Here is a 72,089-nt window from a genome sequence, read left to right on the forward strand (position 1 = left end):
GTCTCGAACTCCCAACCTAGGTGATCCACCCACCTCGGCCCCTCAAGGTGCTGGGATTACAGGCGTGAGCCATCGCGCTCAGCCTCAGATTTGTTTTTAATTGGACTTCAAACAAATTTTGTTCCTACTTGTTGAATGAGTACCACTCCAGGCATTAATCTCTCTCAAAAGACGCAAAGGTTCCAGCTACATATACTCTTAAATGATATATACACATATTATATATACTTATTTATTTGTATATGTTATGCATTTGTAGGTGTGCATATGCATTTCTGTGTGTGTATACGTATTCCTAGAAGATACTGTATAGTACAGAAATTACTACAAAATAGTATTTTAACTGCAATACCAAACGATTGGGGCGTGGCTCTTTTTTTTTTTTTTTTTTTTTTTTTGAGATGGAGTCCTGCTCTGTCGCCCAGGATGGAGTGCAGTGGCATGATCTTGGCTCACTGCACTCCAGTGAGCCAAGATCGCCTCCTAGGTTCAAACAATTCTCCTGTCTCGGCCTCCTGAGTTGCTGGGACTACAGGTGCACGCCACCACACCTAGCTAATTTTTTTGCATTTTAAGTAGAGACGGGGTTTCACCACATTGGTCAGGCTGGTCTCGAACTCTCGACCTCAGGTAATCTACTCGCCTCAGCCTCCCAAACTGCTGGGATTACAGGCATGAGCCACTGCGCCTGGCTGGGGTGGGGGATGGGGGTGCCTAATTCTTATGTGCGTTAAATTATAATGTCTGAAGATTCATGAATTTTTAGAATTACTAGCACTTGTGCAAGTTCTTCCTGAACCTCTCATGGAATGATCTTAGCTTCAGTCCAGTTTTACAAAAGCAAAATTTACCCTCAATATTAGAGCTATGAGACCCAACATCCAACGAGGAGAAAGCAAGCAAAATGACACACCCCCTCTCCCAATTTTTCTTGAAGTCTAAATTTTTATTAACATTTATTAACTAAATACAAACCATACAAATATGGAAAAGCCAAAGTATTGTGAAAACTTTACAGTCCTACTGCACAGTTAAAACACAGATGAACTATATTTTGACCCTAAGATTTCAGAATACAGAAAAGTTGGTCAGCACTTCTCATCCTAACTGCTACTAACTAGCTGGCAACTCAGAGTTGCTGCCCTTGTTAGACATAGCTTTCTCTCTTCCAGGTCTCATTCTGCAACTGCTACTATGCCACCTTTCTTTCTTCCACTAGACTACTTGAATTAAAGCAAACAGTTTCAATAATGAGCTAAGCTCAGAGTAGCCTTCTTTTCAGCATGAGAATGAATTAGGCAGAAAAAGGAGTGTTTATTAAATTAACATCCAAAGATACACACGAATTACACAGAAAGTCCAAATACAGCTGTACATATAATGTAATGACTGATTTTAATTCTCTCACAAAGTTATGGGGACATGCTTAAAATATTCAAATGTTATCCTTAAAACATCAGCGATTGTAAAATCTTTTTTTTTTTTTTTTTTTTTTTTTTTTTAGGCAGAGTCTTGCTCTGTCGCCCAGGCTGGAGTGCAGTGGAGTGATCTCAGCTCACAGCAAGCTCCGCCTCCCGGGTTCATGCCATTCTCCTGCCTCAGCCTCCCCAGTAGCTGGGACTACAAGCGCCCACCACCACGCCCGGCTAATTTTTTGTATTTTTAGTGGAGACGGGGTTTCACCGTGTTAGCCAGGATGGTCTCGATCTCCTGACCTCGTGATCCTCCCGCTTCAGCCTCCCAAAGTGCTGGGATTACAGGCGTGAGCCACCGTGCCTGGCCCAGCGATTGTAAAATCTTAAGTGAGAAAAAGAGATGTTGAAAGCCATTCTCAAATCTTTCTAAAACAGCATTCTCTAATATTTTTAAAAACTTCAAACTGTAAGAATTATGAATAATAACTGAGATGAGACCATAGTGACATCCACCTGTCAGAAATTAAATGAAGCTTCCATTTTCCACTTTTGAGATAAACTAGGATCACACTGCAAAGATACTGTCTTATTCTTTAAGCTTAAAACAGAGAAGACTTTTGCTTGACTTCCACTAGGATGTAATGGTTGTTGACAAATGTATTCTATTGGTTTACAGCAGTGGTTCTCAAACTTTAAGGTGGAGAATCACCCAGAGTTTCTGGGCTCTAAGAATGCGTATTTCTAACAAGTTCCCAGGTGATGCTGATCTGCTTTCCTCAGTTTAGGGGCCACTGTTTGAGAACAACTGGTCTGTAAGATAAGACCAGGTGGGGAAAGGGAGAAATTGAAGGAGTTTACTGGCAAGGAATTGAAATGACAAATCTGCAATTTTAAAAGCCAAATAATTTAAACTCAAACCAAACATTTGACCTCCCACCCATTTGTAAGTATGGAAAAGTTTTAGTAAGGTAACTCTTTTACTCAAAGAGTTTACTGAGCAAGTATCACACTGTGGTCTAATAAAGAAAAGCCATACAGCTTAAGAATACCTTACAGCAACTCTTTAAACTTTGGTTGCTAAACTGTAATGATATACCACAGATGTGAAAAATAACCTTAATAAAATTGTTTAAAACTTTGTTCAATGCCATATAAGATACATCTCCCATATAATCCAGGCTGAACTAAAAACAGCTGTTTAAATTACTGAATAAATTTCAATATGCGTATAGTTAGGTTCAAAAAAAGTGTAGTGAGGCAAAAAACCTTCAATGAGCTTATAGAAATAGGATTTGACCAGTGGTTTTCAGAGTCATAAAAGACAAGAGCATCAAATGGAAAAAGATAACAAATAAAATAGAAATACACTTAATGTAACAGGCAGCCAAGGCTACACTATGGTATTCTTTCTCTACCTAAATACATTACCAATTTTAGAAGCTTAAAGAAAAAAAAAGACTAAAATTAGATCTGCTAAAAATCAAGACCAATCACAAAAGAGAGGAGCAGAAGAACCTAAAAAGACCTTGTCTATTTTATTCCACCATTCTTTACAATCAATAGCAACGTAGGCTACCATCAGGTAGTTTTGAAGATTCAAACTGAACATCAAGAGAAGGGCTTCATGCCTTGTGGATATTCAAAAACATTTATTCAACCAAAGAAAACAGCTGAGAAAAAAATAGTCCTTAAGTTCTCACTAAATTTTTGCTCATAGTCAGCAACAATGAATTCTAGCAAATGTTACTGCATACGTAGTAATTCAATTCTGCATAGAAGTTTAAAATTATTAACTCAGGAAAAATACTACTTCAAGTATAGGATTACTGATCTCCTAGGTTCATCTCACAATATTTATTCAGACAGAATTTAGTCTTACCCTCAAGTCTCCTGTGCCAGGAAAGTATTCCCCATATTTATGGAATGATACCGTCATTACACGATCTGTTGTATAAAAAGCTTCTTCAACACCATCACCATGATGAATATCTATATCAATATATAAGACTCTCTGATGATACCTGAAAACAAATCCATAAGTTTTGGTTTTTCCTTTAAAGGTTCTAAGATGGGAAGAAGCACCACAAATTCAGGAAACCCATTTTTGAGCTCTTGCATTCCAGAATGTTTAATCACCTTTTACATTCAGCCTAAAAGGTTATTCAAATATCTGAGGTTTGAGCCTCAGGCCTTTAAATACCCACTTGTGGCCCAACGTAGGTTAAAAAATATATATTCACTCTTTGTGAAATTTGTTCTATTCTACATGCTTCAAAAACATAGCACATATTTCTAATATATTAAAAACTGAAGATTATACCATACTCAAGATTGTTAATTAAAACACCTCTGTAGTAAATCTTCAATAGTATAAAATAGGGATTGGCTAACTATGGCCCATGGCCCAAATTTGGCCAATTGCCTCTTTTTTCAGCTTTGAACTGAGAAGTTTTTATATTTTTTAAATGGTTTAAAAACAAAACCAAAACAAGAGTATTTTCTGACGTGTGACAATTATAAAAAATTCAAACTTCAGTGTCCATAAAAAAAGTTTTACTGAAAGACGGCCATGCTCAATTGCTTATTACCTATGGCTTCATTTGAACTGCAGAATTGATTAGCTGTGACAGAGGCTACATGTGGTACTCTCATGACTTCAAACTGGTGCTTGGAGCACCACAGATTAGTGACACAGTTGTAACTCAAACACAGTTTAGGAGTCACATGAATCCCCATGTCATGACATTTTGTTACCAGTGCATACTCATGTCAAAATAAGGGGAAAATGGGACTTCTCATGTCATCCTTTTGAAGTACAGTGAAGTGAGATATTATTAGATGGCAAAGCATTGTATTTATTATGGAATGGTGCCATCGCTGTGCTAAATAAAACAATACAATGTAAATTGATATTTCCAGACTAAGCACTCATAAGAATATTCTCGTAAGACTATAAACAGCATATCATAGTATAGCAAAATTCCTTCACAAAATTAAAAAAACAGAAATGAGGCTGTGATCAAGGTAAAGTTTCTGAGTGGCTCATGTGTTAGATAGCAAGGAAAGCTGTGCACTAAGTCAATTAATTAAATCATGTTTGATTACACCACCCAAAAAAATGTGTCCAGAGAAATTAAAGTTGTTTAAAACTATTAGCTGAGTGGGCAAGAACTTGCTCAAAGAGGTGAAGACACTGGAACCAACATCAACAGTCAATTAAAAAACAAGGCAAATGATTGCAAACGATTTTCCTTTGCTCCTGATGAGTAGACAAGATGTTACACTGATACTGCTCAATTACCGTTTATTTGAGGAGTCAGTATCAATTTTAAGTTGACTGAAAAATCAGCCTCTATGGATAGCATGCATTGAATAACTACAAGCAAAAAACACTAGCTCAGTATAATATAAAGTAGAATCTGCTAAGATGTGTCATAACTGATGGCAAAAAATAACTAACATTGCAAACGTCCAAATTCATAAGTACCTCTATAGATCTCTCTCTCTCAAACTGCAGCCACAGATAAGGAAAAATAACTCCTTCAACATCTCAGAGATAATTTTATATCCATCAGTAGAGAACAAAGCCTCATTCAGATATGGAAGCTAGGCAGTTAGACTAACTCAATAGGTAAACAAATTTCCTTTAACACTGGTTTCAAATTTTTTTCTTCAGTTTAAAACTTACAAAATACTAGAATATAAACTTCCAAGGTCATTGTCATTTTTTACTAGTTGAAACTAACTAAAATGAAAATTGCCAAACTACTTTTAAAAAAGGGTATTTAATGGGAGTTTTGACATTTATATACACTTCTAGTTCTTTTTGTTTTTGAGATGGAGTCTCACTCTGTAGCCCAGGCTGGACTGCAATGGTGAGATCTCAGCTCACTGCAACCTCCACCTCCCAGGTTCAAGCAATTCTCCTGCCTCAGCCTCCTGAGTAGCTGGGATTACAACAGGTGCACGCCACCAAGCCCGGCTAATTTTTGTATTTTTAGTAGGACGGGGTTTCATCATGTTGGTCAGGCTGGTCTCGAACCCCTGACCTCGTGATCCACCCACCGCGTCCTCCCAAAGTGCTGGGATTACAGGCATGAGCCACAGCACTGGCCTTTTATACACTTCTAATTCTTTTTTTAAGGCAGGGTCTCACACTGTTGCCCAGGCTAGAGTGTAGTGGCAGGAACATGGCTTCCTGCAGACTCAACTTCCTGGGCTCAGGTACTCCCACCTCAGCCTCCTGGGTAGTTGGGACTACAGATGCATGCCACCACATCTGGCTAATTTTCTTTCTGCAGAGATGGGGTTTTGCCATGTTGCCCAGCCTGGTCTCAAACTCCTGGGCTCAAGAGATCCACCCACCTCAGCCTCCCAAAGTGGAGGGATTACAGGCCTGGGGGCCATAGTGCCTGGCCACACTTCTAACTCTTAATAATTGAAGAATTGGGCCAATTTCCTGCATTTCTTCATTGTTTTGTAATGAATTCACAGAAAATTCACCATTAACTATTTCAACCTATGGTTTACCTAATATTTTTTAAAGCCATAGACTTTTATTTATTGTGTTTTAATGAAAACATTTTATCACTGAAAAGAGTATCAGTATAAATTAACAACATACTTTAGTAATTCAAGGATGGCAAGCACAATATCATTAACGTAACAGAATCCTGATGCTTCTGATTTCTTAGCATGATGTAATCCTCCAGCCCAATTAACAGCCATATCAGTCTGTTGTCGGTTTAACTTCACAGCTCCAGCTAAGAAGTAGAAACAAGATAGATCTTTCAAACATTTATCATAAAAAATTAGTACAATGAGACAAAAACACTACAAGTGTATGCCATGCATAAGCAAGATCTTAAAATCATAAAAGTTAACAAAAATCATCTATAACACGAATAGTTAGGAGTTACTCCTTAGAAAAATATTCTCCTAGAGCTGCGACCTGAAATTAAATAATGGTTTATGGGGAAAGTGATAGTAACAATGATACCTAGAAAACAAGGGGAATGAAAGAAGTCTCCAAGTGAAAATAAGTTTAAAAAGTGTTTAAGTCACAGTCATAAAACATAGAGGTTTGAAAGTAAATTGTACTTTACTATAAACATACTGATTTCCTTTTGTTATCAAAATTCACAATCATTAAAACTTCTGTTTTGCACAAATAACCGAAAGATAACACACCCAGTTGAGATCAACTTTTAAATCTGATTGCATTAGCACTTACCAACTGAACCGCCAGTTGAGAGCTGACAAAACTCAAAGAGTCCATCAAACACTGGACAATCTTCTCCAACATTAACTGTGGAAGATGGATTTCATTAATTTCAACACACTCTGCAAATTAATGAAAGCCTTTTCTTACAAAAACTATTTCCTACAAATACTTTTTTGCTTAATGCAATCATCAAACATACACTTCACAGTATAATATAAAGTTTCCAACTTCAAAATATATTTATTGTTTTATCCAAGGTAATTAAAGTGTTATCTGTGAAAGATCATCAAATCTTATCAGGATTATCTGTGGAATATTTCTGGTCTATTAACAAGAACTCAATAGTTGTCCAAGCACAACAGTTCTTATTTAATTAAAACACAGGCTTAAATTTTCTAGGCCTTTCCCCTTAACATTACAATACGTTAACATTCTAAAAGTAACTTCAATTGCTTTATAATTTACTTTCTTTAAAACTCCTTAAATACCTATAATATCCGTTAACTTTGAAATGCATGTCAGTAAGTTACTAAATCAAAAAGATGTAACAGCTGGTTGCCTATTCCCATGGCTAATCTTGATCTTGAAAGTTGGTAAGAATTAACTAGGTTCATGTGAGCCAAAATATAGAAGGATACTAAAGACAACAAGGAAAAAACATATACAGATAAACGACACAACATCACACATTTAGTTCCTTAGTACTGAGAGAATGAAAGGATATGGCAGATGTATGTAACCCTTTCTTAGTCTTTCCCTATGACCTTGAATTGTAACCTCTTTAAGAATAAGGGTCCTTGTTTTATATATTAATATCTTTGTACATCCTTAAGTCACAAGCACTATAAGAAATGAATTTTAGTTTCTTACTGCTCAGAGAGATCATAATTTTTTTTTTTTTTTTTTTTTTTGAGACAGAGTCTCATTCTGTCGCCCAGGCTGGAGTGCAATGGCGTGAGCTTGGCTCACTGCAACCTCCACCTCTGGGGTTCAAGCAAGCAATTCTCCTGTCTCAGCCTACTGAGTAGCGGGATTACAGGCACGCGCCACCACACCCAGCTAATTTTCTGTATTTTTTTAATAGAGACAGGGTTTTGCCATGTTGGCCAGGCTGGTTTCAAACTCCTGACCTCAGGTAATCCACTCACCTCGACCTCCCAAAGTGCTGGGATTACAGGCATGAGCCACCACACCTGGCCAGGATCATAAGCTTAATAGAACTCATTATTATGTGGGTTTAAAATCAATCCTATTATGTTGTTTGCCCAAGGGCTACTCATGCCTCTTTTGCATCTAAGTTGGAATCTTCCTTGAAAAAAAAAAAAAAATTAAATATTACATGTTCTAGTTACATTGTAGCATTATAACAAATCAAACAAGATACGGTAGAAATGTGTATGAGGTAAATATGAGATGTCTAGCACCTACACTAATTTAGTATTATAATCATCACTGAAGTCAGTCAATACAAACACTAATGAGAATGAACTTTGGTATCAAGCTTTAAAAGATACTGTTCCAATAATTTTAGGTTGACTTTTGCATTCTACCTTCAAGCCAATTTGTTACCAATCTCTAAAAATAAAATACTTTTAACCTGTACAAGAGAACATTACGTAGAATCAAAAGCTTCACTAATATCTTAACAAAGAAAAAGAGATGTGTATTATAGTCCAGGTTAACTGAAGTACACAAAGAGAAGACAAGAGATATGTACATGCCAAGCTAAGGCTAATCAAAGTGTAATCTTGTTTTTGTTTTTTGAAGCAAGGGACTAAGGGAGTGAGGTCTCCCTACCAATATGTATTAACCCAAAGTTATCAGGGGAGCAAACTAGGAGTAGAAGAATACCCAAACAGCAGTTTCACGAACCAATAAGCTTCAGATAGGTTTGCTTTTTTCTTAAGTAGCTTTAGTAGTGTTACAATGACCTTTCAAATCAGTAAATAATTGTAACATATTAGACCAACAGGAAAAATATTCAGATTTAGGTCATTCTAAGCTCCTAAAAATACTAATTTACATTTATCAATGCAAAACTACTTTTTACTTAGAAACGTACATCTCTGCATCTGCTTACTATACTCAGACATGTTATCTGGTCTTATTGACCGTAGAAATTTGATATACTCATCACTGTGATATTTTGTCATTTCTTCGGCAGTGGCTTTATGGGGCCTCTGTGAAGAGAAATAAATGTCAGAACTGTGGAATTACAACCGGTTATATCAGTATTATCAAACAAATATACAAATTCCCCTATTGGTCCCCTCAAAAGAACTAAGTCTACCAGAACAAAATATATAAATTCCAAAACTAACCCAAACTTATACATGTGTTTTAGAAAACAGTAATCAATTTCAAAACTAATTCAAACTCCTTTAAAAGCATTACACAGGCATATCAACTATGATTTAATCACTCCTTATTTTAGTGGAAACAGTTCGAGTAAAAAGTCAAATCCATATGTTCATAAACTCTACTTTCTCTCCTTTTCCATGATAAAACATCCAGTGATTTCATCAATGAAATCACTCACTAAAAGAGAGTTTTCAATTCTAAATCTTTGTTCATGACCTCTCGTCCTTTTTTCTATCCTAATCTTCCTTGTTCCAAAGAGCTCAATTTCACGTATGACACAATTCTTCCACAAGACTTCCAGATTGAGTCTTATTCTAACTTCCCCTCTTCTCTAAATGCCTACATGTAACTGAAAATAATTCACATATTCACATATATTGCCTAGCATTAATTGTTTTAAATATTTCTTTTCTCCCCAAATAGCTAATTGTTGTTTCTGTATTTGTTTATACATACCCTCATCTTTATCTACAAAAACATTAAGGCAGCTGTTGCACTTGTGTTATCTGTACTACGCTTGGCCACACTAACACAGTATTCCATATGCATTATATGCCCTGCAAATGTTTGTGGGATTAATTTTATGTGTTATTATTTTGTAACAGTCCCATGTCAACTCTTTTCAGCAGCACAGGCAGATTAACAATTATTGTAAAAAAAAAAAAAATACTTAATATGCTACACTGAGTTGTTGCTATACTGAGTTGTTCTCCAGAAACATGAAAGTCTAGGGTAGGGGGTAACTTTTTTAAATGGTTAAAAGAAGATGGAAAAAAAAAGCTATAGTGCCCATTCTTATACATCTTTTAAGAACAAAACAAAAAGAGGAGTTTTTTCAGCAGCATAGGCAGGTTACCAATGATTGTAATAAAAATAGTTAATATGCTACCTGAGTTGTTCTCTAGAAACATGAAAGCCTAGGGTAGGAGGAACTTTTTTAAATGGTTAAAGGAAAAGGAAAAAGAGGGTATAGCTCTCATTCTTATTCATCTCCTAAGAGTAAAACGAAAAAAGAAGTTTGTTTTCTTCCAGATCTTTTCATCTGCTAAATGCCCTCAAAAGGGGAATAATAGACAAAGTTTCACAGTAGCTAAAAAAAAATAAAAAAAAGAAAAAAGATCAGTGCTGAATATGTATTAAAAAGAATACTCACATATATTTCCATTTTTCTGTATAAGCCATAATTTAACAGCAAGTTATGGGTCATGCGGATTCTATGAGGCTTCATGGGATGACCCTGTCCATAATAATAATTTCCAATATCACCTAAAATAGAAAAGACACAAACTAAACAATACAGACAAGAGACCCTCCATGAACTATTTGAATTTATGTATGTCTATCATTAGAAGGCATTTACTACTTAACAAAATTTATTTAAAATCTTAGTAACTTAGATTTATTTTGCAACTTTCAAACTGTATCAGATGACCAAGACGCTACGCACACTTTTACCAGCTGAAGACTCCATTATTACACACTATATTTATTTGTAGATTAAGGAAAGCAAGCTTTTCTGATTTTTAGTTACCCCCAATTTTTAAAATTTCTGTTCCTTGAAACGATGCCTGCTTTCTGTATTCTCTGGCAAATTCACATGCTTTTAAGTTCTCTGAGTTTTATTGGTATGATTTAAATTTTTTTCAGCAAATACTGCCTCTTGGATGATTTGCTGGCATTTCAGAAATCTCATAATTGGCGTTTTGCATGTTAAAACATACTGTGTCCATATTAAAGCCCATCAGGGAAGTTTTGGTAACTGAAATTTAGGTCCTAAATGAGGTTTTACTCCGCTAAGACACAGCATGACATTTTTCAAGGTAATAAAAATACTGTCTCATTCTTCATGACTAAAAAGTTGTAATTCCTAGCCTGTCTTCTTAAAAGGCATCTTATATCACAATGTCTTTAAACTTATGCATAAGATTTAAAAAAGAGAAAATAACACCAAAATCACAGATTTTCAACTAAATTTCAATGAAATTAATACTTTTAGGTAAAGCTCCAGTGTTTCCTATAATAGTAAATAACAAGAAGCCTCTTAAATATATAAAGTCAACCCTCTGTATCTGTGGATTCAACCAACTGCGGACTGAAAATATTTTTAAAAAATAGATGGTGGTGTCTGTTAGAAACACGTATAGACTTTTTTCCTTGTAATCTTCCCCTAAATCATACAGTGTAACAACTATTTACACTGCATTTGCATTGTATTAGGTATTATGAGTAATCTAGAGATGATTTAAAGTGTAAGGGAGGATATACATAGGTTACATGAAAATACTATACCAGTTTATTTAAGGAACTTAAACATTCATGAATTTTGCTACCTGTGGAGGTCTTGGAACTAATCCCCCACAGGGTCAGGACAGTCAAGCTATTTTAATGGTTTGAAGTCTATCATTTCAACATATGTTTATATATTACAATAAAAGCTAGGATAAAGAATGCAATTTATCCACTAAATCTTTCAAAGTCCTCCCTAAATACACCTTTTGTTTAATGGAAACAACCCCAAAAACTTTTTTGTCCTCTCTTCTACATATTTGATAACAGTCCAGGATAAACAATCAGCTTTTACAAAATCCATGCTTCTAATAACACAAATACTTGATTTTGTTGGTATCACACCTCTAATTTTACTTAACTTCATTTTCAACACAGCTCTCTTCTGCAAACAATTCATATACACAAAGTATTTTAAAGGGAAAGCCACCTTTTTAATGCAGGTGCCAACAAGGCTAAGAAACAATATAGAGTTTAGCAAAGCAGGGCCATGGCCCTTTGCAACATTCCTCTGCAATTACAATTAAGAGGCTATGATTGCAGAAAATAAACTACCTATTAAGAAAGAATCTACCATAAAGCTCTACCTTACATGGTGACAATACAAGGGATATATAGTTCCTTGAAAGCAGCCTGGTCTCATCATTTCTTAGATGTGGAAAACCCACTAGTGTTATTATAAAGCATCATGTAATTAAGTTAATACAAGGGAAGGCATTTCTTAGTTATCACTACTAAAGAAATCATTAAAGTAAAAATAATGAAAGTCTAGTCTTCACTAGAAATGCAGATTCTATGAGGTTTCATGGGATGACCCTGCCCATAATAATTTCCAATATCACCTAACACAGAAAAGACACAAACTAAACAATAACTTCCATCTATCTGCCTCTGTGTAAGAATTACCCAAATGAAATGTCTCTAACATCTACCACATCATAACATCAAATACTCTAGTTATAGGGACACTGAAAATCCAGTGAAAAGCCCCAGGCCCCAATAATTGGAGACTACAGTAGCAATTTCTGAGCAAGTGTGTTTGAAAAAAAAAAAAAAAAAAAGCAGTAATTAACATTTGTTGAGTGCTTACTAGAAGGCACTATTAAGTACTTCACATATCTTTTAATCTTGTCAATAACCATATGATGTGGGTATTTTTACATTATTCCTATTATATAATAGTAAAGAAGGATGAGAAACAGACAAGTCAGGTATTATTGCCTGTCACATAGCTAGCAAGTGGAGGAGCTAGATTCAAACTCTGGCAGGGCAGCTCACAGCTAATGTTCTTAAGTAATAACAACAGGGAATGTCAAGGGCACTTGCAGATTCACTAGAAATGGCAGGGTGAAGGCTGAAAAAAAAGACATAATATGAAATATAAATATTTTAAATAAAGGCTTAGGGTCTTGGTTAATTTAAAGAAAATGAACACAAGAAACTATGTACCTAATATATCAGAGTAATTTACTTTTTACTAATAAGGTCCTCAAATTGTATACGAATATGCATAGCTTTCAACAAGTTTCTCTGTTGAAATTTAGGGACCCCAGTCCCACAAAGAATACACAAAGAACCTAAATGATACATGTATACAGGGCAGCCAAGCTACAGATAATTTTTTGGTTTACCAAGAATTCTTCTGGCTGGGCACGGTGGCTCACACCTGTAATCCCAGTACTTTGGGAGGCTGAGGCGGGTGGATCACGAGGTCAAGAGATCGAGACCTTCGTGACTAACACTGTGAAACCCCGTCTCTACTAAAAATACAAAAAATTAGCCAGGTGTGGTGGCACGCACCTGTAGTCCCAGCTGCTCAGGAGGCTGAGGCAGGAGAATCACTTGAACCCAGGAGGCAGAGGTTGCAGTGAGCCGAGATTGTGCCACTGCACTCCAGCCTGGGTGACAGAGCGAGACTGTATCCAAAAAAAAAAAAAAAAAAAATTCTTCTAAAATATAAAGGGGTTATAAAATAACCATCTCCAACTTTTTCTCACTAATTCTGTATCTCACAATTCTCTAGATGGCTACTTTGTAGGCATCCACTTTGTTTTCTTTTTGAGATGGAGTTTCGCTCTTGTCACCCAGGCTGGAGTGCAGTGACGAGATCTTGGCTCACTGCAACCTCCACCTCTGCGGTTCAAGCGATTCTCCTGCCTCAGCCTCCCAAGTAGCTGGGATTACAAGCGCCCACCACCACAGGGCTAATTTTTGTATTTTTAGTAGCGACGGGGTATCTCCATATTTGCCAGGCTTGTCTCGAACTCTTGACCTCAGGTGATCCGCCCGCCTCAGCCTCCCAAAGTGCTGGGATTACAGATGTGAGCCACTGCGCCTGGCCCACTTTTTCATAAAGTATAAAAAGGCTAAGAAGTTTTAAGACCCTACAATTTTTACTCATCATTTAAATGGTCAGTAATGTATTAATAATTTGGGCATTTTAAATGTTACTGATTTTCATCAAAATACAGATTATCCCTAATCTGAAAATTTGAAATCCAAAATGTTCCAAAATCTGAACTGTTTTGAGCACCAACTTAATAGTCAAGGAAATGCAAACTGGAGCATGTCAAATTTTTGATTTCGAATTAGGGATGCTAACTGGTAAATAATTACAAATATTGCAAAACCTCCCCAAATCTGAAGTACTTATTTCTGGTCCCAAGAATTCAGATAAAGGATATTCAACCTGTACATAAAAATACCTTACCAATGGAATAAACATTCAGAAAAATCAGCTCAAGGTGGTTCCTTGAACACAACAAACTTTAATTGTCAATGCAAAGAAATTACTGTAAAAAATTATTTATCTGCAAAATCTTACAAATTACTCACTCTTCAAGAAACTAACAGAATGGAAGTGTCCACTAAGGTCCACAATCTCTTATCCATATTCCTTCAAATTAGATACGTTTCAAATTTTATACTTTTTCAGATTTTGTAGAGATAATATGGTACACCTGCCATATATTATGTAATAGCCTAGAGTTTGGGTGGCATGATATAATCAAACATTAATATTTCTGCAGCAAAAAAGTGTGAATATTCACAGTATTCACAGAGGAATAAAGATCATAAATAGCCTCACATTGATTCAGGTTAAGATTTTGATTCCAAATGAGTTACCAAAATTTTTTTCAATTTTCAGGTCATTTTGGATTTCCGAACTGTGAAATGTACCTTTAGCCCCAAAGGTAAGTTGACTGTAAAAAGAGACTCAGGAAAAAAAAAAAAAACAAGAGAAAAGAAAAAAGTGTATTATTTTCATCTTCCAGACTACTTAGCTCACTATCCATTTTTTATACATATTAACACATCTTTAATACATATTTCAAGGAGGTCATTCCTCCTTGAGACATTTGGAGCCTTGGCTTCCATAACACCATTTTCTTGGATTTTACTCCTACCCCAAGGCCACTCCTCCACCAACCTTTAAATATCAAGGGTTTTCAGTTCATCCATTCATTTAATAAATCAAGAGCCTACCATGTGCCAAGCAGGTACTGTTCTAAGGGTTTGGGTTCATCAGTGAACAACAGTTCTGCCCTAAATTCTCTTCTCTCGGGAGTTAAGTCCTGGGACCAGCTGTCTGTCTATGCTGTATCTTTTTCAGTCTCAATACTTCACCTGATATAAGCTGAGAAATCCCAAATTTCTGTGTCTAGACTCTCCTCTCTGGATTATAAACTCACAGAGGTTAACTCTCTTCTCAGTCTTTTCACTTGAATTCAATAAGGATCTCAAATATAAGATGTTCAAAACAGAGCTCTTTATTTGTATTCCCAATCTTAGTGAGTAGTACCACATACCACCTAACTGCTCAATCCAGAAACTTAGGAGTCATCCTTTATTCTCTACCACCATTCCTCAGCTCCAACTCCATTTCTAATCCATCAAAAAGTTCTATTGGTTTGAGGCCCAAATCTCTCTTAAATGTGTCTATTTCTATCTAAAATGCAACCATTACATTTTATATGGACCAATATGTGTTCATTTCTTGCTTCCAGCCTATATTCCACAACTCCTTACCAATTATTTTAAGAGAATGCATTCTATTTTAAAAACTTCCAGTGGCTTTCCACCTCTGGGTAAAGTCAAATTTCTTACTACACAGTTTTGTGCAGTCCCACTTTTTACTGCCTAACATGGGACTCCACATTTTCCTTGTCTTCCTTTCCATTTAGTGCACCAAGTTCTATTAATAACTATCTGGCTTTGCTATTTGTAATATCTTATGTAGTAAACTCTTTTTAAGTCTGGCCCATTCTCTTCCTTCAGGTCTTCCCTTCTCTGATTACACTATCAAAGGTCCCCTCTCTTTTACTTTTTTTGTTTTTTTTTTTTTTTGAGATAGAGTCTTGCTCTTGCCACCCAGGCTGGAATACAATGGCATGATCTTGGCTCACTGCAACCTCTCCGCCTCCCGGGTTCAAGCGATTCTCCTGCCTCAGCCTCCCAAGTAGCTGGGATTACAAGTGCCCGTCACCATGCCGGGCTAACTTTTTTTTTGTATTTTTAGTAGAGAGAGGGTTTCGCCATGCTGGCCAGGCTGGTCTCAAACTTCTGACCTTGTGATCTGCCTGCCTCGGCTTCCCAAAGTGCTGGGATTATAGGCGTGAGACACTGCACCCAGCCCCCTCTCTTACTTTATACCTGCAGTCTTTTTATTTTCTTCTTAGGACCTGAGCAATCTTTTGTCTATTTGGCACACAGTAGGAACTTTAAGCCTATTCGATATGTCTGAACCCAAAGCCGGCTTAATGAACAAGTAACTATAAGCAGACTGCTACTGAAATACAGAGGAATAACGCTTACTAACCAGTAAAAAAAAAATCCTTAGACTTGATTTGAATTCTTCCAAGTTTGAATTTATTAACATTCCCTAAGAGATGCCTTCTCCAATCCCAAGTGTTTTCCTTTAAGGACTTGTCAACAGAAGCATTTAAAGTTTTTGTTAAGGATTCTTGTTTGTTTGGTAGCAGAGGAAACACTTTGAAAAGGAAAAAAGAAAAATAAAGATTCCGGATGTTGAACTCTCCTTGGACATTAAAACTAGAGTCAGTGTGGAAAAGGAAAAGTGGTAGACTGCAGCAAACAGAAATGTGAATCTGTTTTCATCTAAACAATACCAAAAATGTCAAAATGCCACCCATCCTACCTAAATGTAGTTCAGAGTAGTTCCAAGAATTAGAGGGAACATTATATGAAAGCATTCTATCTATAAGAATAAGGAATTGGCCAGGCGCAGTGGCTCACGCCTGTAATCCCAGCACTTCGGGAGGCTGAGGCGGGTGGATCACCCTAGGTCAGGAGTTCTAGACCAGCCTGGCCAACATGGTAAAACCCCCATCTCTACTAAAAAATACAAAAATTAGCCAGGCGTGGTGGCATGTGCCTGTAATCTCAACTACTTGGGAGGCTGAGGCAAGAGAATCGCTTGAACCCGGGAGGGTGGTGGAGGTTGCAGTGAGCTGGGATCACGCCACTGCACTCCGGCCTGGGCAATAAGAGCAAAATTCCATCTCAAAAAAAAAAAAAAGTATAAGGAATTAATAATTTATTCATCACTAATTTAAAAAAAAGCTACGTTTTTAAATGTAGTTGGCGAAGATACAAACACAAGCAAAACAGACAGACTGTCCTAATGAAGCTTATGTTATAGCGAGGAGAGAGACAATAGTTATATGGTACAACCGAAAGGAAGAAAAATAAGGCAGTAACAGGGACTTAGGTAATAGGAGAAAGCATCTCTGATAAGGTGAAATTTGAAAGAAAAGAGAGGCAAAAGATTTCCAGGGGAAAGAGAAGTATAGGAAAATTTCAGTCTTATTTAGTCACGTTTTATCAATTAGTATTATTGGTATTTACGAACTGCTGCTATAATTAATTATTTAGCACTTATTTGCCTCCAAAGAAATTATTACCTATTTCACGGATAATAAAGATTTATACCACAGCTAAGAACCCATGCAGTTGTATTAAAAGTTATTCAGCAAAAGACTTTGGTACCACTCATAAATACAAGTCTAAGAAAATCTGACAATCGTTGGCTGCCAAGTAGAATTTCTACAATTTGCTAAAGAAGGAGTACGTTGGGAGGTATCATCTTGGTAACTTTTTTTTGAGACGGAGTTTCGCTCTTGTTGCCCATGGCACTATCTTGGCTCACTGCAACCTCCACCTCCTGGGTTCAAGCCGTTCTCCTGCCTCAGCCTCCCGAGTAACTGGGACTACTGGTGCCTGCCACCACGCCTGGCTAATTTTTGTATTTTTAGTAGAGACGGGGTTTCGCCATATTGGCCAGGCTCTTCTCGAACTCCTGACCTCAGGTGATCTGCTTGCCTCAGCCTCCCAAAGTGCTGAGATTATAGGCATGAGCCACCACACATGGCCTAATCTTGATAACTTTTATATTTATATAGTTTTATCTGTATAAAGTCTTTTGAGTGTTTTTTCTGGACCACTTGTCTCCAAAACTGATTATGCATCCCTCTCAGAGGAGGAAAAAATAGAGCACAGAAAAATTTGTGTATAGTTACATAAATTAGGTATATAAACCCTATTATACTGTATATACCATAAAAACAAGCACTAAATATGTTTGGCCTCAAGATTAATTCAAAATAAAACATAAACATGTCCAGATACAGTATTAAAAATGTGAGTAGTATAACTAGAGCCTAACACAGCTTAGCTCCTAATTATATTTAAGTAGAGAAAAATCACATCGTTTTAAGGCCCAGAAGGGATCTCAGTGACTATCTAATTAGCTGTATCATTTTACAGATTGTTGATGATCTTCTAGTGTATAAAGAATGAACATGATTCAGAAGTATGTTTTTGGGAATTTGGAGGCATGGATCAATAGCTACAGTCAGAGAAGTAATAACTTCTCTTACTTTTCTTCAAAGGTTTAAGGATACCTAATCCATCAATGTCTGAAGGTTCCCTTGGGACCAACATTTCAGTGACCTAAAGGGTTACCTGAAGATTACATAACGTGCAGAGAACAATATGTATATCTTTAAAAGTTCTTTCATTAAGATGCAAACAGCCTCACTGGCAGACATTCTGTGTGGCCAAGAGGCTCAGTGTGCCTAACAGCCCCAGGAAGCCTAAAGGTAGGATTCCTATGGTTACAGAATTTGCTACTTCCGTCCTTTTCTTTTTCACTCACTTTCTTCCTTCTACTTCCTTACCAAGAAGTTAAAACCATCTAACCTAGGCTAGCAGATAATTCAGACCCTATTACTACAGATATAACCCATTCCCAATCCAATCCATGTTATATACCTTAAAGTCACGATTCTTTGGTACAGAAGCTCCTTTCCTTGCACTCTCTTCTCACAATAAAAAGAGAATTAGTATTGCTACTTTTGTAAGCTGACAAAACAGTGTTCTCTGGTAATAAAAATGTAAGTTTTTGGATGAGGTCAGCACGCTATCACATATTAATAATTAGCATAATACAAAATTTAATAATCTCTGCAAAATATTTTAATTCCCTCCCACAAAAATTAAAAGAGTATGTGAAACATAACCAACTAAGAACTCCACTTTAACAAACAAGTGAGTCACAGACAAAAGACAAAATAACCCACCAGAGATTTCCAAACTATCAGCTATTCACTTGTTGCTGGCCATCACGTAAGCAGGTGAATGGACTACAATAAAGTATTATATTAAGTCACAATCACAAGACAAACATTTCCACCGTACTTATCAAGCTTGCATCCTTTCCCGGGTACCCGTGCCTGCTCCTATTCCCACAACGAAGATTGTCATAAATGGGCCCAGGACAAGAGCGCTGTTCAGAAACTGCTACTCAAGTGTACCCTCCTGGTTCTAGGGTTCCATTGTGGTGACAACAAATTACAAGTAGCTTACTTCCTCAGAGCCCATCACTACCAACAGCAACTGACAGCTTCGAGAAGAACCTCAGTACCACTTTCCCTAACCAAAACTTTTCCTCTTTACTCCAAGCCCTGACAAGGATAAATCTCGAAACTTTAGAAACAATGTAATTTTACAAATTAACTTATACGCAGGGTTACTTCCTTTCCAATTTGATCAGGGAATGCAGGGCAAGAATAACCCAAAATATGCAATGTAAATCATGTTGAAATTAAAATGTATTTCCATCTCCACCCCTCCACGATGGCATAATTTCAAATCAATTTATATAATGCATATCTAGTCCTCTGAAAAATCATTTTTTAAAAGTAGGGCTGTTATTATTCTGTCCCAGCCATTGCAGATCAATTTAGATTTGTTCTGTAAGATTTCAAATTTTCCCCAAATGACACAGGTGGTTATTTCATATGTATCAGTCATTAAAAGATTAATCCTTTTTAACTAAAAAGAGACAGTACGGCCATTTACAAGTTAAAGGTAGATTTATTCTGAGCTGGTGTACCTCTCTTAAGATGTTGTGATTTACAATACACCAAATGTAGGAAACAGCTTCCAAAATTTGTATTGCTTCATACAAATCAGACAGGACTTTCAGGAGAAGGAGGCTAGGATAGGTTCTCTGTTAAATTTTGGAATCCCTTCTCTCAAGAGTAACCTACTATAAACTATTTACAAAGCCTTTGTGAAATCTGTAAAACAGGCTACTACTCCATTGAGCAAGGAAACACAGGAAACAGGATTCGAAGATTTAATGTTACTGCTCATACTCCAAGTTATAGAATGCTTAAAATTAAATTATCTGACTTCTATAATTCACTACACGGTGAGCTCAAATTTACCTCATCAGAATGTTTAGTACTTCTGCACTTCTCTCACTTCTCAAAGTTTTCCCATACCAGGATTCCCACCACCTAGGAACAGCCTTTGCAAGATTCCAATGCTCTCTAAATCCCCAAAGCAGGGTCTATTTCCTGATCGAACAAAGAGCAACAAAGAAGTGGGTGGTAACCACCTCTCTGAGGCAAGCCAGGACCCATGGAGTCTGATCTACAACACAAGCAGTAGCAGTTCCACGTCTCCCTACCTCCTCTTATTTCCTACGAAGTCCTTCTGCCTGAAACTGGAAAACCCGAACTATTATTGAGGGAGTGAAGCCCTTCCATTTGAATCCTGAGAAAGACGCGCTCAAAGAACCCAGCGAACAAAGGAGAGGGTTGGAGCCCACGCAAAACATGGGTGTGATAAAGCCACACGAGACTTGAGCCCCCACCCTCAGTAACCACTCTCCAGCGCCCACCCGGGAGGAGGGATCCGGGGAAAGGGTAAGTCGAGGAAGGAGAAGACGCTCCGGCCAGACCGAACGCAGGGGAGGGGAGGCGAGCAGGCGAGGATGAGGGAAGGGCACGGGAGGGGCGGAGCTCTCGCGGCCGCGGGGCTTTGTGTAGAGTCAAGGCCGGGGTAGAAATTTTGCCTCACGGGGGACGGGTCGAGGGAGTAGGAAGCCGACGCGGGGCACCCCAAACCTGCGTTGCCACGAATGGTGGGCGGGAGAGGGGAGAGAATGGGCCGCCCCCTTCGCCGCCACCACCAAGGCGGGGTAGGCCGGCGCCGTCCCCAGCGGCGGCCACCTTCGAGGCTGCGGACTGCACGGCCGAAGCGGGAGAGGCAGGAGACAAGGCGGGCGGGTCCCCTGATTCCCGCCCGCAGGAACCGCGGGGGCTGCGCCAGGAAGAGGGTCTTGTTCTAACCGTGCCGGGCCGGGAACGGGTTAAGATGCGGCCAAATGTCGGTCCCTCCTCCTTCCCACCCCTCAGCCCCGGCGCCCACTCGCGACGGCAGCCGCGGAACCCAGCGCCCGGCCCCGCGCGCCCACCCCGACACCGGCCCGGCCGCTCACCGTCGTAGTAGTAGCAGACTTTTTTTTTGCCGCCTCCTTGACTGTACGCCATGGGCTCCCCGGCCACCGCCGCCTCCGGGCTCCTCCTCCTGCTGCTGCTGGCTGCTGCCGCCGCGGCTCGGCCGGGAGAGAAAAGGGCTGAGGGAAACGTGGGGGCGGTAGTCCCGCGGGGAAGGGCAGGCCGGTGGGAGGAGAGGAGGGGGCGCCGGGAAGGCTGGGTACCACCCGGCAGAGGTGCCGAAGGCTCGGAATCGGGGGTGGCAGCGGCACCAACTCGCGAGGAGGGGGCCACCAAACCACCTCCGGAGGCTGCAGGGAGGTGGGAGCATCCAGTGCGGCCTCCACGGGGGAGGAAGGGGCACGGCTGGAGAAGGAGGCCGCTTCGGGCTCGAGATTAGAGGCCCTCTTAGGGTGAACAAACTGCGCAAGGCGGCGCCATACACAGTCTTAAAATGAAGAAGAAGACAAGCTTTCGCTGCGCAAGTAGATCCAGGGAGCGTGCAGCCGGGTGGACATTCTCCCCCTCAGGTCTGCGCGTAGTGGTTGCGCCTGTCCCCGAGCCTGCGCAGTCGGCGCCCCGTAGCCTTGGCGGCCTGGACCCCTCCTCGGCGTCCCACGCTGCTCCCCTCCCCCACTGTCGCGAAGCTCCCGCCCAAGCCGACCACGTGCCGCGAGCCTGGGGAGAGCCCACTCCCGCGCCCCTTCCGGGCCCACTACCCCTCCGGGCTGTGACCCATCGCCCCAGTGCCTGGTAGCCTAGTTTTCTCGTTTGTCGTTTGTTCACTTATTTTTTATTATTATTATTATTATTTTGACTCGTAATGGGTATGAGGTATAAGGGGACCTATTACGGATGTTAAGGGGAGAGGGACCGCTCGGGTTTTAATAAGCATCTGTGGAGCTCATTTATAAGGTACAGTTCTAAGCACTTGCATTTATAATACATTCCATTGATAATCTATTTATAATATTTAATCTCATTTAAGACTCCCAACGACTCTAGGAGGTAAGTGGCAAATGTACTCCTTCTTTATAGGTGGAGGCAGATTAAGGAACTTGTTCTTGCTGCTAACTGATATGTCTGGAGGTTTGAGCTCATTCTGCAAACTCCACGCACCCTAGCTGTTCCACTCTGCAGCAATGCTGCTGGCTAGACACTGGAAGATTGGAGCAGAAAGACTTTCGAAACTCTTGGAAGTTATGAATACATGTGTTCCTCTGTTAAATAAATCCACATTTATCAAGCACCTACCTTAAGCCAGCCACCTTGCAGGTGAGGGCTAGAGGCTAACAGCCTGTTTTATAGCACCCATCCCAGTTATATAAAATTGCTATCCCTACCCCCCAAATACACCCCTATTAAAAAAAAAAAAAAGGCTGTATTGATGCTGGAATTTTAGACCACTACCCAAAATACCCCTTTTAATTTGCTATTTGACTTCAAAATCCCGAAAGTGTTCATGCTTAAAGCAGCAATTTTCCCCAACCTCACCCCCAAGAGATTTAGAAAAAGTTAAGTCCGGGGTGTCCCCTGCCCTTCCTCCGCCCCCTCCTCTGTATTTTTAACAAGACCCCAGGTGACTGATGCAGTTGCTAGAGAAATTACGGTGAGTGAAACACTGGCCTAGAGGTAAGGTTAATTGACCTTCTAAGTTGTGCTCTATCAAGTACAAAATCAACTTGGAAGATTCTGAGAACAGAATAAGTGAATTTAGTAGAAGTGAATGTTCTTCCCCAGGGCCAACGCAATGAAGTCTGAAATGACACTTTGTTTCCTTTGGGAAGACTTCCCTGACCCCTCTCCCGCCAAGACTGTTCTCCATGCCATGTACCTTGTATGCTGTAGCTCAACACTTAACCATGTTGCAGTTGCCCACAACTTGTCTGAATGTCCCACTATGAATGGAGTGTCATAAATGAAGGGACCAGGTTTATCTTGCATATAATAGTTTCTCTAGTGCCTGTGACTTAGGGCAAGTCACTTAAACGTTTTTTGAATTGCCTTATCTGTAAAATGGGGCAGTATTACTTGGAGAGTAATATTCAGAATCTCAAATAAGAAAGTTAATATGGAATACTTTTAAAAAATGAAGAATTATATGAATAAGGGATTATTAGGATTACTATAATAACAGTGATAATTACTAAATTACTGTTTGCATCCACAGCACCTAACATTGAACTTGTGAGAAGAGCCTGGACATATCTTTTGGCTAGCTGAGAAACGTATTTATTATTTAATAATTTTAAACCAGTAGAAGCAAGTTACATTACCTTTACAAACTGGTGTGGGAGAAGGAGTTTTATCCCATGATAGGAGTCGGCCAAGAGAATTCTGTCTATAATCTCTACTATGTTAGCAGAGCTAAAAGTGGCATCAGTTATTGAAACCCATTGATAAGCTCCAGATTTCATTGACCACATTCTAACTCTTCTGTATCAAACCCTTTTAAATATGGAGTTTTAGACAATGAAGTAAAAGGAAACCAGCTGAAAGCATGGATAATTCATAGGATGCATGCATAGTTAAGGACTGTCTTTTTCCTTAAATTGTTTTTCTTTAGTTTCTGCTCCATCTGTAGGTACTTATTTTTTCAATCTCGAAGATATTTAGTGCTTTGAAATTGTTCAGTAAAATGATCTCTTAAACAGAAATGATTATTTAAGAATAGGACTGTTAAGGAACTGATGGCCTCAGCTTATGCTAAAAATTAAACCCTGCTGACAACTGCAGCAGATAGTTTAATTCCTATAAGAGAATTATTCATATAAGCTTATTTCTACTGTAAGGAAATTCAGGTTTCTTAGTGCTAATTTTGTGTAGTAATTCCATACGGAGATACAGAAGGTAGAGAAGTACAGTGGCACACTAGAGTGTTATAAACTCAAACAGCCTCAAGCTGAATTCTGATCTTGTAAGCATGGTGCCTATCTTTACACAGTACTACAAGCTATAACTCATAAACCTGAATAGCAGCATCTAACAGTGAGAGATTATAGTACTTTTGAACTGTGCATTTGTGTAACAAAATTTCAAATTACCCATTTACATTAAAAATATATTTTTGAACTATAGCTTATCTACTCAATTACTGTTACATTAAACCTTTCAAATCATTCCTGTTACATTGTTAACTGATTAATGCTTTGCCGATGACCTTCGAAACACAGTATCACTTTGATCTAATCCACCTACTTGCTCAAATTTTCTAATTTTTATACTCACACTGCATCTGAGAAAATTAACTTGTTAGTGTCTCCTGATCACCTTACATGTATATCTTAATTCTTCCTCTTTCCTATCTTAGTGTTTTGGGGGTTTTTTTTTTTAAGACGGAGTTTCGAACTTGTTGCCCAGGCTGGAGTGCAATGGCGCGATCTCGGCTCACTGCAACCTCCCCCTCCCAGGTTCAAGCGATTCTCCTGCCTCAGCCTCCGGAGTAGCTAGGATTACAGGCGCCCACCACCACGCCAGGCTAATTTTTGTATTTTTAGTAGAGATGGGGTTTCACCATGTTGACCAAGCTAGTCTCTAACTCCTGACCTGGTGATCGCCTGCCTTGGCCTCCCAAAGTGCTGGAATTACAGGTGTGAGCCACTGCACCCGGCCTCCTATCCTAGTGTTTTTAACCTTCCTTAAAATCTGGTCATCATTCTTCTCCACCTACCACCAGAACTGTACAGATGGAGGTGGTGTATGCATGTTGTGACCATGGGGTGGAAAGCCACATGACAAGAATAGTGGAGCAGAAGGATAGGGACCTGGGTCCCTGATTACCTCGTATGTAGCCGTTCCAGTCCTGGACTGTGCACTTCTGGACTCTGGTGACATGCAGGAAAAAAAAATGAAACAAACGAAAAAACACGTTTAGGTAAACCACTGTAGTTGGGATTTTGTTATATGTAGCTGAATATAATCCTAACTCATGCAAAATCTGAATTAGAAGTTAGTGGTTTCTCATAATTTCTCCCAACTACAGGCTTCCCTTGGGAGACAATTTTCTGGGTTTCTGAATATCTTGAGAACAGAGGTGCTGGCTTTGTCTGAAACTATCTTTTCAGTGATGTTTGTGTAGTGAACAGTGTTCCAAGATAGAGAAAATGACTCCCTTTGGAGCAAAGAACAAGTATAATTACTACCCATTATAAAAAAATCAGGTTCTCTAAGTACTATACTGCACTTTACTGTACTAAACTATACTACACTACACTACGCTACACTACACTATACTGCAGTCCATTGCCAGTACAAGTATTATGTGGCCTCTTCATGTTGGCATATGGGAATTGGGGTTCAGAACAGCAGCACAAAAATTAATACTGTTGCTCTGGTCACTGCAATTGCCATGAGTAATAAATTATCCCTTAACACAGGAGTCTTGAGTCTAATACTAGCATGATGAAACTGTGGCTGGCTAGCTTGTTAGCTTGCAAATAGGGTAAAATTTCAGATTGTTTAAGGAACCCAGAATAGACTACATAGCCCTCAGATGACTGTGGGGAGCTCTCTGAAATAGGGCCATCCTTAGTTACTTGGAGGAACTTTCCAGAGGGAAAGCCGACTCATTTGTGTGCACTTTGTTGTTGGTTGTCCCAACGATGGGAGTCAGATAATTAGAAAAGGTGGTAAGAAATTTGTCCCTGAGTCTGGGCGCAGTGGCTCGTGCCTATAATCCCAGCACTTTGGGAGGCCAAGGCAGATGGGTCATGAGGTCAGGAGATTGAGACCATCCTGGTCAACATGGTGAAACCTTGTCTCTCCTAGAATACAAAAAATCAGCCAGGCATGGTGGCGCAGGCCTGTAGTCCCAGCTACTTAGGAGGCTGAGGCAGGAGAATTGCTCGAACCTGGAAGGTGGAGGTTGCAGTGAGCCATGATCACAGCACTGCACTCCAGCCTGGCGACAGAGCGAGACTCCATCTCAAAAGAAAAAAAAAAGAAAAGAAAAAAGAAAAGAAATTTGTCCCTGAGTTCAGCTGAAGTGAGTAATAATATCACCTGGGCCTTAGAAGGCAGTCAGCTCCAACTCAACTCACTGACCAGAATTGTTATAGATGATAGAATTGCAACAGATGTCAGATTCTGAATCGTCCCTAAAACATCCAGCTATACCTGGATTAATGCTGCAAACCAAGTAGAAAGGTCAAATGAGAGCCTTAAGAAGAAAGCCACTGACTTTCCAAGGTAGACCTTGTTGGTTTATGGTATTCAGAACTCTGAGTGTCATGATTAAGGTCAATACTTTGTCCTGCTGCTTGGGTATTGTTGATAGTCCCTTAATTAAATGCTATACGAGACAAATGGAATTGAGCCTCTGTACATCAGATTAATCACAGTGATCAATGGAGTCACATATTCATGTGAAATTTTGAGTTCTGCCAAGAACGTGTAAGGGTGGATGGTTAGAAGAGGAAGATCTGTCTTGGTCCCGAGTGTCCCTGCATAATCTTGCTAAGTATGCCAGATTGCAAGTCTTATCTGTCTCCTGAGACTGAGCATTTTTGCAGCTAGACACATAGACAATTAAGTGGGTCAGGGTAACTGTACAGTGACTCTCGTGTAACTGCTCACCATCAGGGTAAGGGAGATTGGCTTGTTTGCTGCTTGTTCAAGAAGTTTGGACCCTTGGATCTGGGTTTCTCTTTTGCAGTGCAACCCACTAAGTGTGCAGGTGGCATTTGGGTCCATTACATATTCCCTGTGGGAGTTGGGGGCAAGAGGAACTGACAAACATGTTGATGCTCATGCTGCTTTCTGTGCTATAAGCAATAAAGTACTTTGTCTCCTAACCAGGATTTTTGTGACTTCTGCCAGCATCCATGAAACCAGCAGATTAATTTATTAGCTTGCAAGAAGGGTAAAAGTGTAAATGCTTTACAGTTCATGACAAAATGTAGTCATCCCTCCCTCAGTAAACATGAAGGCTTGGTTCTAGAACCTGCTGCATATATCAAAATCCATGCATACTCAAGTCCCACTGTTGATCCTGCAGAACCCGAGTGTAAAAAAAGCTGGCCCTCCATATACATGGGTTTTTCATCTGGGGAACGCTGCCTTTGGTTGAAATGGGATCCCACATGGTTCAAACCTGTTTTGTTCAAGGGTCAACTGTAATGCCAAAGCATTGTAAGCAATGAGAATTTTTTTATACTATAAACCCACAGAATCTAGGAGTCATCCTAATTTGGATGAATAAAATATCCAAATTAGGATGGCTCCTAGATTCTTTCTGATCATAGGTGGAAAACAGAAAATTCCTAGGAAATTTTACGTATGTTTTGGATAGTTTAATTGGAAAACTCCATCAGATTGATAGTGGTCCTGTTTCTCTGGAGAACCCTGACTAATGCAACCATAGTAAAAGGATCAGTACTATGTCACTTACAAATAAGCTGAGTTCTGCATAACTGCAATCTGGTACACTGCAGCTCTCCCATCTTAAAAAGTTTCTTTCAACTATTACACTATAGAAACTAAAGAAGGAAATAACTGAAAAGGTCACTTAATTTTTGTATTTTGCTGAGTTTTCCTTTACAGTATATTTCCAAGTACTTTAAAAGTACTTATAGCAGGCAATAAAGATTTTTGCTCTTCCCAATAGAAAGTTATTCAGTATGTTTATAATAAACCAGAATTTAGCTTAACTCATTTTACTCTATTAAACAAAAATTTTCCATTTAATTGTTTCCTTTGTTACTACTCACTGCTTTCCATTACAGTATACTTGCAAATGCACATTGGCTAGGTAGAGGGTTGAAGCAAGGTTAATTGGATAATTTTACTTTTATTTCTTCATTTTATTATCTTAAAATTTTAGGATAATAGGTATTCCCTAAAATTGTAGATTCCCCATAAGTTAATTTGTAAATTAAAATTTGGTATATTAAAATTATATTTTAAATCATTTAGAGACTACCCTTGATGGAATTTTATGCCTTTAAAGTATTTTCCCTAAGTTCTTTTTCGATGCCCAGCAAAATTCTGATGAGTTTTTCTTTCTTTCCTCCCTCCTTACATGCCTTTTCTTTTTTTTTTTTTTTCAAGAACTATCTATACTTTCAAGACTGTTTTGTTAACAACATAGATGAGATCCTAGGATGGTTTCTGTAGTAAGAATTTTGTGAATTTTATGAATTTTAATCCCTAAAAATTTTACTGGGAAAAAAAATGTTGAGCCCTACATGTAATAAAATTACTCTCTTTTTCAAATGTTTAATGACAACTTTATACTTTTCTGATTAATGTTCATAGTCAAAATGTTATACAAAAGAACTGTGCTATTAATAATGATTGTAACATAAATGATGTAGGGAAGTCTCTCTTGGCAGACTGATCACTTCCGTTTTATACTGTTTCTACCTTATCATTTCTGAAACAGGAGTTTTCATGCTTCATTGTATATAAAAATCCCCTGGGAATTGATTGAAAATGCCAGTTCCTTGGCCTACCTTCTATATTTCTGAATTGGAAGTTCTGGACTGAGACGCGGGGAGTCTGCATTTTAACAAGCTTCTCAAAGTGATTCTGATATAGATGAGCCAAGATCCACTTATTGACTACTGCATGGTATCTAAACTTGACTAATGCTTGGTATCCAAACATTTTCTGCACGTCAGTGTAGCACACTTAGATTTTTAGCTAAAGTTTTCTTATAAATTGAATCATTTAGCTCATGTTAACTGGGTAAGTTAGTGGGGCCTGACTTCTGCCTTTTGCCACTAGGCACCATGATAGTTTGAAATGGATTAGTATTTGTTTATTTTTATTATTTATTTATTTATTGTTTTTTGAGATGGAGTCTTGCTCTGTCACCCAGGTTGGAGTGCAGTGGCATGGTCTCAGCTCACTGCAACATCTGCCTCCCAGGTTCAAACAATTCTCTTGCCTCAGCCTCCCGAGTAGCTGGGACTATAGTCATGCACCACCACGCCCAGCTAATTTTTGTATTTTTAGTAGAGACAGGGTTTTACCATGTTGCCCAGGCTGGTCCCAAGCTCCTGACCTCAGGTGATCCGCCCACCTCGGCCTCCCAGAGTGCTGGGATTACAGGCGTGAGCCAACGCGCTTGTCCAGGAATGGATTAGTATTTGTAACTAGGGTTGAATGCATAAAACTTTGAGTTGTATAGAATTTGAGTTTTTTGTTTTATATGTCATTTAATAGAAAATAAGAAAATACAGACAAAAAGGAAAAAAATTTATCATGCATCTCTCTTCCCAGCCCTTAATATCATTTTGTCGCACGTGCTTCCTTACTTTTGAAATACACATAAGTCGGCCGGGCGCCGTGGCTCATGCCTGTAATCCCAGCACTTTGAGAGGCTGAGGCAGGTGGATCACATGAGGTCAGGAGTTCGAGACCAGCCTCACCAACATAGTGAAACCCCATCTGTACTAAAAATAAAAAAATTAGCTGGGCATGGTGGCACCTGCCTGTAATCCCAGCTACTTGGGAGAGTGAGGCAGGAGAATCACTTGAACCTGGAAAACGGAGGTTGCAGTGAGCTGAGATCACACCATTGCACTCCAGCCTGGGTAACAAGAGTGAAACTCCGTCTCAAAAAAAACAAACAAAAAAGAAATACACATAAGTCTATGTAAGCAGGTGAGGATATATGTTGTAAAACAAAAATTGGGATTTACTGTTCAAATGCTGTCTTATAAACACGTAATGTATTAAATTTGCCTTTCCCCTCTCAATAATACATTTCTGTATAAATACATGCAAAAACATTTCGTGAATAAATTAAGATTTAACTAAACCCTGTTAGATTAAAAAAAATTTTGGCTCTTACAAATAGTGCTTTCTTTAAATCTGTTAAAATACGTCTTCATGCATTGGTCCAATATTTAGCTTAAAAAGCTTTTGATACATAGTTATCTATATGTCCATTAGAATTATAAAAGTGTACATTAATGAAGCATAGGGGACAGTGGTAATTATAGTTTTTGTATGTTTACTACCTTTTTTTTTTTTTTCATCTTCTGGTTCTTTGGGTGAACTATAACTCCTAACATCCTGCTCTGCCACCCATCCTGGGCCAGGATCCTGGTAGGGTTGTAAAGCACATAGCCTCCATCCTCCCATTCCAGGATGTGCTTGTGATCCAGTTGGGCCAGAATATTTTCCCCAGACATTGCTGATAGAGCAAACTGGAGAAACTTATTTTATTTGCTTTTGGCTGTCTTCCCTGACCTTAAGGAGAAGCCCGTTCGTACAAAGAGGAACTGAGAAAAATACAGAGGGAAGTAAAGAGATATAGATGATAGACAGAGGGAGAGCTAGCTAGTTAGCTAGCTAGAAAGAAAACACTGGAGCCCCTGGATTGAGCCATGCCTGAAAGCTAGCACTGCCTCTAAACTCCCCAGTTATAAGGGCCAATAAATTCCCATTTTTTGCTTGAACTAGTTTATATGAATCTCTCTTATTTATAACCCAAATAGCTTTTATTAATTCATAATGCAAATTCAAAATAAAATACAAAAATTCACCCTTCTTATCAGTAAATAATTTTAATAGTTATACAAACTAATTGCCTATTATGTGGTCCACAATTTTAAACATGTAAGCTCTTAAGCTTACGTGATTTATCACTCGCTTCTAACTATGTAAATATCTAACTTTGTAGGAATACTGCACTTTAGCAAAACATGATTTTTTTCAGAGACTGAATATTTAGATAAATAAAAAGTTTCTATGGCTTCACATTTCAAAATTTCATCCTATAATATTATTTTAAATTCTCAAGTTGCAGTGAAAATATGGTTGCAGTTATAAAAGTTCAGTTTACTCAGCTTTTCAAGAACACATTAATGTGCAAAGACACTATTACATAACTTTGCTTTGCAGTTGCACTTTTCCCATTTGAGAGAACTGTTCAATCATACTTTTGTCGTTATCTCTTAGTACTTGTATAGTTTTTGACACAATTGTTGTACAGTAGCATATAAAGCTACAGAAATATGATTGGCATTACTTTATAAACTAAGGACACAAACACTGTTGCATCTCTTATTTTTCCCATTTCTGGTTTGAAGTTTCACATGCCATATTAACTGAAAGCATTGTATCTCTTCCTAAACATCTTTACTCTCAAATTGTCAAAGAACTCTAGGAGATGATGGAATTAAAAGCAGGTCAGTCCTGGTGAACAGATGGCACTGAGGTCCGCAATAGCTCTTCATTGCCACAAGGTGTCACAGAAGGAAGAGCTTGCACAGACTGGCCACCCTCTGCTGTAGGGAGACCCTTGCTGGTCCAAACCCCTGTCTAAATAGCAATGACATCCCTCTGTAGTTCATTCCCATTCCCTGAGGATCATCTGCTATTTTCTAAAACACAGCCAGCCTGTGAGCATTGCTGGATCCAGGGAAACAAGTATTGCCCATGTCCAAATCAGCCCTATTCCATGAACGCTTAAGTCCTTACCTTCTTTTAGAGGGTTAGGGAGAGCTTTCAATTTTTATGTAATTTTAAACTTTCAGAATAATTGCAAAAATAGTATGAGAAACTTCTGTATACCATTTCCCCAGATTTGCCAATTATTCACACGCACTTTTTTTTTTTTCTAAACCACTTAAAAGTAGGTTGGAAACATTTCAGTGTGTATTTCCTAAGAACTAAGACATTCCCTTACATAATCAGATAAAGTCATCAAAATTAGGAAATCTATATAAATCTTATCTAATTCAGGGTTTGTATTAAAATTCCTACAAACTATCCCAATAGTTTTCTACAGCTCATTTTTCTGCTAATTTATAATATAAGTTTTCTGCTAAAACTATAATTTAGATCCAATCCAGAATCGTATATTACACTTAGCTGTGATGTCTGCAGAAATACCATAGGAGTGATGTTGTGTCCTTAGTGACCATGACAGGAGATGCATTAATCTATTTTCCTTATCTACTGGTCTTGTTAACTTTGATAAGTAGGTCAAGGTGGTGTCTACCAGCTTTCTCCACTGTGTAGTTTTCATTTTCCCTTTGTAAATAAGTTATTTGTGGGAATAGACTTTAAGACTCCCCATGTGGTTCCTTAGTGTTTCTCATAGAATGGTTAGATGGGTTCTAAGAATGGATGTACCAATAGAGTTGAAGAAGATGGCATTTTTATGATCTTGCCTCAGAAGTCGCATAACTTTACGGCCCTTCTTGGATGAAGCAGTCACAAAGGTGCACCCAAATTTAAGATGGGGGGACATAGAGCCCATTACTCCAATGTCAAGGTGACATTTCAGAAAAACATTATGGATTGAAAGGATTATTGCAGCCAACTTTGAAATACTCTGTTAGCCACGCTGGGCAGTACCATGCCTACTGAATCATAGCCACTTACTCCCAGCAGTACCACCCTCCCACTCTGTGTCCAGTCTGTTTAATTTTAGGCCTCTGTGAACCCTCTTAAGATTGGCATTCTCAAGAGAGCCCTGGGATTAACATCCAGTGAATTTGTTGGGGCCCAGGTGTCTCATGTGCCTGTTGCTGCCACTGTGCAGTGCAGCAGATGATGGGGGTGGCACCCTCCTGTGAGTCATGTTAGCAAAGAGGAGAACAAAGGCAAGTAAAAAAGACCCTAATATTGCCCTTTATCCCAGAGCCACTTAAAAACAACAGTTGACTTTTCTTTTTTTTTTTTTTTTGAGATGGAGTCTCGCACTGTTGCCCCACCTGGAGTGCAGTGTTGCGATCTCGGCTCATTGCAAGCTGCGCCTCCTGGGTTAAAGCGATTCTCCAGCCTCAGCCTCCCAAGTAACCGGGATTACAGGTGTCCGCCACCATGCTCAGCTAATTTTTTGTATTTTTAGTAGAGATGAGGTTTCACCATGTTGGCCAGACTGGTCTCAAACTCCTGACCTTGTGATTCGCCCACCTTGGCCTCCCAAAGTGCTGAGATTACAGGCGTGAGCCACTGAGCCCGGCCCAGCAGTTGACCTTCTAACCTCCTTTATTTTCAGTTATCTTTGGATGCCACTTGTACACACTGGTCCTAGGATCTATGCACAACTCACAGTTGACTTTTCCCACCCTCTGCCCCAAGGCCATCTAAATTCCACACTGTGTATATGATTCCTGAGACAGTGGAAACTTTTGGAACTCTGTGTTCCAAACATAGAATAGAACTCTACGTTCTACTCCTTGAATGGGCTGAGGCTTTACAAATTTTCTACTTGTAAAGTGTATTTAGCAGCTGTGGGGATAAGAGGTTGGTGACCTCTTAGGTAGTAATCTGCCTCATCATATTGATCTAGTATGAGGTAGCCAAAAATATGTTTTTATGAAAGAATATTGTATATATATGTACACTACAAATTGGCAAAAGATTTGAAAAGACACGTCACCAAAGAAGATTTGCAGATGTCAGGTTCTTTAAAAGGTACTCAACTAGGGAAATGCACATCAAAACCACAATGAGTTGCCACTATACACCTGTTAAAATGGCCAGAGTTAGAAAGACTGATCACCTCAAGTGTTAACAAAGATGTGGGGCAATTTGAGCTCTTATACACCATTGTTGAGAATGTAAAATGGCACAACCACTATGGAAAACAATTTGACAGTTTCTTTTAAAAGTTAAACATTTGGCCGGGCACAGTGGCTCAAGCCTGTAATCCCAGCACTTTGGGAGGCCGAGGTGGGCGTATCACCTGAGGTCAGGAGTTGGCCAGCCTGGCCAACATGGTGAAACCCCATCTTTACTAAAAATACAAAAAAATTAGCTGGGCGTGGTGGTGGGCACCTGTAATCCCAGTAACTCGGGAGGCTGAGGCAGGAGAATCGCTTGAACCTGGGAGATGGAGGTTGTAGTGAGACAAGATGGCGCCACTACACTTGAGCCTGGATGATAAGAGCGAGACTCTGTCTCAAAAAAAAAAAAAAAAAAAATTCGTCAACCAGGCACAGTGGCATGTGCCTATAGTCTCAGCTTTTTGGGAGCATTAGATGGGAGGATAGCTTCAGCCCAGGAGTTTGAGGCCAGCCAGGGCAATCTAGCAAGAACCTGTCTCTAATTTTTTTTTTAAAGTTAAACATACATCTATCATGTGATCCAGCCATTCCACACCTAAGTATTTATTTAAGAGAAATAAGAGGATACAAACATATAAAGATTTGTACATGAATGTACATAGGGGCTTAATTTATAATAGCAAAATACTTGAAAAACCCAACAACCTGTCCATTAACAGGTGAATGGCTAAACAAACTGTGATATAGCCATGCAATGTGATACCATTCTGCATTAAAAAATGAACTATTGATATATGAAGCAACATAGATGAGTTTCTATTGTGCTTAGTAAAAGAAGCTAGACAAAAATAAATACATACTTATAATTTCATTTATATTAAATTCTAGAAAATGCAAACTATAGTGATAGCACATCAGTGGTTGCTTGGAGATGGGAGGAGCAGTGGGAGGAGCAGAAAGGGAAGGATTACAAAGAGGCAAGGGGAAATTTTTGGAATTTATGGATATATTCATTATCGTGACTGTGTGGATGATTTCATAAGTGTATATGCAGGTCAAAACATAAAATTGTTTATTTTAAATATGTGCAATGCAGCATGTTGTACATAAATTATACATCAATTAAACAAGTGTATATCCATTACACATGCTTATAATATGAATATTTCAATTCACAGGCTGGAGGATGAAGTAAAGTCATATTTCTTTTTTTTTTTTGAGACAGAGTCTCACTCTGTTGCCCAGGCTGGAGTACAATGGCACGATCTCAGCTCACTGCAACCTCTGTCTCCCAGGTTCAAGCGATTCTCCTGCTTTAGCCTCCCGAGTAGCTGGGATTACAGGCGCTCGCCACCACACCCAGCTAATTTTTGTATTTTTAGTAGAGATGGGGTTTCACCATGTTGGCCAGGCTGGTCTTGAACTCCTGACCTCGTGATCCACCTGCCTTGGCCTCCCAAAGTGCTGGGATTACAGGGGTGAGCCACCGTGCCCAGCTAAGTCATATTTCTTTTTGAGAGACTCCCATTCCATCTATTCTTTGATCTCTTCAGGATCTCCACTGTGATACATTTAAGAATTCTGAGGTGCTTTGTCTAAAAGGGCCATAGTTACATTATGAGGAAATCTGATGGTCTGCTGAAGCAGCCCATTTGCTGCTGCTGTTGCTGTTCCCATCAAGGAGTCTTCAAGGTGCCAGGTAAGGAGAGGCCCTGGCATCAGCCACATGCTCTGCCCAGGACAAGTGCTGTCTTCTCAATTTACATCCAAGAATATACATAGTCTATTTCTTTTAACTGCACACAGATTATTTGCTCCATATAAATAACCAAGGACATTATGGCCTAGAAAAGCAGTGCTGTAAATGATAGTATAATTCTCAAAATCTAGATCTTCAATAATAAATAATTTCATAAGAGGGCCACCACCTAAGTTTTCTTCTTTTGAAAATCTTTTCTTCTGATTGTTTTTTTAGGGAAGGATCTAAATCTACATTTAATCAATGTTTATTGTTCTCCATAGTCCTTAAAATCCTAGGCTTTAGCATCTGTCATAGATTTAAGTGACCTCAGACTAATCTCTGAGAACAACGGATGGTTACTTGCTTTATTTTTATAAATAATTTCGTAACATTTTTTCCAAATGAAGAGCATCAAGTCCAAATGCTGTCTTCCTCTCTAGGGAGTGAAACTGCCATTAACTGCAAAAGGGCATTCCCTGGTTGAAACAAATATGTATGTTAAGTTTTCCTCAAAGAAGCATCACACGCCCTGGGGACAAGAACTTGGAACTGGCCTTGGGATGGGTAGAGGATTGGCCTCCCTGTATCTTCAAGTGATGAGAATGCAGAGGTTCTCATGAAGGGGCCCCCAGAACCTGTGCCATCTCAGTCATCCTTCCCCAGGGGAAGGTGCTCTGTGGATGCTAAATTCAAACATCTGAGATAGGAGTGGAGGCTCTTAATGCATAAGGGAAGTCCAGGGGTCAGAGCAGCCAAGGCCCTTCAGCTCCTTAATATTTCTAATATTAGACACACAAACAAAAAGCAGTCTGGGAGTTTGTAAGAATAGGCTAGCCAATCCAGTGACCCCTACTCATAGCTAGATGTGCTTCTTCTAGATGAATTCCAGTGGCAGAGAAGGAGGGAGTTCCTGTACAGTGATTGCAAGACCGAAGATGTGAGTTTGCTACCATTTGTCATTCAAAGCTGCCTAAAAATGTAGGGGCAGCTGTGTGGTTGGGCTCTTCAGAACTGCTTTGTTACTGTCCCAACCACTGTTTAGGGCTGTGTAAACTAAGTCCACTCCTCTCCTTTGGCATACACTCGCCTGCTGAGACACAAGCAGGAGGTGGAATCCATTGTCCATCCTCTGTCAGTTAGGAGGGGCTTTGAAGTGCTGGCCACATAGGGGGTTTTTGTGAGTTTCCAGGCCGTCTGCTCCATGGGTGCCGATACATTTGGAGGATGATGCCAGGTAGCAGCCTGAAGAAGAGCTGAGAGAGTAATGGCCAACATACAAAAAAGCTCCCATGGTGCTTGCCCTGGCCTTTGCCTAGTTGTGGCAGTTGTAGAGTTTTGACACATTCAAGATGACCATACCATGAAAGCCAGCACAATCAACTATGGGCCATTTTGAGGGTACTGGGGCTCACATGTTGATATGGTTAGGCTTTGTGTCCGCACCCAAACCTCATCTTGAGTTATAATCCCCATAATCCCCACCTGTCAAGGGAGAGACCAGGTGGAGGTAATTGAATCATGGGGGTGGTTCCCCCATGCCATTCTCGTGATAGAGTGAGTTCTCATGAGATCTGATGGTTTTATAAGGGGCTCTTCCCCATTTTCCTTAGCACTTCTCCTTCCTGCTGCCTTGTGAAGAAGGTGCCTTGCTTCCCCCTTGTCTTCTACCATGATTGTAAGTTTCCTGAGGCCTCCCCAGTCATGCTGAACTGTGGGGTCAACTAAACCTCCTTCATTTATGCATTACCCAGTCTCGAGCAGTTCTTTATAGCAGTATGAAAATGGACTAATACACATGTCCACAGTCACTGGTTTTATGAACTTAAATCTTTTTATAGTAAATATAAAATTCCTGTGCCAGAGTTCCCTATGAACTACCAAAAAAAGCAGTTACACAGGTAGGTGTCATTGTGGCTTCCAGCAGCTTACATGTTGAAATTACCCAGATTTAGGGAAGTGCTTTTTGATTCCACCAAAAAGCTGAAGAATCTAAATGAGGTATAGATGGGGCAAAAAAACCTCTAGTTAGCAGTAACCTTTGCCAAGGAAGGGTTAGTGGGGGTCTGAGAAGAAACTAAAACCCCAAATTTAAACACTTGTGATTATCTGTGCTCTGTGGTCCATAACACCAATTATCAAAGTTGCGTGAAATACTTTATATTTCATAGTACAGTATAATTCTGTGAACTGCAGTGTTGAAAAATCTATAAAGTAGAACAAACCATTGAATCAGCTAAGATGCTTTGGGCTAAATGTAACTGAAATCATAATTCAAAATGGCTTAAGCAATAAAGACATTTATTATCTCCTTAACAGGGAATCTAGAATAGGGTAGGCTTCAGGGTTGGCTGATGCAGCAGCTCTGCAGTTTTGTCAGAGCCAGGTTCCTTAGATGACATTTTCTACCATCCACAGAGTTAGTGTCATCCTAAGGTTGGCGTCAATTAGGGCAATGGTCGTCCTTCTTCTCATCTAGTAAGACAGAGGAAGATATGATGGGGTCTAAGTTCTTCTTGTCAGTTTCCTTGGCCAGGCTTGATCATAGGCCCATACTGAACTGGTAATTGTGGCAATGGGAAAGACATGCACTTCTTGGTTTAGAGTCCAGAGGTTTCCATCTTATGCTGAGAATGGGTTACACATGTAGAGATATTGATCCCTTCAGGCCTTAGGGCTGCCATTTGTTCTTGCCCCAAAGCCACTGTCACATCTCGCCAGTCATCTCCAAGCAGAGTGGCCTCTTCCTTTTATCCTACAGGCTATACAAGCACTGTTTTTTTTTTTTTTATTTGTCACATCACAAAAAAATCTAGAAGCATTGGCTTAGGTGATGGATACAGTTCCTTTCCAGACGCATGGAGATGTGTAGAACAGAAGTATATCTCTTACTAATATCAGGGTAAGAAGGAAGAAGGGGTCACGGATGATGCATACAAAACTTCCATGCCCACAGGATATAAATAAAATCCAAATCTGATAATCATTTATTAGACCTATAAAAATCAAGTCAAAATTTCCTCAAAAGAATTGATTGAAAAATCCTTAAAATGGTGAAGAAGATTGCCAAGCCAAGAAAGGGCACTGAATGAATGTAAAGTCTTTCAAAGTGTGATTGTTTTAGGTAAAGCAATCTGATGAATTTTTCTGTTTTCATATTACATACAATATGTTTATGTTTCAGTATCTCTCATGTGCTTTCGTGATTTTGATATCTTTAATAGAGTATTTAGATATTTTATTGTTTAAGAGTAGATGATACTTAGCATTCATCCATGTCAGGCAAGAACTGTATTAATTCATTTAATCTTCACTATAGGCCCATGATGATATACAATTTTTAAAACCATTTTGCAAATGAGAAAATTGAGAAATAGAGAGGTTAAGTAATTTGCCCAATAAAACACAGCTAGTAAGCACCAGAACCTGTGACTGAACCCAGAAAATTTAGTTTCCAAATTGTTTTTATTATAAGTTGATTCAGGATGCTCTGGAAGACACAGTGGTCTAATCCAGTGGGTACTAAATGTTTGTCTATGAGCCGCAATAAAAAAATAAAATATTTATTATAACCTAATGCACACACACTAAAAAATCTTAAAACAATACTTACTATGGAGGCAAGCATTCTGCTATTTCTGTTCCATTCCATTCTCTTCTTTGTTCTATTCTTTTTTTTTTTTTTTGAGACAGAGTCTCGCTCTGTCGCCCAGGCTGGCATGCAGTGGCCTGATCTCAGCTCACTGCAAGCTCCGCCTCCCGGGTTCACACCATTCTCCTGCCTCAGCCTCCTGAGCAGCTGGGACTACAGGCGCCCGTCACCACGCCCGGCTAATTTTTTGTATTTTTAGTAGAGATGGGGTTTCACTGTGTTAGCCAGGATGGTCTCGATTTCCTGACCTCATGATCCGCCCGCCTTGGCTTCCCAAAGTGCTGGGATTACAGGCGTGAGCCACCACGTCCGGCCTGTTCTATTCTTTAAAAAATCAGCTGTGACCCACAAAATTAATTCTAGGACTAGTAATGGGTCACGATAAACAATTTTTAAAACCCTGGTAATATAATAGAATTGAATACAGCAATTACGGTGATGACTTAGATGCTCAATGGTTGTTTTAGTCTGTTTGCGCTGCTGTAACAAAATGCCATAAACTGAATAGCTTATAAAGAACAGAAATTTTTTCTCACAGTTTTGAAGGCTAGGCAGTCCAAGATGAAGGCACCAGCAGATTCAGTGTCTGGTGAGGACCTGTTCCTGGTTCATAGACAGCCATCTTCTCTCTGTGTCCTCACGTGGTCAAAACGGAGAGGAGGCTCTCTGTAATACCCTTTATAAGAGCACTGATCCCATTAATGGGGGCTTCACTCTCGTAACCTAATCACCTCCCAATGTCTCCATCTCCTGATACCATCACCTTAGGGGTTAAGATTTCAACATATGAATTAGGAGGGTTAGGGGAGAAACTTCAAACCATAGCAGTGGTCATTTTTGAGCCAGAGGCCTAGTTCAGGAAAAACATGGAGGTGGCAGGCTGAAGATTAAAGGCATAACTGGGTTCCAAAGCAAACTGATCTCAAGGTTCCAAGAGAACTTTGAAGGGTTTTGAGTTGTGAGTAATTAACTGGATATAAGAGCTGGGAGTCAGTAGCAAATAGTGGAAAACTAATCAAAGGTATGTGGATGAGACCACTGGGGAAGAATGTGTGAAGTGGGAAGACAAGAGGCCCAGAACAGAACTGCAAGGAACAGCAGTGTTTATAAGAGGAGGTGAAGAAGTGCCTGCTGGAGAGGAAACTGTGGAACTGGAGTAGGAGGAGGCCATGGGGAAGCATGGTGTCAACAGAAGCCAAGAGGATTTGGAGATGTAGCTGGTGTCAGCTACAGCAGAGTGATCACATATCAGAGGTGCTGAAAATTGTTTGTTGGATCAGTATTTATGATTCAATAGTGTATTATATTAGTTTGTTCTCATGCTGCTAATAAAGACATACACAAGACTGGGTAATTTATAAAGAAAAAGATTTTTAATGGACTCAGTTCCACATGGCTGGAAAGGACTCACAATCATGGCGGAAGGCGAAGGAGGAGCAAAGGCATGTCTTACATGGTGGCAGGCAAGACAGTATGTGCAGAGGAACTGCCCTTAATAAAACCATCAGATCTCATGAGACTTTTTCCCTATTATGAGAACAGTACAAACAAATGGACAAAAATTCCATGCTCACGGATAGGAAGAATCACTATTGTGAAAATGACCATACTGCCCAAAGTAATTTATAGAATCAATGCTGTTCCCATCAAGCTACCATTGACTTTCTTCACATAATTAGAAAAAACTACTTTAAATTTCATATGAAATCAAAAAAGAGCCATATAGCCAAGACAATCCTAAGGAAAAAGAATAAAGCTGGAGGCATCACACCAGCTGACTTCAAAGTATACTGCAAGGCTACAGTAACCAAAACAGCATGGTACTGGTACCCAAAGAGATATATAGACCAATGGAACAGAACAGAGGCCTCAGAAATAACAACACATACCTACAACCGTCTGATCTTTGACAAACCTGACAAAAACAAGAAATGGGGAAAGGATTCCCTATTTAATAAATAATGCTGGGAAAACTGGCTAGCCATATGCAGAAAACAAACTGGACCCCTTCCTTAAACCTTATACAAAAACTAACTCAAGATGGATTAAAGACTTAAACATAAAACCTAAAACTGTAAAAACCCTAGAAGAAAACCTAGGCAATACCATTCAGGACATAGGCATGGGCAAATACTTCATGACTAAAACACAAAAAGCAATGGCGACAAAAGACAAAATTGACAAATGGGATCTAATTAAACTAAAGAGCTTCTGCACAGCAAAAGAAACTATCATCAGAGTGAACAGGCAACCTACAGAATGGGAGAAAATTTTTGCAATCTATCCATCTAACAAAGATCTAATATCCAGAATCTACAAGGAACTTAAACAAATTTACAAGAAAAAAAAAACCCATAAAAAAGTGGGCAAAGGATGTGAACAGACACTTCTCAAGAGAAGACGTTTATATGGTCAACAAACATGAAAAAAAGCTCACCATCACTGGTCATTGGAGAAATGCAAATCAAAACCACAATGAGATACCATCTCATGCCAGTTAGATGACATTGAGGGTCTTAACTGACCACAGAATTCAATATGAGATGAAAGTATGAAGTAGCTACCAGAAAATTGAATGCCATTTTAGACTGCATTAATAAAAAATTGTGTCTGGAGAAGGTTTTGGAGTATTGCACCTACAAACCATCTATAAACAATTATAAAAGAATGAAGGCCATGTGCTCAAACTAGTCAAAAACTAAAATAGGAGGAAAAATAGGATAGAGAAGGAGATGGCCTTTGAAATGGGCCTTGAAATATTCGTAGAATTTTGATAGGTAGAGATGGCAGTCAGACATTCCAAACTGACTTAATGTGTTTTTGTTTTTGTTTTAATTTTAGAGACAGGGTCTCACTCTGTCACCCACACTGGAGAGCAGTGGTATGATTATGGCTTATTGCAGCCTCAAACTCCTGATCTCAACAGATCCTCCCGCTTTAGCCTCCCGAGTAGCTGGGGCTATAGGCACAAGCCATCATGCCCTGAGGGCCAGCTGCAGCCTTGTTTTAGAAATAGTTTGGAATCAGGGGCTAGAACAGTAGCCAGGATTCTGGCTTTCTCTCTCACCTCACTGTTCTCTTCATGCCTGCTTCATTCATCTCTTTTTGCAGATTGGCATCTTCTGCTTCTTGAATCCCCATGCAGAAAACGTGGCTACCAACAGCTTCTGAATCCACCTGCAGAGAGACTGACTGCTCTGTTATTCCCCCAGCATCTGTGAAGAGGCTCTGACTGGCTAAAATGTTAGTATAGTGATCACCCCAGGGTTAGGCAACCATGGCTGGTGAAAAGGAAAAATGTTATGAACCTGGCTGTGCCAAGCCACCTGAGGAAGCTTGTAGGAGAAGGGGTCAGTTTGCAGAGAAAGGGGAGGCCTGGGCAGACGACACAAGAGGTGCCCATTACATCCCTCTAGAGGTGAGCTGTCTAAAATGGTAGGCACTGGCCACCTGTACTTATTTAATTGTAAATGTAAATTTCTTAAAATTTCCTTAGACACATTAGCCTCATCTCAAGTGCTCAGTAGCCACATGTGGCCAGTGGCTACTGTATTGAGCAGTAAAGATATAGAACATTTCCCTCATTGCAGACATAGTGGACACCTCTCCTTTAGAGTTATCTGTGGTTCTACCAGCAAAAACCCAAGAGTTCCAGCTAGAGAAACAGCAAATTTCTCTGGGACGTGAACAACTAGAAAACATCTCACCTTGTCCTCCAATAACTTGGAAAGAATTTTTTTGGTTGGAGACCCCAGAACTGGTTCTTGCTTTTTTTTGTTTGTTTGTTTGTTTTGTTTTGTTTTTGAGACAGTGTCTTACTCTGTCACCCAGGCTGGAGTGCAGTGGCATGATCTAGGCTCACTGCAACCTCCGCCTCCTGGATTCAAGGGATTCTCGTACCTCAGCCTCCTGAGTAGCTAGGACTACAGGTACACACCACCACGCCCAGCTAATTTTTGTGTTTTTAGTAGGGATGGGGTTTTGCCATGTTGGCCAGGCTGGTCTCGAACTCCTGCCCTCAGGTGATCCACCCACCTCGGCCTCCCAAAGTGCTGAGATTACAGGCGTGAGTCACCACGCTTGGCCTGGTTCTTGATTATATCCGATTTGAACACTGAGCAAAGCCTCCTAATCTCATCATGCCTGAATTCTTAGACTACCTTACCCCCAAATTTCAAAGATAATTAATACAATCATCCATCTCATCTTTGTTATGTCAGGGTACCAGACAAATGCAATTCCTTTTAGTTAACTGTCTTGTCCAGTTCCCGTAATGTTCTGTTTCTTCTGCTGGTTTCCTTCTTAGTCCTGTCCATTATGCCTTATCAAAACTTTACATGGCAGAGATGGCTAGCTGTCCCCTAAAATTCAGCATCCCCTTTCACAGTGTAGAAATGTCAGTTGAATTTGGCTGCCCAGCAAGGAACCGCATCTTCTAGCCCTTCCTGCATCCAGATTATGCCATGTGACTAGTTTTCATCAATGAAATGAGAAAGAGATTTATGACACCTCCCAGATGGGGTTTTTTAAAAGCATCATTGTTTTCTCTACTCTCTTTCCCTATCTGAATAGGAAGGAGTCTGTAGCTTTAGGGGAAGACAGAGCCACAAGATGAAAGGAGCTTGGATGTCTGAACTATTCCATGGAGAAAAGCTGCAGCCAATGAAGAACACCTGCAATGGACTCTTAACCTGGGGGTGACGACAACCACTGAAATGTGAGGGTTTATTGTTAGCATTTGTCTAGCATTACCCTAACTGATATCTAATTAATTTCCTTACATCCTCAAACTTCTTGCCTTAAATTTAATCTCCTGCCTCTCCCCCAGGAGTTCAGTTCCCCTCAAGCTTCTGGAAGAGAGGCTGCTCATTCTTCCACAGCAGCCTAGACACTATGGAGGCTGAGAGATGGTACTGGCGTTTTCTTTTTTTTTTTTTTTTTGACATGGTGTCTCGCTCTGTTGCCCACGCTGGAGTGCAGTGGCACGATCTTGGCTCACTGCAACTTCAGCCTCCCAGGCTCAAGCGATTCTTTTGCCTCAGCCTTCCAAGTAGCTGGGATTACAGGTGTGTGCCACACCTGGCTAATTTTTGTATTTGTAGTAGAGATGGGGTTTCACCATGTTGGCCAGGCTGGTCTCGAACTGCTGACCTCAGGCGATCCATCCATCTTGGCCTCCCAAACTACTGGGTGTGAGCCACCGCGCCTGGCTGGTATTGGCATTTTCTTAACTCCTAGTTGCATTGTTCAGACCACTTCACATGTGAAATTAATGCCATCCAACTTTTTTTCCTAGTTGGTGTTCCACACACAGATTGGCATTGACATTGTTATATAGCCTGCCTATGCTCAGGGAGAGAATTTGAGGATGAAAGGGAATATTGGCATCAGTGTCTATGGCAACCTAAAGAAATGTATATGAATTTGCATATACATCAAGCTCTCTAATTACCATGAGGAAAAACATGAATTGTCTCCCAGTCTGGTCCCTCTTATTAGTCTCACTTTTCTTTCCCCCATCCACCAACTGCATCATCTGTCCCATTTCCATGGGGTGTGTGGGCAGCTGAGGGAGATCCGGCATAAGACATCAGTGCCGAAAACCCTAGCCTGGAAACACCAAAAGCCAAATGAGACTCCATCACAGAATTTCTAACACATATATCCCAGGTGCAATGACCCAGTTTGTCAAACCTTTAGATTATGTGATAATTTACTGATGATTCACTTTAGAGATTTGAAAATAAAAGTACTTTTATATTTTTGTTTTTCTGAAAATGGTCCCAAAGTTCAATGATTTTCTTGCATATCTCAAATATTACAATGTAATTGGTGATTTAAGGCCAGCACATTTTTGCAGGCTATCTGAAAAGAACTTAGTTTTCCATAAAGCCCTCTAAGTTTCTTTGCCACTTATTAGATTTGTAGCTGATTCTTTCAAAGCTGACTGTGACCTTGACCTGCAGACAACAATAGCAAAATATAAATTTTGTGGAAGGCAGTAGCACTGTCTTTCTTGGATAACGTCTGCATCTCCTACCAAGAAAAATTCTAAGAGGTGTTGCCAAGCTAATGCACATGGTTAAAGTAACTGCCCCATCGCCCCTTTTCTTTCTTTCTTTTGATTTTTTTGTTCTAGGTTTACTGCACTTGCCTCTAGCAGTTATGGAATTCTATGCCACTCAAATCCTCTATCTGTTGCAAAAATGTGCATCCCAAGATGGTGCTCTTGAGCTGTGGTGGAGTATCTTCAGATAGACACTGTGGGTCCCACAATGAAGCAATGGAGAAAAAGGACACCACTAAAGAACCACCAGGGTGCAGCATTCCTGAGTGGCAGAAGCCATGCAGGAAATGGCAGTATGTACAGCTGGCACTTTGAAGAACAATGAATTCCTTCAAGGCTCTGGGCAGACATTTCAAACAGTGGCTACTAGACAGGCTTGGCATAGCTTAGACTCAATTATAGCTAGAATTATTTTATTTCTGGGTAGGTAACTGAGAGAAGCAGGAATTGTTCATGTATCTCCATATGGTTTTATTTTTAAAGAATGAAACAGCAACAAATATAAACAACTGCTGTAACAGCAGAGAGCGTAATTTCTTCTAAAATGAGGATTATATTTAGAACACTCCAAATGGGGACACACTGTCTGACAAGAAGTCAGAATATCGGAAAATGGAAGTGTCTTACTTAATTAAATAACCCTGAAGTAATTTAATATCATGAGTAGGTGAGACTTTTAAAAAGGGTTAAACAAAGGCATATCCCTAAGTAGAAATATGTAGCCCTATCACCTGCAAAACTGTCATAGATCTTTGTGTTTTATTTTCACAGATGCTGCATCTTAGTCCAGGGATTTTTAAAGTGTGGTTCCTGGAAGAGCTGGATCAGAGTCATCTGTGTTGATGGTTTAACGTAAAGATTTTCGGGCCCCAAGACTCAAGTAGGACAAGGAATTTGAATTTTTAAGCAGCTCACCTGACTTGTCTGTCCTCTAATGTCTGAGGACATCTGACCTCTGCTCTTTCAGTAAAAGCAACAATGGTTTTATGAGCATCGTCGTCACATCTCTCCACTCGAGGGATCCTTCTCATTTCTCCCAGCTGAGGTCACCCACAGCTGCTACTTCTAACTGCTGGCTTCCAGCCTGCTGTCTGCCAGCTGGCTCTACCCTCTCCTATAACACAGCAGAGAGTAGCTGTGGTCTCCTGCGTGCTCACCCTCCGCTCCCTTGGGTCCATGCTTTGGTCCTGCACTTAAATTTTACAAGCATACTCTCTTTCTCTTAAGGTAAGCAACCATTTTAAATCTCAGCAGTAAACAAAACAAAAAATCACCAGGCAACTATATCAAATCAGGTTTTTATGTTTGTTTGTGTTTGGTTTTTGGTTTTGGTTTTGTTTTTTTGGTGGTTTTTTTTTTTTTTTTTTTTTTGAGATGGAGTCTTACTGTGTCACCCAGGATGGAGTGCAGTGGAGCCATCTTGGCTCACTGCAACTTCCGCCTCCCAGGTTCAAGCAATTCTCCTCTCTCAGCCTCCTGAGTAGCTGGGATTACAGGCACCCACCAGCACGCCTGGCTAATTTTTGTATGTTTAGTAGAGATGGGGTTTCACCATGTTGGCCAAGCTGGCCTCAAACTGCTGACCTCAAGTGATCTGCCTGCCTCAGCCTCCCAAAATGCTGGGATTATAGGTGTGAGTCACCATGCCTGGCATCAAAGCAGGTTTTAACCAGCCTTTTTGTCCACTGATAACATAAAGGAGGTCAGCAGCGGCTAAGTCCTGTGCCGGAAGAGCTTTCTTGTCCTTTCACACTGCAAGAGAAATAATCACTTAGCTAAGAGGCCAATTTTACCTTTTTTAAAAAAAATTTAAAAATGAGGCCAGGTGCAGTGGCTCACCCCTGTAATCCCAGCACTTTGGGAGGCCAAGGCGGGCAGATCACTTGAGGTCAGGAGTTCGAGACTAGCCTGGCCAACATGGTGAAACCCCGTCTCTACTAAAAATACAAAAAAAATAGCCAGGTGTGGTGGCGGGCGCCTGTAATCCCAGCTACTTGGGAGACTGAGGTAGGAGATTCCCTTGAACCCAGGAGATGGAGGCTGCAGTGAGCCAAGAGCGCACCACTGTGCTCCAGCCTGGGCAACAGAGCTGGACTCCGTCTCAAAAAAAAAAAAATTTTTTTTAAATGAGAGCTATATCTTATTAACAAAATTAACTATGTTCGTTTTTGGAGTTTCATTTTTGTAGCATTTACAGAAATCTGTTAAGAGCTTCTTAATTATAAAAATGAGTTAATAACATATTTCTCAAATTGACTTATCAATTCGTTGTCACTGTGGATGAAATTACTTTATAATCAATTACCATAAAGAAACCTGATTTGATTTCAGCTCACCCTCAATATTCAAGGCACTTGGATTTTTGGTCTCCACCCATTTATTATGTGGTCTACTAAAAATAAACCACATCCTAGGAGTTAGGAGTCCAAGAACAGTTTCCACTTATTACTCACTTCTTGATATTTATGGAACTAGTCATTTCGCAAATATTTCAGCTCTACTCTCCAATCTTTAGAGAAAAAAGAAAATAACAATAACAACAATATAATTTCATTCTCTCCAGAGAGTTAGCAAGGAAATGAGAGCGGAAAGAAAGCAAATGGGAATGTTAGAATTGGGGAAAATGTAACGCAAAGCCAAATGTGAATAGGAATAGCAGTTGACAAGAGGGGAAAAGAGGGTGCAGAGGACAAATATATCAATAGAAAACATGTAAACTCAATAGCATGCAACCTTTTAAAAAATAAATGTTTTAAGTTCATTTTGATAGTGGATAGGACAAGAATATTGGCAAATTATGAAAAGAAACATGACAAGGTCATGAATAAATTTTAATGAAAATATATAAATGGATTACCCTCTATTGCAACACCAGGGGCCACAAAACTACAGGAAGCAAATTCTTCACTACAAGATATTCTTCACAGCCTCTTTTAATCATGATGTATACATCCTCATTCTACATTAACTTTCATACACAAAAACAAATTAGAATGAAATTCATTTCTGTACTTACAACCTGACATCCTTAGAAATGTGAATCTTATGCCAACTTAGAGCAAAAATCAAAATTGGAAGATTATAGTATAAGAAAAAACCATGGCTTGTAATCCCAGCACTTTGGGAGGCTAAGGCAGGCAAATCATGAGGTCAGGAGTTTGTGACCAGCCTAGGCAACACGGTGAAACCCCGTCTCTAGTAAAATACAAAAAAAAAAAAAAAGCCGAGTGTGGCGGTGTGCGCCTGTAGTCCCAGCTACTTGGGAGGCTGAGGCAGGAGAATTGCTTGAACCCAGGAGGCGGAGCTTGCAGTGAGCCGAGATCGCACCACTGCACTCCAGCCTGAGCAACAGAGTGAGACTCCATCTCAGAAAAGAAAAGACCACGAGGGGGAAGATCAAATAGAGTTGTAGAGACTTCTAGTGTGGATATGCAGACACGATTTAATCCATAGTCTACGGTAATCACCATCTGTAAGTGGAGACCCCAGCCTACTTGACTTGGTGGTAGAAATGCTTTTCACTGGCAGCAGCTTTCATTTCTTTTTCCTGGAAATTTTATCTTTCTTTTCTGTTATAGAGTAAAATGGAAGGCTGCTAGCAGAACACGTCTATCCACATGACTCTGACATAATAGCCTACATTTCCCAGCTTATACCACCTTCCTTTATGGGAGTTATTTTTTATTGCATTCCGAAGACAAAATACCTTTGGTGATAATCAGTAAAGATCCTAACTTGGTGGCAAACAGTTTTCTACGGAACATGCCGTTCTGACTCCAATAAGCCACGAGGCAGTTCAAACAAAACACTTGGATGCCCTTTGGGAGGAACTTGGTGGGCACATCTTTCTCTTTTCCTTCACATTTCATTGCCTGTTGTCACTCATGGAATATGTGCATGGCAGGATCAAGACACCACCGTCTGGTGTTCCTGCCTGGAGGGAAAATGTTGGATTTTGAGCCTAGATTCCCAGTTTATGTTATTTTACACCCCTCTGCCATTATCTTTGTTTTATTGCCTGGGGGAAAGCAGTGTTCACTAAGGAGGAGGTGGTTATTGCAACTATTTGAATGTAATCTGGGGCCATTAGGAATTCATCCATCTGTCAAGCCTGTGGAAGGAAGGAATATGAATGGAGTATCAGTTCTGATGGTGAAGTGTGCCTTAGAACAGATGTTTGAATTGACAAGTCTTCTCAGTGGTGTAACATATACCAGGGTAGCACTGGTACCAAGTGAGAATGGGGCTTTGTCTTTGTAGCCTTTTTTCCCTTGTGGTTTGTTGCGGTGGTTTGAACGGCATGGTTTTTTATTTATTTATTTATTTTAAAGAGAATTTAGCAATTTGTGCAATTTTTCTAGAATTGAATACTTTGATAATAGCTCATTTACTGAGGGAAAGTTCTATTGTGAGTTTTTGCTTTTTGTTTGTTTGTTTTGTTTTGTTTTAAAGAAAGCACAGCCCCATCAGTTTATTATTGTGCTCTATTTTAGGGCTCCTCCCACTTTAGACATTCTTTGTGAGGTGTCACGCTCTCTCTCTCTTCCTCTTTCTCGGATGTGAGGGAGGCTTTGCAGTATGTTCCTGTAAGAGTCCTCAAAAGTGAGAAATGAGATTTTCAATCTTCTCCTTCAAACAGTAACTGCCTGTAAAGCCAAGAAGTGGAGTGACGGGGTGGTGTTGAAGGTGGCAGATTGATGAAGATAAGGAGAAATGAATTTGGAAAAGGAGGGAGGAGCAAACCAATGAAGAGTTGTAAGAACCAGAAAAGCAATTCTGAATTAGATTTAGAAGTGGCAGAATGACAAGGTGAAGTTTTCTATAGGGAGAAAGTTGCTAGGTTGCCTCATTTGAGACAGCCTGGAATTTTTGAAAAGTGGAAATTAAAAAAAAAACTAGAGCAGTGTGATCATTCACAAGAGGCAGGAGTCGATGGTAGGGGTACATGCAGAGGCAAGCCTTGGGCAATTTCTCTGGGTGCAGTTACTTAGTTCTTTGCTGTGGTTTGGTCAAAATAGTGTATTAGTTCGTTTTCATGCTGCTGATAAAGACATCCCTGAGACTGGGTAATTTATAAAGACAAAGAGGTTTAATGGACTCACCGTTCCACTTGGCTGGAGAGGCCTCACAATCATGGCCGAAGGTGAAAGGCACATCTTACATGGTGGCAGACAAGAGAGAACTTGTGCAGGAAAACTCCCCTTTATAAAACCATTAGATCTTGTGAGACTTATTCACTATCATGAGAATAGTACAGGAAAGACCTGCCCCCATGATTCAGTTACCTCCCACCAGGTCCCTCCCATGACACCTGGGAATTGTGGGAGCTTCAATTCAAGATGAGGTCAGAGTGGGGACACAGCCAAAGCATATCAAACAGCTTGTTTGTTTATAGAGAATTAACTGCCTATCAAATATGTGAATCAGACTTAAAGTCATGAGAACTGACCACAGCAACCCCTGCATGAGGCTCACATTTGGAAAGATCTCTTGCTCCTGGCCTCCTCATATCATATATAGTTACTTTATCATTACTTTTAGCTCTGTGGCTTGCACTAAGTATCTTGGTCTCTGTTGCTTCCTGAAAATTGACAAGAAATGAATAATCCAAGTGATCTAACCCCTTCAACTCTGTCTGTCTCACAATGCATCCTTCTCCTCACCTTAACATAGGTATTGGCTAGGTGAAAGGAAAAACAGTTGGAAATCTACATTAAGACGTGATGGAGAACAATGTCTGGGTTCACTAACTTTCTGGGCTTCCACAGAGTCTTTCCCTTTGTGTCCTGCATGAAACGGTGGACACATCTGCTCTCCCATCCCCAGCCCTGTTTTCTGGAAAATCTGCCTTTGAATTTTACAGTGCCCAGGGCAAAAGAGCTAGACAATCCTCATCTTCCCACCTAGCTCCAAGGTTTCTAGTGAGAGTCAAGTGAAATAACGTGTACAGAAGTGCTTTGTAAGGCAATATAAACACAGTCCATATATAGGTATGACTATAATGTTTTTCTTAAAATTCTCACTTCACATCTCCTTTTCTTATTTTTGTCTCTCTTTCTCATATGTGTGCATAGAACTGCCTGAGCATATGAGTGCATGCATGTGAGTCTGGGAAACATTTTCAAAGTTTCACCTGAGAAATTTCTTTCTATGCCATCCAAAAATTTTTATAGAGTTCAAATTTCAATTATTAGGTTAGTGCAAAAGTAATGGCAAAAGCACCATTTTTTGCCATGGCAGTTTTTGCCATGGCAGTTTTTGCCATTACTTTATTGTGCATTTACAAGAGATAGTCAACTCTCCCATATACACAAAAGTTAAGAACAACACATATAGAACAGAACAGGGAACGGAGAAAGTGCTTTTATAATAAGCATCTTTTTTTTCACCAGCCTTAGCATTCTTAGGACAAATTGAATTCAGTAATCCCCATAATGTCTAAAGATGAACTTATTTTTTAAGACAAAGATGAACTCATTGTCAAGATGGTGCAAGAATATTATTGCTATTCCTTTTATTATCATATATAGTACCTTTCCATTGAAAACCCAAAGGCATTTTACAAAATCTGACAGTGATCCTCATAATGTCCCTCTGGGCTGAGTACGTTTCATTACAAACAATAAATAATAACTGCCCTTTATTTTGAAATGTCTCTGACAGAAGCTATTAAAAATGGATTGGACAGTCATGATTCATGGATTCTAAAGGGAGCTTATTTTATGGGAGGGAAGATGGTGAGTTCCTAGGTGTTTCTATCTGTTGGAGTTATTTTGTCTCAAGAAGCTAATTGCATCAGAACTCCAGTGTACCTGAAAAGTGTCTCTCATAATTACTAACATTTACTTACAAATTAAAAGAAATATAGGCTATAATCATATTATATAAAGTAAATATGAAACAATTATAAATTTACTGACTCACTGAAGATCTCCAAACCAGATAATGAAGCTATCTACTGGCATGTCTTCTGACTGAGTTCCCCTGATTTAGTTGTTTAACTAGATATGTCAGTCACACTGCCTGGCTGACCTGCAGATGCTCCAAAGGAAAGTGGCCCCTTCTCCATTCCCTACTGAAGGAAGAGCCCTGGGTAGTCACATTTAGTACCATGTGTCCCCATCTCTCCGGACACAGCTGGTTGGAAAAGAATGGGCACCTGACCCAGGGCAGTCAATGTATGAGCTAGTCAGTGACCCATGCATGAAAGATGATCTAAGCCAATCAGACTATCTGTCTTAGACAATCTAAGTGGGATATTCCAGAATAGAGTTATCAGTGGGAAAAGAAAGTGAAAGGGAGCGAGATGGAGATAGGCTGGACCAAGTTATGAGTGAGGTAAACTGTGCATGAGCTATAGTTATAAATGAGCATATGCTTCAAGATGGAGGAAAGACTCACAGATTAAAGGGTGAGTAAGACAGTTCCTAGGAAGAGAAACCAGAGAGGCATGTGCGGAAGAGTAAGTGCGCTGTCAATTGCAGAGCACTGCAGCAAAGACATACTGCTGAGCTCTCCAGAGAAGTCTTGGAGTAAGACCCACCTTTCAGTTTATTCTCCTGGATGTGTGAGTGTTGACCCTACTCTGGCTTTTGTATCTGTGACATTTCTTTTGTCCTCTTGTATGTTCCCAATATCCTGACTTAATTGAGTTAGTTTGGGTCTTCGTTCCTGGAAACCAAAAAGCTCCTTAAAACAGTGATCCTCCAGCATGACAAGGAGTATGGGATATACTTGTTGCTTAGTGTCCACTTCACCAGTGTATGAATGCAAGCCATAACTTAATAACAAATAAAGCAACAACAGCAAAAACATGTCTTCCCAGAACATCTTCCACCAACCTTTGAGATCATTCTCTACTCTGTAGACGTTTTAAACCTTTGAGATCATTCTCTACTCTGTAGACGTTTTACTCGTTAACACACTAATTATATCTTTCAGCTGCCAAGCAGGATTAGATGTTATTCTAATAAAAAAGACATGCAGATAGGAGTATTCATGGAATCTCAATGCATTCTCTTTCTAGCCAGTTTATATTATTGTCCCCATTAGTATCACAATACATATGCAAAACACCTGACAATTTATGCTACACTTTATGCTACAATTTGTTCTATTCTCTTCCCCAAACACTACTTCTAGAAATTAGCTGTTTTCCTTTGGCCATCTAATATTCAAGAGCCATGCAATCATCTCTCCTTACTATTTTCTGGCTTTGATTGATGATCTTTTAAAAATTAATAAATATAGTTGTCACTATTGACAAATAAAACCAGAAGGTCTCATATTAAAATGTTCTATATTTTCGGCTGGGCACGGTGGCTCACGCCTGTAATCTCAGCACTTTGGGAGGCTGAGGCAGGTGGGTCATGAGGTCAGGAGTTTGAGACCACCCTGGCCGACATGGCGAAACCCCATCGCTACTAAAAATACAAAAATTAGCCGGGCACAGTGGCAGGCGCCTGTAATCCCAGCTACTCGGGAGGCTGAGGCAGGAGAATCGCTTGAACCCAGAAGGTGGAAGTTGCAGTGAGCTGAGATCACGCCACTGCACTCAAGCCTGGGCAACAGAGCAAGACTCCATCTCAAAAATAAATAAATAAATAAAATAAAATGTTCTACATTTTCATTAATATTTACTCTCCTTGATATTATTCATTAAACAATAAATTACTATTAGCAGATAGTAATTGCAGGGTATAAATGCAAATGTCTATGATGTCATATAAGTATATTTTGCTGATGGAATTTAATTTAAGTGCTCATTGTTGATTTGTCCTTTTCTCGTAGAAATAAAAGATAACAGGAGTGCATATTACATTCACTTATATTAATGCATTTATTCAAGAAATCCTCGTGGTGTCTTAAGTTAATGATATGAAGAGATCATGACTTTTTAGCATATGGTCAGTGTGAAAGATAACTGCCTAGGCACAGAATAGACTGAGGTTGGATGTTTAATGTCTGTGGGTGTTTACTGCTTGTCTCTGTAGACAGGATAGCACTCCTGAGTCCCAAGGAGCTGAAATTCTTTACATTTCCTTGAAGAAGGGAATAGTTTGAACATCAATGATTTCTCACATTTTCCTCTACCAATAACCCGTTAAAGAGTATTTTCAGGCTGGGAAGGGTGGCTCACGCCTGTAATCTCAGCACTTTGGGAGGCCAAGGCAGGTGGATCACCTGAGGTCAGGAGTTTGAGACCAGCCTGATCAACATGAAGAAACTCCATCTCTACTAAAAATATGAAATTAGCTGGGTGTGGTGGCACATGCCTGTAATCCTGGCTACTCGGGAGGCTGAGACAGGAGAATCTCTTGAACCCAGGAGGCGGAGGTTGCAGTGAGCCAAGATTGCACCATTGCACTCCAGCCTCAGCAGCAAGAGTGAAACTCCGTCTCAAAAAACAACAACAAAAAATTTTTCTCCCATGGAATTCTTGTTTTAAAAGAGTCTTTCATATTTGAAATACACCTTTCAAATATATTTATTTAGTTATTGATTTATTGAAAACATTCCATTAATTCAATATATATTTAAAACTAATATAAGCTTCTGATTAGGATGAGAGAATAATCCTTAGCATACTGACTTTATAGAATTTCAGTCAAAATCAAAGAAATTTAACATTTTAGTTAGTTTGTATAGATCTTTTCTCCTAGGGCTTTTGAGATATTGAAAATAGCTCAGAAATTCCATCAATACCTTCTGATATTTCTAAGGAACGCTAGTGTAGGAACCACTGTCGTCACCATCTTTGTGGTTTTTCAGATTTCCCAAGGTAATCTTGTTATCAAATGCTCATTTTCACTGCTAGCTCTGATTTGGGGTTTTGATAACATGGTTATATCTGTGGCCAACAGATCTTCCTATCCTTCATTGCTAATAGAACCTGGATTTGGTCAATTCTTACGTATTCCATGTCAAGGGAAACTGACTCCTCACCAACCCCTAGGAAGGACTTATAATTCACTTGTGCCTTTTCCTGCTTTGCCTTTCATTGATTTGGTGTGTACAATGTGTTACTTAGTTCTATCAATGAGAAATGAAGGGATGTCTGCTGATTTAAACCAATCATAGTATATAGGTGACAAAAATCTGACCAATGAGAAGCCCGATGGTGAGTTTTATGAAATGCTTTCTTTATTCTTAAAAAAAATGGAAAGAAGCAAAGATGTTTCACTTTTCCTTTGTATTGCCTGTGGAGACTTTGTAATGATGTGATACCTGGAGCTAATGCAGCCATTTTGTGACCATGGGGAAACTGCTGGCACATTGATGACTGGCAGGCTAGAAAGATGGAAAGAACCCTAGCTCTGATGATTTGTTAAGCAACTTAATTAACTAACCTGGAACTTCTTTACTCCTGGAATGCTTTTTACATAATGCAGCTTAAGTCACTTTTTGATGCATTTATCTAGATATTTCTGAAGCTCGCACCTAAAAGTAATTCAACTGATATCATATAAACAATCATAATTTTTAAAATATTAGCGGTTAACAAATATACGCATGGAGTCTCAGAGTTGGGGGGGACATTAAAGGTCATCGAGTCTAATCCCCTGCTTATGTTATCCAAATTAAAAATTTGATGCACAATCTGTAATCACTGTTGTGCATTAGATGTTGTGATAGTAGGCTTACACTTACCTTCTGAAATTATTGTCACAATGACTAAATAAATGATATATTATTAATAAGAGGCAAGCTGTTATGGGCTGAATTGTGTCTCCCTCAAATTCATGTTGAAATTCTAATCCTTAATGTGATAGGGCCTTTAAGGAGGCAGGAGATATTTGGACATTTGAGGAATTTGGAGATAGAGTTTTTAAGAGGTAATTGAAGTTTCTTTTTGAGATGGAGTCTCACTCTGTCACCCAGGCTGGAGTGCAGTGGTGCAATCTCAGCTCACTGCAACCTCTGCCTCCCTGGTTCAAGCAATTCTCTGCCTCAGCCTCCTGAGTAGCTGAGATTATAGGGGTCTGCCACCACACCTGGCTAATTTTTTTATATTTTTAGTAGCGATGGGGTTTCACCATCTTGGCCAGGCTGGTCTTGAACTCCTGACCTAGAGATCCACCTGCCTCAGCCTCCCAAAGGGCTGGGATTATGGGCGTGAGCCACCATGTTCAGCCTTTGACCCAATTTATTAGCTGGATATGTCTTCTGATATGTAAAATTGCCAGGGCAAAGAAGACAAGATTGCAAGTAACATCTCTTAAGACTATCCAGCTTTCTTTGACCTTATTCCATGCTTATTAAGCAGTTTCCTTTTGATTAATTACGCTACCTAACTACTTTGATAACCGGTAGAAAGTGCCCTGGATAGCTACCTGACATAATTAATACATTAGAGAGGTGTATCACATGTTATAAATTAATAACTTCATGTTCTGACCTCACACAACAGTCTCATGAGTGTAATTAGAGTAAATAATTTGTTCATCATTCACTCAGCACTTTCTTTGTGCTGGGAACTACCATAGGTGCTGAAAATATGAAAGTGAAGAGGATGGATTCCTGCTCTGGGGGCTTCTGTCTCTCTTAGGAGCTCACAGTCCCACAGGCAGCTATTACAGGTACCATTTAGGGAGCAAGTCTCAGGCACTGGGATAAGGGCTTTCTGTGTTTCACAGTTATGCTTCTTTTTCCTTTTTGACCTCATTTCTTAGAATTATTTCCCTCATTCATTCTACTCTGGCCATGCTGGTCCATAAGCTGGGTTGTTTTTTTTTTTTTTTTTTTTTTTGAGACAGAGTCTTGCTTTGTTGCCCAGGCTAGAGTGCAGTGGCGCAATCTCAGCTCACTGCAACCTCCACCTCCCGGGTTCAAGCGATTCTCCTGCCTCAGCCTCCCGAGTAGCTTGGATTGCAGGCACCCGCCACCATGCCCGGCTAATTTTTGCATTTTTAGTAGGGATGGGGTTTCACATATTGGTCAGGCTGGTCCTGAACTCCTGAGCTCGTGATCCGCCTGCCTTGGCCTCCCAAAGTGCTGGAATTACAGGCATGAGCCACCACGCCCAGCCTATAAACTCTTTTAAGTTTTTTCTTGCCAGTCTGCTCAGGACTTTCATGGAACCAGATGGCGTGGCAGATGATTCAGCTGGAGAAAGCAATATTTTGGCTTCTTTTGTCTACCTCTACTTTTTTTCCAAAATGAATTCCTTCTCAGTCTTATATATTTGAAGAAAGGATCATGGAGCCATTATCCCTGCTGTTCACGCACACTGACCTTCAGTTTGATTTTCTAGACCCTTCAGTTTGAATTCATGGATGGTCTCATGATATCCATGCATCTCTTGTTGGGAAGTGGAGACTTCTTCCCTGTGTGTATGGATGGGCAGTGATATGTGCTGTCTTTCTGAATAACACAATGAATAACATCTAAAACTCCTCCCATTATGATTTGAATAAATGTCAATTTATTAACATTTTTCTTTCCCTACTTGACATCTTTTGCCTGAAAATATAAGCAGACATTCTTCTCCAGTGTCTGCTCTTTCATCCTGCTAAGGGTGAGGATTCAGGATATCTTTTGGATGCCTGCTCCTTTTAAGGCAGGCCATTTATAGTTTTGCTGCATGGACATAATTTTAACCTTTTCAAAAGAAGCAGGGCATGTTTCAGAGGAGAGGTGAAGTACATTAAAGACAATAGCCTCTCACAGTCTGATCTGAACTATGGTTTGGGTCAGACAGTATTTTAATTAGTTTGGATTTTCAGTCCATTAAGGGAAAGCTCTGATTACATTTTACAACAGGTCACTAGGCAAAAATCTGCTTCATCTGCACAATGACTGTGGTTCCTTTTCATTTGACTGTGTCACTAGAATACAGTTACTCTGTGCTGGGGAGCAGAAGCAGCTCATGGGGGCGTCTCATTCTCCCAACCACATCAAAGCACTTTCTACACCACAGAGCCCTGAGGGAGGATACTTAGGTGCACAGGCTGATATTTATTCATTTCATAGTATCCAACATCAGCCCCACGTCCTGAAAACAATGGGGTGGTTGCTGCATTAAAAATGCATCAGTTACTGACTCCAGAACCCAATGTGAGGTTCCAGGATATCCCTGCCCCATGTAAGGGAAGCCCCTATCTTTCAACTTTAACAGTGAGCTGAGGAATAAGGAGGGAAACTGTAGTTCAGGAACATTGCAGAGCCTCTTAGAAGGAAAGCATGCTTGCTGTGCCTGTGCTTAATTTAAGTTGGTCTTAGAATGACCAAAAAATGTGGGCAAGGGGGAAGTAAAAAACTTGAATTTTTAAAGCTATAAAGCCTGGGGTTTTAGAGTGGCACTCTGAAATGTTTGCAGTATGCGTCAGTATCACTAAAAAATCATTATATTAAAAAAATCGCTTCCAGCCATGGACAAGCATCATCCAAAGATACAGTAGACTTTCCTTGCGTTTTAGTCCTTTGTAAAAGGCATCTATTTAATAAAAGACCGGTACAAGTAGGCATTTTTAAAAATTCATCATTGTCTTTATTTTATAGTAGGAAAACTAAGTCATTTCATGAAAAATCGTAACCAGTGGAGGGTGTTCAGGTTCTTGGCATCTTGAACAAAGAATTGGACAAAATGCACAAACAAAGCAAGGAAGGAATGAAGGAATATATCGAACATGAATGTACATTCCACAGTGTGGGAGCAGGTCAAGCATAGAGGCTCAAGGGCACCATTACAGAATTTGTGGGGGTTTAAATACTCTCTAGAGGATTCCACTGGTTACTTGGGGTACGCCCTATGTAAATGAAGAGGATGAAGTGAAGTTACAAAGTCATTTACTTGACGTATACCCTATGGAGAGGATATTCCCTGTCATAGCTGGAGCGTAAATTGGCATTTCTTTACAATAGTTCTTATTTTACTTTAATCAAGACTAAGAGCTTTATGAAAATGTTAGACAAATATCTCCAATTCTCCATCAGGTTTTAAAAAATATTTTATTGTTTAAAGTTTTTCCAGATCTTTCCTCCCTACTTAATGATTCCTTACTACATTGTTTCACAAATAACCTTTTCAAATTTGTAATTTGAACTTTTAGGTAACTTCTGAATTAGACAAAATTATTCTTTTTTTCACTAACAGCGTAACCCTTTCTGGCACATTTTGTATACAGAATTATGGGCTAACTAGAACTTTTATCCTTAGAAACCTAAAACTTTAGTGAAACCCTAAAAAGCAAGAAATCTTGAACTATCAGATACGAGAATTTTTAGATAAGAACAATTCCACAATTTTAGAAACATATTTCCCTATATAACAACCCTTTCTTAATTGAAAATGACCCAGATATTAAATGATCATCAAAAATAACTTTAAGATTTTAATTTACACAAGAAGTTTACCTAAAACATTTATTCCATTCACTGTACTCAGTTCTTTCACTTTTAACCTGGGAGACAGGAGACATCAATCAACATATGTAAAATGAACATTGGTTTGCTCCAGAAAGGCGGGAAAACTCAAAGCAGGGAGGGGGTTTGGGGGCTTCCAGGTCACAGGTAGGTGAGAAACAAACGGTTGCATTCTTTTGAGTTTCTGATTAGCCTTCCAAAGGAAACAATTAGATATGCATATATGCATTCATCTCGGTGAGACTTTGAATAGAATGGGAGATAGGTTTGCCCTAAGGAGTTCTTAGCTTGAATTTTCCCTTCAGCTTGGTGATTTTGAGGGCCCAAGATATTTTTCTTTCATAAATTACTCTGATTTGTTAAAAAAAAAAAAAAAAAGCAAACCAAGTTCATTTTGTTTCGGCTAGGTTTATAGTTTTATAACTTTTTATGCCAAATGCTAACATCTCAAACTCTCTAGCAAAGACAAATATAAAATCCAGACAAAAATGTATGCTGAAAATTCTGAAGGCATTTCTATCCTTATTTTACCAATAATTTTAAAGCCAGCTTGTTTAGTAACTTCAGTCACATGAACTTGAAAATTGCTTAGACTATATGTCAGGCCTCTGAGTCCAAGCCAAGCCATCGCATCCCCTGTGACTTGCACATATATGCCCAGATGGCCTGAAGTAACTGAAGAATCACAAAAGAAGTGAATATGCCCTGCCCCACCTTAACTGATGACATTCCACCACAAAAGAAGTGTAAATGGCCGATCCTTGCCTTAACTGATGACATTACCTTGTGAAAGTCCTTCTCCTGGCTCATCCTGGCTCAAAAGCTCCCCCACTGAGCACCTTGTGACCCCCATTCTGCCCGCCAGAGAACAACTCCCCTTTGACTGTAATTTTCCTTTACCTACCCAAATCCTATAAAACGGCCCCACCCTTATCTCCCTTCGCTGACTCTCTTTTTAGACTCAGCCCACCTGCACCCAGGTGAAATAAACAGCTTTATTGCTCACACAAAGCCTGTTTGGTGGTCTCGTCACACGGACGCACATGAAACTATTTACTTAATTTATGAGCGCTCTTTTACTTATAAGCCAATTTGGTAGACACAAGATACAACAGTAAGTATACATATAAATAAACACATGTAGACACATATACACAGGCATAAATGAAGATCCAGTAGCTTACAACCCTAGCCATGAAATAGCAGTAAGAGCTCACCAGTTTTACTTTGGTTGCCCCAATAGATAATCCAATGAAGGCTGTGAACCAAAATTTCAGGTAAAGCAGTTTTGACGATAGTTTGATTTTTAAAGGCCAAACCTCCCCAGACTCGAGAGAACACTGGGGCTAAACAGCACCAAATGAGAGCCTCATACGTTAGTTAATCAGGCCCCCTGCTTAGCACAAAAGCCTGCACACATGCAATGGCCATTCCACTTTCCCATTAGATAGTAAACTCCAGATTCTAAACAATTTTGGGGTCAAGCAGCATTGCAACTCAGAGAAAATTCTAAGGAGGGCTTATGACTAGATCTCAGAACCTCTGCCGAGAGCGTCCCCTTTGGGGAGGCTGAGGTCCACAGGATCCCCCAGAGTGTCCTTCTGTGGGGTGCAGTCTTAAGAGTGTCAGACATTGCTGACCTTAGGTCGGCACCAGTGCCACTTTTCATGCTTTCCCTCCAGAGCCTACTATGAGCTTTCCTTTGGTACCTGGGTGTAATCCCTGACTTTTAGCATCCTTATAATTTGATAAGGCCATGCTTTCCCATGCTTCCCTTTCCACAAACTTTAATGATAGGAACTGGAGGCTGGGTGGGTTTCTTTTGCGCTTAGCCAGTTGAATAGGGGAAGGGCAGAATATAGCATAAGAAAAGAAGGTTTAAGTCACCTGAAACTTGTGCGGGTTTGCTCTGAGCTGTCTACACATAGGGATCAGGGACCACACCCAGAAAAGATTTAAAAAAAAAAAAAAGAATCATTTCCCCTTCTGGGCAGGGCAGTTATTCCCATGCATTCCTAGGCCTTCAGGCAATACTAGGGAGTGACCCCAGCCAATTGCCCTCAATTTCCAAGCAGGTACTAGGAAACAGCCACTGAAAGACTGAAAAAGAAAGAAAGGGGAAAAAAAAATGAAAAAGACCCTGGTCCCTTAAGCAAACTGGGCGGTGGCAGTTAGGCACCTTCACATGGAAACCCATTAGTTTCACCGGCCATGGCCAGAAACCTGCAGTTGCTTCCTTGTTTCGGTGCTGCCCACCAAAGGGTCCTGAGTTGGAAAGGAAAGACAGAGACAGAGAGAGATTCCCCTGTAAAGAGCAGAAAGGAAAGGGGAAAGAAGAAAAATAAATCCCAAACTTTGGACCTACCTTCTTCTGGAATTTCTCCTAACTGGCTCATCAAAATACGTTACCAGTGGAGGGTGTCCAGGTTCTTGGCATCTTGAACAAAGAATTGGACGAAATGCACAAAGCAAGGAGGGAATGAAGAAATTTATTGAAAATGAAGGTACACTCCACAGTGTGGGAGCGGGCCTGAGCATAGGGTGCCGTTACAGAATTGGTGGGGATTTAAATACCCTCTAGAAGATTCCACTGGTTACTTGGGGGCACGCCCTATGTAAATGAAGAGGATGAAGTAAAGTTATAAAGTCATTTACTCAGTGTATGCCCTATTGTTGGGAAAAGGGCTTGTGGGGTGCCTGCATAAGCTGGCCATAAAAATGTGGGACAATAAGTTGTGGAAAGCCACAAGAGGCCTCTGAGGAGGAAAGCCCCGTAAATGCCATCATGTTCCCATGCTCAGAGCGAGACCTGCTCTCTTATCCATAAACACTGTGTTCAAGGAGAAAGACACTCCTTTGAAGCGCTGGAATGTGGCCAGACATGCAGGCTCCTAGTTAAGCCTGCTCCGCTAGCTACTCTCTGATAAGTTAAAGATAATGCGGTTTGAGAACAAAGGAGATTCATTTAAACCACCACTGCTATAGATTACGCGTAAGATGCTCTGCTTCCTGTCACGCGCGTCCGTGTGAAGACACCACCAAACAGGCTTTGTGTGAGCAACGAGACTATTTCACTTGGGTGCAGGCAGGCTGAGCCTGAAAAGAGAGTCAGCAAAGGGTGGTGGGATTATCATTAGTTCTTATAGGTTTTGGGATAGGCAGTGGAGTTAGGAGCAATGTTTTGTGGGCAGGGGGTGGATCTCACAAAGTACATTCTCAAGGGTGGGGAGAATTACAAAGAACCTTCTTAAGGGTGGGGGAGATTACAAAGAACCTTCTTAAGGGTTGGGGAGATTACAAAGTACATTGATCAGGTAGGGTGGGGCAGAAACAAATCACAACGGTGGAATGTCATCAGTTAAGGCTATTTTCACTTCTTTTGTGGATCTTCAGTTGCTTCCGGCCATCTGGATATATACGTGCAGGTATGCATACACATACATATAAAGGGGATATGATGGCTTAGCTTGGGCTCAGAGGCCTGACATTCCCGTCTTCTTATATTAATAAGAAAAACAAAACAAAATAGTGGTGAAGTGTTGGAGTGGCGAAAAACTTTGGGGGTGGTATGGAGAGATAATGGGCGATGTTTCTCAAGGCTGCTTTGAGTGGGATTAGGGGCGGCGTGGGAACCTACAGTGGGAGAGATTCAACTGAAGAAAGATTTTGGGGTAAGGGGTGATATTGTGGGATTGTTAGAAGGAGCATTTGTCATATAGAATGATTGGTGATGGCCTGGATATGGTTTTGTATGAATTGAGAAACTAAATGGAAGACACAAGGTCTGAATAAGAGAAGGAGAAAAACAGGTATTAAAGGGCTAAGAATTGGGAGGACCCAGGACATCCAATTAGAGAGTGCCCAAGAGGGTTCAGCATAATTACTTGCTTGGTTGGTGAGTTTTTGTGCTCTATCCTTGAGAGAGTCCTCCTTTTTAAGTTGGAGGCTGAGCTTGGTGAGGTGTGCCTTTAAAAGACCATTAGTCCGTTCTACCTTTCCTGGAGATTGAGGACGGTAAGGGGTATGAAGCTTCCACTGAATACCAAGAGCCTGAGAAACTGCTTGGGTGATTTGACTAATAAAGGCTGGTCCGTTATCAGACTGTATAGAGGTGGGAAGGCCAAACTGAGGAATTATTCCTGACAGAAGGGAAGAAATGACCACGGTGGCCTTCTCAGACCCTGTGGGAAAGGCCTCTACCCATCCAGTGAAAGTGTCTACTCAGACCAAGAGGTATTTTAGTTTCCTGACTTGAGGCATGTGAGTAAAGTCAATATGCCAGTCCTGGGCGGGGGCAAATCCCTGAGCTTGATGTGTAGGGAAGGGAGGGGGCCTGAATAATCCCTGAGGAGTAGTAGAATAGCAGATGGAACACTGAGAAGTGATCTCCTTGAGGATAGATTTCCACGATGGAAAGGAAATGAGAGGTTCTAAGAGGCAGGCTAGCAGCTTGAAACCTACGTGGAAGAGATTATGAAATGACGATAGAATAGAATGGGACTGTGAGGCTGGAAGGAGATATTTTCCTTGGTCCAAGAACCATTTGCCTTGTGTGGGAAGAGATTGAGAGGTGGAAGTTTCAGTGGGCGAGTAGGTGGGAGTGACCGATGAGAAGGAGAAAAACTGGCTGTGAGGGACAGAAGTTGGAATTCTAGCTGCTTCTTAAGCTACCTTATCAGCATAAGCGTTGCCCTGAGCGATGGGATCTGATGCCTTTTGGTGGCCCTTGTAGTGTATGACTCTAACTTCCTTTGGAAGTAAAGCGGCCTTGAGAAGAGTTTTTATTAAAGAGGCATTAATGATGGAAGACCCTTGCATAGGAAGGAAACCTCTTTCAGCCGATATAACAGCATGGTGGTGCAGGATATGGAAGGGATATTTAGAGTCAGTATAAATATTGATGTGTAATCCCTTTGCAAGAGTGAGGGCCCATGTGAAGGCAATGAGTTCAGCTTGCTGAGAGGTAGTGGAGAGGGGCAGTGCAGTAGCCTCAATGATAGATGTGGAAGATACTATAGCATAGCCTGCCTTTGCTGGTTAGTGGCAATTAGGCCTGGTGGAACTGCCATCAATAAACCAAGTGTGATCAGGGTGAGGAACAGGAAAGAAGGAAATATGGGGAAATGGAGTGAATGTTAGGTGGATCAGAGAGATACAGTCATGGGGGTCAGGTGTGGTGTCTGGAATAATGTGGGAGGTCAGATTGAAGTCCAGACCAGGAACAATGGTAATTGTGGGAGACTCAACAAAGAGTGAGTATAGCTGAAGGAGCTGGGGAGCAGAAAGTATATGTGTCAGGTGTGAGGAGGAAAATAGATTTTGGAAGTTATGAGAAATGTAGAGAGTGAGTTGAGCATAGTTTGTGGTTTTGAGGGCCTCTAAAAGTATTAAAGCAGTGGCAGCTGCTGCACACAGACATGAGGGCTAGGCTAAAACAGTAAGGTCAAGTTGTTTGGACAGAAAGGCTACAGGGTGCGGTCCTGGCTCTTCTGTAAGAACTCCAACTGCACAGCCCTGCAGTTCGGCTGTGTGTGATGAAAAGGGAGTGATGAGTTAGGGAGAGTTAGTGTGGGAGCTGCTTTTAGGGCTGTTTTTTAAGGAATGGAAAGGGGAGTGGGGAAAGGATTTAGGATTTATGGGGTCAGCTAGGTTTCCTTTTGTGAGTTTATATAATGGTTTAGTCAGGGTGGTAAAACTAGGTATCCAAAGGCAGAAGTACCTAACCATGCCTAGGAAGCAAAGGAGTTTTTGTTTTGTAGAAGGGGTTGGGGTTTGGGAGATTAGCTGGACACAATCAGCAGGGAGAGCATGTGTGTTTTCACGAAGAATTATGCCACGATAGGTAATGAATGAGGAAGAAATTTGGGCTTGACTGAAGTAATGGGCACTGTCTGTGAAGCCTTGTGGCAGTACAGCCCAGGTTATTTGCTGAGCCTAATGGGTGTCAGGGTCAGTCCAAGTGAAAGCGAAGAGAGGCTGTGATGAAGAGTGCAAAGGAATAGTAAAGAAAGCATGTTTGAAATCCAGAACAAACTAATGGGTTATGGAGGGGCTGTGGAGGGAGCTATTGAGGATAGGAGAGTATATGGCTTTGGCACCACAGGTTGGATAGGCAAGACAATTTGGTTGATAAGGCACAGATCCTGAACTAACCTGTAAGGCTTGTCTGGTTTTTGGACAGGTAAAATGGGGGAATTGTAAGTAGAGTTTATAGTCTTTAAAAGGCCATGCTGTAACAGGCAAGTGATAACGGGCTTTAATCCTTTTAAAGCATGGCGGGGTAATGGTGATTAGGTTTTAATGGGATGGTAAGGGGTGCATGATTGGTCTCCAAGGAGGGAGTAGAGGTGTCCTATACTTCTGGATTAAGGTGGGGAGATACAAGGGGAGGATGTGAAGGAGGCTTTGAACTGGGGGAAAAGGCGGCAATGAGGTGTGGCTGTAGCCCAGGAATAGTCAGGGAAGCAGATAATTTAGTTAAAATGTCTCAACCTAGTAAGGGGCTGGGCAGGTGGGGATAACTAAAAAGGAGTGTATAAAAGGATATTGTCTTAATTGGCATCAGAGTTGGGGAGTTTTAAGAGGTTTAGCAGCCTGGCCGTCAGTACCCACAATGGTTATGGATGCAAGGGAAACAGGCCCTTGAAAAGAAGGTAATGTGGAGTGGGTAGCCTCCATATTAATCAAGAAGGGGACGGACTTACCCTCTACTGTAAGAGTTACCCAAAGCATCTGTGCTGGTCCAGGAGGCTTCTGAGGTGATCGGGCAGTGTCAGTCTTCAGCCGCTAAGCCGAGAAGATCTGAGAAGGAGTCAGTCAGAAAGCCTTGGGCCAGAGTTCCAGGGGCTCTGAGAGGGGCTGCTGGGCAAGTTGGACAGTCCAATTTCCAGTGGGGTCCCACACAGATGGGACACAGCTTAGGAGGAATCCTGGGCTGCAGGCGTTCCTTGGCCCAGTGGCCAGATTTCCAGCACTTGAAGCAAGATCCTGGGGGAGGCAGTCCTGGAGGAATGCCTGGCCACTGCGGTTCAGACATTTTGAAGTTCTTGTGTGCTGGAGATGTGGCTGGGGTTTCTCTCACAGTGGAGGCAAGTAATTGCAACTCAGAAATATGTTGCCACTTGGCTGCCTCTACTCTATTATTGTACACCTTGAAGGTGAGGTTAATTAGGTCCTGTTGTGGGGTTTGAGGGCTGGAATCTAATTCTTGGAGCTTTTTCTAATGTTGGGAGTGGATTGGGTAATAAAATGCATATTGAGAATAAGGCAGCCTTCGGGCCTCTCTGGGTCTAGGGCAGTAAAGCGTCTAAGGGTTACTGCTAAGCGGGCCATGATCTGGGCTGGGTTTTCATCTTTACCTTGGGTAGTTTCTTTAAGTATGTCATAATTAACAGCTTTGTAAGCTGCCTTTTTAAGCCCTTCAACTAGGCAGGAAACCATATAATCTCACCTAGCTATACCTGGGGAATCTGCCTGATAGTTCCACTGGGGATCTTCTCGGGGAACTGCTCTAATGCCTTCCTGGAGGCCTGGCTCATGAAGCTGGTGGTTATCAGTGTGAGATTGGGCTAGATAAAAAACTCTTTCCCGTTCATCTGGGGAGAGGGTAGAAGTTAGGATGACATTTAAGTCACTCCAGGTTAAATTGTAGGACAGAGTTAGATATTGGAATTCCTGTATATATTTAGTGGGGTCTGAAGAAAAAGAGCCTAAATGCTGGCTGATTTGGGAAAGGTCTGATAGAGAAAAAGGCACATGTACCCTGACTATGCCTTCAGCTCCAGCCACCTCTCTAAGAGGAAATTGTTGGCCAGGTGGGGGAGAGCTAGTTGCAGAATGAAACTGTAAACCAGACCAAGTGTGGGGAGGGGAAGTAATAGAAGGGTTATAGGGTGGGGGAGCAGAGGCTGAAGAAGAGTTGGAGCCTGATTCAGCCTGGCGGGGAGTGACCTGAGGAGGAGCAGTCTGGGGAGAAGGTGAGAGGTCAGATGGTCAGTAGAAAAGGAAGATTCACAAGACTCAGTGATGCTTGGGGTTGGGACTAAAGGGACAGGCGGGAGGGAAACAAGGAGGATTTGGGACGAGTCGCATTGGGAACAGAGACTAGGGAGGGAACGAAGTGTGAAAAATGCCAGGACGTAAGCCACCTCAGACCATTTGCCCATTTTTCAACAAAAATTATCTAGGTATTGTAGGATGGAGAAATCAAAAGTGCCGTTTTCTAGCCATTTAGAACCATTGTCGAGTTTGTATTGGGGTCAAGCGGTGTTGCAGAAGAAAATAAGATGCTTAGATTTTAGGTCAGGCGAGAGTTGAAGATGTTTTAAGTTCTTGAGAACACAGGCTAAGGGAGAAGAAGTAGGAATGGAGGGTGGAAGGTTGCCCACAGTGAAGGAGGCAAGTTTAAAGAGAAGGGTAGAGACACAGAGAAGGGGGGTGGGGAGCAGCCCTGGGCTGCAATGTGGGTGAGCAGCCAAAGCAGGCATCCCCGCAATTGACTTGCCACCAAGGGAATGTGGGTGAATGACCAAGGCAGGTGTCCCTGCGGTGATCAGACACCAATAGAATGTGGGTGAATAATCAGGCAGGCATCCCCGCAGTGATTAAATGCCAAGGGAAGACTGTCTTCCTGAGTCTGTGACCGGCGCCAGAGTTTTGGGTCCACAGATAAAATGTGTCTCCTTTGTCTCTACTAGAGAGGAAAAAACTGGAATTGGAAGGACAGGGAGATTGAAGGATAGCGAGAGAGGCTGGAGAAGAGAGTGAAAAGACCACTTACCTGATTTGAAATTGGTGAGATGTTCCTTGGGCTGGTTGGTCTGAGGACCTGAGGTCGTAGGTGGATCTCTTTACAGAGTGAGGGTGAGGACTGGGGACTGGTCTCCTGAAGGAGTCCCTCTGTCCTGGGTCTTTGGCACCAAATGTCATGTGCGTCCGTGTGAAGAGACCACCAAACAGGCTTTGTGTGAGCAACAAGGCTGTTTATTTCACCTGGGTGCAGGTGGGCTGAGTCCAAAAAGAGAGTCAGCAAAGGGTGGTAGGATTATTGTTAGTTCTTATAGGTTTTGGGATAGGCAGTGGAGTTAGGAGCAATGTTTTGCAGGCAGCGGGTGGATCTCACAAAGTACACTCACAAGAGTGGGGAGAATTACAAAGAACCTTCTTAAGGGTTGGGGAGATTACAAAGTACATTGATCAGTTAGGGTGGGGCAGAAACAAATCGCAATGGTGAAATGTCATCAGTTAAGGCTATTTTCACTTCTTTTGTGGATCTTTAGTTGCTTCAGGCCCTCTGGATGTATACGTGTAGGTCATAGAGGATATGATGGCTTAGCTTGGGCTCAGAGGCCTGACACTTCCCTTTCACTGTTTTGCCCTGAACATGTGCTTCTTAGATCTAAGTGACTGTACTCAATAAATAGTGTGGAGACCAGAATGCTGGGCCTTTGCAGCCTCTGATTTGCTCTGGCACCCTGGCTCCCACCTTTATGAACTCTTAACCTGTCTCTTCTCATTCCTTTGTCACCACCGGACTTCGGGTACCCTACGGGTGGTGTTGAGGCTGGTCCCCAACACCCTATGGAGAGGGTATTTCCTATCATAGCTGACGTGTGAATCAGCTTTATGTTCCCTTGCCTCCAGACCCTATTTTCCTGCCTCAAAATGAAATCATTTGTCCAATGCGTAATATAGTCAAAGATCTTGACACAATGGGTGTCTTAACTATCATTTCTCACCGATTTTTTTTTTTTGAGATGGAATTTTGCTCTTGTTGCCCAGGCTGGAGTGCAGTGGCATGATCTTGGCTCACTGCAACCTCCGCCTCCCAGGTTCAAGCCTCGTCCTCCCAAAGGTGTGAGCCACTGCACTCGGCTTCTCACCTTTAATCAATAAATATTATTTATCTTTAAAGACAATGAAAAATTACTAAATATAGTAAAAATAAACTTCATTAATTAAACACCACACCTCTGTAACCTCTTTACATTCATTAACACTCTGGCATAAAAACCATGATGGTTTTGGTTATGGCTTCATGTTTCTTTAAAATATCAACTAAAATAGATTTCTAATTTGGGAAACATAATAACTAATGTCATTTGGTTTTAAAAGGAATTGTATCTTAATCATCAAGCTAAAGACATAGCAGGAAAACAATGACATGGTAACTTTTAGTTTGTCTCAGTCTCCTGTTCACCACCTAATCAGACACCCTTAAAGTAATTCCAGCAAAGTGTCTAAGAATTTCATGGATCATCCTCCAAAGCACATCAGGAAAAGTGCCAATATAGTGGATGGGTTCAAGTGATTCTCCTGCCTCAGCCTCCTGAGTAGGTGGAGTAGGGACTACAGGTGCACTCCACCATGCCCAGCTAATTTTTGTATTTTTAGTAGAGACGGGGTTTCACCGTGTTGGCCAGGATAATCTCGATCTCCTGACCTCGTGATCTGCCACCTCGGCCTCCCAAAGTGCTGGGATTACAGGCATGAGCCACCGTGCCTGGCCTTATTTAAACTTTTGAGATAATAAAACAATACAGGAGTGGGAACCCTTGTGAAATTTTTTTCTTATTTTGGTTAACAAGATCATTAATACTTTATAAACTTTATACATGTGGCACACTGTAAGGTTTAAAGAATATAATAAGCAAGATAGCTCCCTAAAACACTTGAAATAAGAAATAGTGCATTATAATAACTTTTATTGGCACAAAGTTCCTTACGTTTCAAGCAAGTTGAAATTCAACCCTCATTATTCACAAGGACTCCAAGTAAGCCAGTTTATAAACAAGCACGGGCACCCTACAGATGGCTCTTTCTTACTAAGGAGTTCTTGGGATAAACGTGTTTACACTTTGAACAGTCACGTAGATATCATAAAGATCGTGATTGGGTGTCACTATTTGGTGAAACTGCTTGCCTTCCTTCATGATTTCTTCAGACTTTTGTTTGTTTGTTTGTTTGTTTGAGACAGAATCTTGCTCTGTCGCCCAGGCTAGAGTGCCATGGCGCCATCCCGGCTCACTGCAAGCTCCATCTCCCAGGTTCGAGCAGTTCTCCTGTCTCAGCCTCCTGAGTAGCCACCACGCCCGGCTAATTTTTGTATTTTTAGTAGAGACAGGGTTTCACCATGTTGGCCAGGCTGGTCTTGAACTTCTGACCTCAGGTGATTAACCTGCTTCGGCCTCCCAAAGTGCAGGGATTACAGGTGTGAGCCAGCATGCCCGACCCAGTCTTTCTTTTCAGTAGAAAAAAGATTTTCTAAAAAGTCTGAATCTTCCAAGTGTAGCTCATCAACTGGAAAAAGCTGGAGCTTCCCATCAGCAGTTAACAAGATGATGGGCAGCCATCTTTTCTGTCCTTCTAATGTACCATCCAAACACAATTTGTGCAAGTCAGGGAGAGAGGCCAAGTTTTCAAGTCTTATTTCATAGAACTGTGGGGGTGCCAACCATATTTCTTTTGATAAGAAACTCTCAGCTGCAACTGACAGAGATGACCACTGGCAGCCCACCGCCTTGGCCAAGTCAGGGTAAACTGACAGCGGCTCGAGGAGGCAACGCAGTAAGGAGGCTGTGTGGGAGTGACGAGTGGCAGCGTGCGTGAAAGGTGTGAGCCAGGAACTCCCCTCCTGCAGCACCCAGATGTCGGGCGTGCAGTCAAAGTGCAGGCACAGCCCCAGGAAGGGATGCGGGCCCCGGTGCAGGCAGGCTGGGGGTGCCAGGCAGCGAGGCCCCTAGGCAGCTTGAGGGCGAGGCCAGGCCCTGGCGTAGGCCAGTTGGGGAGGCCCTGGGCCAAAGCAGCAGCATGCCCACCTCCTCCAAGTGGTATTTGCTTTTAAGATGTCAATCTATTAGTACTTTAAGATTTCAAAGTGAAAATATTCATAGCTTTCTGGTCAAAATAAAAATTCCAAATGTTCCCTGGGCCAAAAAAAATGTACAAATGCAAATTAAAAGCACAATGAGATATCATCTCATATTTGTTAGAATGGCTATTATAAAAAAGACAAAAGATAAGTGTTCATTGAAAACATGGAAAAAAGGGAACCCTTGCACACTGTTGGTAGGAATGTAAATTAGTGCAGTCATTACAGAAAACAATATGGATGTTCCTTAAGAAAATTAAAATAGAACTACCATATGGTCCTCAATTCCACTGCTAGATATGTATCCAAAGGAGATGAAATTCATGTGTTGAAGAGATATCTGCACCCCCATGTTTGTTGCAGCATTACTCACAGTAGCAAGCTATGAAATCGACCTGAGTGGCCATCAACAGATGAATGGATAAAGAAAATGTATGTATACACAATGGAATACTATTCAGCCATGAAAAAAACAAAGAAATTCTGTTATATGTTACAATGTGGATTAACCTGGAGGACATTATGTTAGGTAAAATAAGGCACAGAAAGACAATACTGTATAATCTCACTCGTGTATGGAATCTAAGCAAGTTGAACTCATAGAAGAAAAGAGTAGAATGGTATTTATCTGAGGCTGGAGCTATTGGAGGTGGCAAGGAGGTGATGTTGGACAAAACCGAAATTTCAGTTACACAGGAGGAATACGTTCAAGGGATCTATTGTACAACATCATGACTATAGTTAATGATACGTTACATTTTTGAAAAATGCTAAGACAGTGGATATTATATGTTCTCACCACAAAAATGATAACTGTAAGGTAACGTGTATGTC

At 40.5% G+C, this 72,089-nt stretch overlaps 1 protein-coding gene, 2 long non-coding RNA genes and 1 pseudogene across 3 annotated transcripts; 1 reads left to right on the plus strand and 3 right to left on the minus strand.

Annotated features, from left to right (window-relative positions):
• Positions 1 to 379: 379 nt before the first annotated feature.
• On the minus strand, positions 380 to 21,362 carry HDAC2 (histone deacetylase 2). Its single transcript, NM_001159781.1, is given in 6 exon segments — positions 380 to 3,436; positions 6,040 to 6,178; positions 6,649 to 6,723; positions 8,702 to 8,819; positions 10,154 to 10,266; positions 21,098 to 21,362. Coding segments are annotated over 6 exon segments (660 nt in total). The 5' UTR covers positions 21,150 to 21,362; the 3' UTR covers positions 380 to 3,273.
• On the minus strand, positions 15,594 to 21,038 carry LOC112133767 (uncharacterized). The gene is made up of 2 exons (XR_008526378.2): positions 20,498 to 21,038; positions 15,594 to 18,950 (listed from the first exon to the last, which is right to left on the minus strand). It is a non-coding gene; the product is annotated as an uncharacterized LOC112133767 (long non-coding RNA).
• On the plus strand, positions 19,038 to 46,373 carry LOC112133766 (uncharacterized). Its single transcript, XR_008526376.2, has 4 exons — positions 19,038 to 20,522; positions 42,067 to 42,198; positions 43,528 to 43,672; positions 45,794 to 46,373. It is a non-coding gene; the product is annotated as an uncharacterized LOC112133766 (long non-coding RNA).
• Positions 46,374 to 70,589: 24,216 nt separating this feature from the next.
• The window catches only part of LOC100447433 (acyl-coenzyme A diphosphatase NUDT19-like), a 3,113-nt pseudogene continuing 1,613 nt past the window's right edge, over positions 70,590 to 72,089 (minus strand).

Source organism: Pongo abelii, chromosome 5 (genome assembly GCF_028885655.2).
Source record: "Pongo abelii isolate AG06213 chromosome 5, NHGRI_mPonAbe1-v2.0_pri, whole genome shotgun sequence".
Taxonomy (NCBI): Eukaryota; Metazoa; Chordata; class Mammalia; order Primates; family Hominidae; genus Pongo; species Pongo abelii.